Here is a 72,089-nt window from a genome sequence, read left to right on the forward strand (position 1 = left end):
TGAGTGTATAGCCGTGACAAACATCCATTGTACCTGAAGTGTAAGTTTTATTAGACATCTATGAACTTTTATTCTCCAGATTGAGCTAGCTTTTGCTTTGTTACAAGGGATGAACTATTACAAAATTATACTTGCTGTATTTTTTCAGGGGGGTTTTCTGTTAAGAAGAACAAATACATTTCTTCTGGACAACTGTCATCAGATGATTTACCATTGGAAAATATTTAGTAGGAACTTGAGAATATTTCTGCTGAATATCACAATTTTAGTAAAAATGAACAGTTCCGTTTTGAAAGTCAATATCAGAAATTTAGAAGATGAATACAGAGAATATTTTAATCTTTAAATTACAGACAGTTGAATAAAACTACATACTGATAATGGATTAGTGGTGCTGGAAGAGCACAGCAGTTCAGGCAGCATCCGAGGAGCAGTAAAATAAACAAGATTCTGGATTAGTGGTGCTGGAAGAGCACAGCAGGTCAGGCAGCATCCAAGGAGTAGTAAAATAAACCAGATTCTGGATTAGTGGTGCTGGATACATGATAATGTTTATTATCAAAGTATAGATACGGATAGTTATGGTGTAAGATACAGAGAAGGGGAAGATTTTCTGAACAGTCGTTTGGAGAATTTTCTTCATCACTATGTTTCTAGCCCAATGAGGCTGGATATGCTACTAGATCTGGTGTTGGGAAACAAGGTATGTCAAGTGGATTAAGTATTATTTAAAGAAGAGACCAGTAGCTAAATAACAAGGGAGTCAAAATGCCTTCTATGGCATCTTAGTAATATTAATAATTAACATGGTATTAAGATGAGAGCTGCAAGCTCTCCATCATACTGTATTTTGCCTTTCATTTCCTTTCCACTTTCCCAACTGAATTGTCTATATTCAGCCTGGTTTCAATTTGTATTGTGAACCTTTTTTGAGGTACTATACTTACTACCCAAGTAATTGTTCTGTATTTGATTGTTCACTGATCTATGTAATTGTGCCTGATTTCTTAAGTGTAGGTGGAACATGACAGTGAAGTGGCTAACTGCAAAGGGGGAAAACTTAACTCAGTTGGATGGATGGCTGGTTTGTGATATAGAATGACGCCACTAATATGGGTTCAATTCCTGCACTGGCTGAGATTACTATGGAGTACTCTCTTTCCCTCACTTGAGGTGTGGTGACCGTTAGATTAAACCACATCACTACCTAATGAGAGAGCAATCCTGCAGTTTTGTAAGGCTATGGTCACTTTACCTTTATTTAAGAAGATTCTAGAAAGAGTCTATGACTCCCTGCCACATGATGTAACTTTAGTAAGTTCAAAGGCATTTTAAAGCTCTGTAAATAAGCTGTTTGGATTTAGAACTAGTGTTATCTCTGCTATGCTCATAAATAAACCAGATAAATAAGATATGCAGCAATCCAGAAAATACACCATTAAGGAAAAGATTAAGAAACAGCATGGAACAGAAATAGAGAAGGAAATTTAGTTGGTTGGTTGCAGCTGAAGTTGCTGAATCACCAGAAGTAGATGTGATGAATCCAAGGAAAATGAGGGAAGTAAAAGTAGAAAGTGTGAAGATATGGCCATACTCTTGTAATCCTTCTTAAACGCAGGATAGTGCTGGAGGACTTGAGAAATGCACATGGTACACTCTTTCCAAAAAGATCCACTCAGTAACTAGACACCTGTCAGTTTAACCTGGAACCGCTTTTAGAAACAATTATACAGGACAAAGCTGTAAGACACTTAGACAAATGTGGATTAATTGAGGAACACCAGTATAGATTTGTTAAAGTACATCATGCGTTACTAACTTGATTGAGGTTTTAATGAAGTAACAGAGAAGGTTGAACATGGTAATGCATTTGATATGGTGTGCAGGAACTTCTGAAAATCAATTGACAAAATGTTGCGTAACAGGTTTGATAACAAAATTAAAGCCCATGTAACAAACATGAAAAAAACAACATTTTGATGTAAAATTGGTGACTGCTGGGAAACCAAGTGTAGTAATTTTTTTTAGACTGGAGGTGGTACAGAGTGAGGTTCCTTACGGGTTGGTATGAAGATTACTGTTTTTTTTAATCTACAATTTTAAAAATCTAGCCTTGTCTATAAAGGGTACATTTTAAAAACTTGGTAATAACATAAAATTTGAAATATTGTGAATTATGAGAAAGATAGTGCTAAACAATCTTGGTGGAATATCTTGGTAGATTGGTGGAATAGATGAGCAGCTGGCAGATGGAGTGTGTAATGATACATTTTGATAGGATATCACAAGGTATGTATGAACAGAGTGATCTGGGGCTATCCAAGTATATAACCTTTAAGATATCAAAGCATGGTGAGAAATTGGTTGCAAAGGCATTTGGATCCCTTGACCTTAATTTCATATAGTGGAACATGCAAAATTTTACCTTATAATTGGCTGCCTCCATTTCTTTTGTTCAATTAAGCACAGGTTTCTAAAATATTAGGTCTAACAAAAGGCCTGGAAGCATTAAAATCCTATCAACAGAGAACTCATGTTGCAGGATGGGAACTGCATTGGAAATCTTTATCTCCAAGATTTTCAAGGTTGAAAATTAAACTGTTGTCATAACTACCAGTTTATCTACTTTGGAGGGAGAATCTGCTCCACAGCAATGACCTGCTAATGGTCGTGACTGTTGCTTTGGTTTCAGCGGGCTTCTTGTCTGCCGTAGGAAAGACCCCAGTCTATTTGAACATATTATTATTCAAATTAGTCATCTGTAGCTTGGAGGATGGATAGCTGCTATCTTTGACCACCTCTTCCAAAATTTCCTAGAATCAGGAATGTGTTGGATTGTTTAGCCAACTTCCTGAGATCAAACTTTCTTTGAGGTTCAACCTTTCAGCCTGCCCCCATGGATTCGGGAAGTTTCCACTGAAAGAAAATGCAAGGAGGTTTTGTGGAACCTTGATGAAACATTGGGTCATCCTCAAACTGAGCATTCTGCACAATTCTGAGCATGGTATCTTAGAAGGATGTGAAGGATTTAGAGAAGGCATAGAAAAGGTATCTGAGAATGGATCTATGGACTTGGCAAATAAATGGCATGTTGAATGGATATGTGATAGAGGTTTTCCAAATTATAAGAGGTTTGAACATATCTCATTTTACATTATACTTTTTACTATCAAATTTATTGCCCTCTTTCCTACAACTTTGTTCTAAAGGAACTCCCTCACAATTCCCCCATAACAGTAGATTTATCTGATGTTCATGTGAGCCATGCACAACAGGAAGATCTTGGATGTCATCTGTGATGTCTACTGAATTAGCTGAAGTAAACTGCAGTGACATTATAGGAACTGCAATCAACGTCAGTGAAGGTGGAAGACATGGTTCTCATTGGCTCGCTGGCAGTCTTTAGCTGTCATGACTTATACATGATCAGCAGCCATTTTGTAAGCCAGCTAACATCCCTAGGACTGTAATCAAATAGTCAATTCCTTGAGAAGAGGCATGGAAATGACATGATTGTGAGAAGATTAATAGACAAACAAAACTAGCTTCATTCCAGTTCTTGTAATGATAAAACAGAATAAATGGGAAAGGGTTTAGTCACTCTGCAATATGATGATGCCTCAAATTTTCCTCTACTTATAATTAACAAAGCTGTATACTAAGATTTTGGTGATATGGCACAGGACTCTAAATAGAAAGAACAAAACAATTTAGCACATTCTGATCTGTAGTCAGAAGTGATCCCTTAAAAGAACTATTTCTAATTACAATGATTCACTTCACATACTTTCCATTTGCACTTGGATTAATGCTAGCACATGTGATTGATGAAAACATTGCCTTAGTGTGATGATCTAAATTAGTAAACCAGTGGTCAGATTACAAGTAAATGGTGTGTAGACTTGGCTCAATTTAATTTATTTTATTTTTCTCATAAGTGCACTTGAAACAAGGAGTATATTGTGCATGAATTAATTTTATAACGTTGTTCCCAAATATAAGTTGTTCTCCACACATCTGAGTTCACTTTTAAATTTCAGATGGTCGGAGTTGCAATCTTTTATAAAGTCTATTTCACATTGTTGAAAAGGAATACTGTGTAATACAAGCAAAATACTGGGACTGCTGAAGATCTCAAATATAAGCAAAGTGCTGGAGAAACTCAGCAGGCTTGGATGGTCATTGGACTCTAAGCATTAACTCTGTTTCTCTCTCCACAGATGCTGTTGGGCCTGCTGAGTTTCTCCAGCACTTCCTGCTTTTATCTGAATATACCAACTCATATCATATTACACCTATTGCCACAGAGTAATAATGTAAAGGACATGAATATCGATATAATGGAGTAACTTTGAGGCCAATTTCTTTTATGATTCACAGGATGTAGGCATTTCTGGCCGGGCCAGCATTTATTGTCTGTCCCTAATTTCCCAGAGTGCAGTTAAGAGTCAACTACATTACTGTGAGACTGAAGACCAGGTCAGACCAAGTAAGGAGACAGATTTCCTTCCCTAAAGGACACTCTTGAATCCAGATGGGTTTTTCCAACAATCAACAACAGTTTCATAGTCAACATTAGAGCTTTAATTACAAATTCTTTATTGAATTCAAATGCCATTGGTATGGTAGGATTTGAACCCAGCTCCCCAGAACATTAGCTGAGTTTCTGGATTAATAGTCTAGCGATTACACCACTAGGCTATCACCTCCCCAAATACTTACCTTATTCCAGCAATTGCTGTGCCCATTGCAATATTTACCTGGGCCATCAACTGCCCATCCATAATACAATCTGAGCCAAGACATATATTGGACTCTGATTTTCTGTTAAAATGGATCCACCATGTTCCACTTAAGGACAGACATGGGTGGACCTAGTGGACTGCTGTACCCACTCATGGACTCATTTGTCTCTAATCCATAGGGAGCTGGGTCACCTGTAATTGCAGGCATCAGGGTGCTCTAAATGCTTGCTTCCCATCAGCAGCTTACTGAATGTTTGAATGAATATAAGCCTTCAAACATCTGAGAGAAGATGGGATATTGTGGTAATGCTGCTCGACTGGAATACACCAGGCTAATGCTCTGAGGACATGGGGTCAAAGTCCAACAGGATGGTTGGTATAAATTCAATGAACAAATCTGGAATTGAAAGCTAGTGTCAGTAATAGCAACAACTAAATGTCATCAATTGTCATAAAGACCCACCTGGCACAAATTATCTTTTGGGGAAGGAAATCTGCTATTTTTACCTTGTCTGACTTATATGCGACTCCAGATTCTCAGAAATGTGGTTGATTCTTAACTGCCCTCTGAAGTAACCCAGCAAGTCACCCAGTTTAAAGGCAATTAGAGATGGGGAACAGCATGATAAATACTATGGAACCATTTCTATTGTCATCATTCAGCCTGTATAGGTTTAACTAGTTGATCATTTTGCAGCGTCCTAGCATTTCCTCAGCTTGTGACAGTAATGAGTAAGACCAGGGAGTGAAGTTTACTTCACCTCATTAATGTTTCATCCCTTACATGTAGTAAGCTCATTTAGGAGTTATAAATACATATCTCCCTGTTTTGAACTCAAAAATCTAGTGTAGCATTACACCAAAAAATGTTTAATCAGAATTAATGTTAATTGTTGCTTCTTCACCAGTTTTATCTATGAAACCATAAATGAATAATTCAAATAATTTGATTTGACCACAACAGAGTACTTATGCTGAGAAAATGCATCAATTGGACATCATCGTTGTCAGAAGTGAAATGCTTTTTAAAATGTAGAACCTTCCAAGAAGGCTGGAGTGTGTAAAATGGGACATGGTGTATTTTTGACTTTTGAACATTTGGACAGTGGTTTGTAAAGCTTGACTATGCAAAGTACTGCAGCTTTAAGGACTGACATGACATTATCTGCTTGTCTTATCTTCAAATTTAATGGGTCACACATTCAACCAGTTCGTTGACCTCTTCTGATAGTTTAAATAATTTCAGGTTAGCTGTGAATTCTAATGTTATTGTCTACCACATTACAACACAGTCTAGTGTGACTGAGGATATCAAAGCTTTAAGCTCGAATGTAAACAAAGTGATGTTCTGCAGGTGCTCCAAACTGCTTTTGTCACCTTCACAAAGCATTAAGGTTGATTTTAACTTCCTTCTTAGCTTTTAAATACAGAGCCATGTCAGGGATAAGATTAGTAAAGCCATAAATCCTATGACCTCTTGTGTACATTTAAAGCCTAACTTTGCTAATGTCATTAAGTTGTGATACAATAATGCAAGTATCTTTAAATGTTTACATTAATCTTTCATGAAAGTATCTAAAAGGTAGATCTCAATTAATCAGTTGTGAAAAAGCATTTGTCAGTTGCCTCTGTTTATAAAATATAAGTTGCAATTTGTATCTGGTGAAGCAGCCTTCCAACTGTCCTCTGATTATGAATCAGCACGTAGGTGGGCTTCTGTAATGGTAGGAGTACTGTATCACTTGATGAATGTAGAAAGCACGCAAGGTGCTGAAAGCACCAACACACTTTTCCCTCCAGCTAAGCTCTTGGACACTAATGAATGACTGTTGATTTATACTTGATGCCTAATTTCCTGTCTATTATTGCTGACCATCTAATATGGTCTCCATTTCAGACAATTCGCGTGAGAGATCTTTCGAAGCAGTTGCACATCTGTTGAAAATATGGTTCCTAAATTCATGAATGATCTTGCCTGCCGATCAAAACCAAATGTGCAAAAGATACTGTAAACAAAAACTTCAAGGATTAAATATCGATCAATGCACTTTCCACCTCAACGTGACAGAGACTGAGAAATGCGGTTGAAAAAGAAAAATATCTTTAGGACATTTTCATCAGGAAAGATATGTTGTAGTGCCAAGTCTTAAAGTAGGCAGGGAAATACAACTTAAATCTGAGGCTGACAAGTTCAAAAATTTCTCAAAAAAACCCCTTTGTTAGGTATTTTGATTTGATAAATTTGTTGAAGGAAGGAATGTGCAAGGATAAACAACAAATAGTTCACAAAAAAATAGAGAAAGATATAAAAGAATGCATGGATGGATTGTGTTAACCAGGACAATTTACAAATTACAGTGTCATTTAACTTTCATCTTGTTTTACACAGACCTCATTTACACTGTGTGCACATATGTCTGCGTATATTTATATATATGCATTTGCTTGTACTTTTTCATATGCTGTTATGTGTCAACTTTTGAGGAATTCCAGTCCTACAATCAGACTGAACAAGGACCAAATGTTCAGTGTGGGAAGCTATACAATTCTGCAGCATTATATTCTCAGCCATCTGAATTACAAATGCTGCACAGAAGATGCACACCAGCTCTGTCCAGTATGATTAAAAGTTCACAAATAATTAAGATATTTTAAGTTTGGAATTCTTTAGCTTCTTGAACTAAGTAATGTCAGTATCCAAAGAGTAATTATGAGACGGTATAGATAGAGCAGAATTGTCTAGGGGTACACTTGATGGGGAGTTTGGGGATAATACTTATAACATTGAATGGGAGGCTTTCCCACCATGCTCCTGCTCACCACTCACCTGTCCTCAATTTTGTTGGGTTGGAGGGGGAACATGGGGTGGTGTTGGTGGTAGAGATAGCTGCAGTCTAGTGTGATCTACTCACCCTCATTCATACTGAGCCTTTGAGTCCTCAATTAATGAGTTGTCAGGGATGGGCGAATGCTAATAGTTTATTTGACTCAGGTATTCAGCAGTATGGGAGTTAGTTTCCTCTATTACTATCACTTTTCCCAACAAGAACCTCCACCAAGTAATGCTCACAATGCCCAGGGGATGTGCTCTCCTCTCCTGTCATCTCTGTACTGTCTCTTATTCATCCCTAGAATCTCGCCTCCTGTTCCTGCTGCAAGCATCCCCAGCAGTTACCTGAATCCTGGCTCCTGGTCTGGTTGGTGAGACTTCTTGAACAATTGTCTCAGCAGTGAAACCCACCAGTGCCAACCAATTCTGGTAGCATTTCTGACTATGGAGCTTTCAACAAATCACATTTTCTCCCCTCCAGCTGAGGATTGAATGGCTAATGGTAACTGACAACAGTGGGGGTCTGTGCCCTTTCCAGCCAGGTTTACTTCATTAGATTAATAATGCTTCATAAGCTTGCACAATCAAAGCTTTCAAGACTTGGCAAAATTTAAGCCTGATCATCTGTTGAAAATGCTGGTTTGATCTTTGACAACATTTTGCAGAAGTCATTTGCAATTATATAGAACCATTAAAAGATATATTATTTTGTTCAAAATAACTTCAAAATCAAAGTAGAAATATGTAAATCTGGCTGGAAAAGAAATACCGAAAGATTAATAGAGATCTTGGCAGATTAAATGTAAGATAAATAAATGTAGATCAGATTTTTAAAAATTCTTGCAAAGGAAACAGTGGCTATTTTCATAGATGTCTTCAGAGATTTGAGAAAATTTAGATGGGACAAAAAGTAATGAGCTGTCACAGCAGATAACATAACAGAAAGCCAGAACAAAGGAAAGCTAAAAGAAAGCACTTAGGAAGTTAAGAAGAAAATGAGAGAAAATTAGACTAAAATGTGAAGTACTTTCTGCAGCACATCAATAGTAGGAGGAAACTGTACAAGGCACTGACTCGATCACATCTCGAATACTGTAAGCAGGTTTGGTCCCCTTAATTAAGGAAGTTAAAAATCACCCATCACCAGGTTATAGTCCAACAGGTTTATTTGGAAGCACTAGATTTTGGAGTGCTGCTCCTTCATCAGCTGCTCCTTCACCTGACCTGAAAACTAGTATTCCAAATAACCTGTTGGACTATAACCTGGTGTTGCACGATTTTTAACTTTGTACACCCCAGTCCAACACCACCACCTCCAAAACATTACTTAAGGAAGGATGTTATTTATTGGAGAGAGTTCAGAGAAAGTTCACTAGGATGTCTTATGAGCAAATCCTAAACAGGTAGGGCCTCTATTTGTTTGAGTTTAGATGAATGAGAGGTGATCTCATTGAAACATATAGGATTCTTAAAGGGCTTGAGGGGGTAAATCTGAGAGAAAGTTTCCTCCTCATGGGAGAGTCTAGGACCAGAGGATATAGTCTCAAAACAAAGAAGCATCAATTTAAGATGGAGGTGAAGAGGAATTTCTTCTCTCGGAAGGTTGTAAATCTTTGGGAACTCGTTGCCACAGAAACATGTGGCGGCAGAGTCCTCGTGTATATTTAAAGCAGAGGTGGATAGATTCTTGATCAATCAGGGAATCAAGGGTAATGGGGAAAGAACAGGAAAGTGGATATGAGGAATGTCAGATCAGCCATCATCCTATTGAATGGCACAGCAGGCTTGAGGGGTCAAACATCCCACTCCTGTTGCTAATTCCCATGGTTTTATTGTATTATTCAGACCAACCAAGGTGAAAAAGTGAGTGTGAAGTGAATAGAGAGGGAATGGTAGAAATGAAAATTAAGTAGTAATGTAAGAGATAAATATTGAGAATATAGAATCACCAGGCTGGGTGCAGGGATGTTAAAAGAGAATTATTATTCACCCAAAGCATTTGGAAAGCAAAGAAATGTTGTATCAGAACACTAGACAGTTATAGATAAGTTCATTGTAATTATAGCTGTTAATATTGTGCAACAGCATGCACTTAAAACTGAAACATCGTGTAAACACCAAGACAAAGAAGGAGCTGTAATGAATAGTGACCAGGGTTTGATTTAAAAACCTAAGGTTTTAAATGTGGATGCATAGAGGAGGAGAGCTGGAAGGATTTGTACAGAGTGAATTCCACAAAATGAGATTTTTAGCCCTGGGTGATTGAAGGCACAATTGCTAATAGTGGGCAAATAAAAAGTGGACTTTGACAAGGGATAACATTAAGAGGAACAGACAGTTTGCAGTGTGGTTCTAGGCTGCAGGAAATTGCAAAGATAAGATGGAGGGTGTTAAAAATCACACAACACCAGGTTAGAGTCCAATAGGAGCAGTGCTCCAAAAGCTAGTGCTTCTAATTAAACCTGTTGGACTCTAACCTGGCGTTGTGTGATTTTTAACTTTGTACACCCCAGTCCAATACCGGCATCTCCAAATCAAGATGGAGGGAGACAGTGAAAGGATGAGGTTGATTAGCAAGAATAAGATAGCTGAGATTTGAATGCAGTGGGCTTACTTTGGAGAATGGATGACCACTCAGAAAACCATTGGAATGATCAAACCTGTGTCATGAAAAGTACATGATTTTGTATGCGAAAGAAAACTTTTAGAGTTTGGATTTCAAACTAGTGGCAAAGGGGTGTTAATTACTCATGTGAAGGATTTTTAAAAAAAAACAAGGTCAGATATTCCTTCTGGAACTGGGACCTAATCCAGTATGTGTCAAGGAGCAGGTACTCCAAACCTGTTGGAGTGTTAATGGAATATGGTTTATATCCTGAGGTTTACAACAGTTTGTGTAAATGTTGAAAGACATTAGCTTGTTTCGGTTAAGCATAATTAAGCTTTGATTTTTTTGATCATTTAGAGTAGCTTTGGAGGAGACCTGAATGGATTCAGAAGCAAATATAGTTCCTCTCTTAAAAAGGAGTATAAAAAGAGTGCAGAAAAAATCCATTTACCTGTGTAAATATTTAGTTTGTGCAACTCCCAGAATAGAAGTGTTTGGTTAGAAATCTTAAGAATATAGATCTGCAGAGAAACAAAGTAATGCATCAACTATGTATCAAATGCAGAATGATGTCAAAAGGGCAAAATTAAGGGCACTCTATCCAAAAGCATGAAGCATTTGCAACAAGGTAGATGATCTAAAGACATAAATAAGTGTAAATGGATATGATCCAATTGCCACTACAAAAACATGGCTACATAGTGGCTAAGACTGGGAATTGAATATTCAAGGTCATTTGACGATCACGAGAAGGTGGAATTGCACTAATAATAAAGGAGGAAAAGATACAGTCGTAAGGGAGGATCACAAGTCAGAAAACAATGTATGGAATCCTTCTAAGCAGAGCTAAGGAACAGAAGAGGGCAGTAAACATTGGTTTTAGTAATTTTAGGCCACAGAATGGTAATGATACTGTGGTCATGGTAGTAATTAGGAGATGAGAGAACTACACAGCAAGAGCTAACAGACAGAAAACAGAGAGCAGGAACAAAAGGGTCATTTTCGCATTGGCAGATTGTGACTAGTGAGTACTTGGGCCCAACTGTTCCCTATATATACATAGATTAAATGTAAGATAAATAAATGTAGATCAGATTTAAAAATTCTAGCAAAGGAAACAATGGCTATTACATATATATAGTTGATTTAGAGTTGGGGACCAAAAGTCGTATTTCAAAATTTGGGAATGATATCAAGCTAAGCGGGAGTGTGTTTTGTGCGCAAACTGTAAAGCAACTTTAGGAAGATTTGGACAGGTGTGGTGAATGGGCAAGATCATGGCAGATGCAATATAATATGAAAAATGTGAGATCATCCACTTTGCTGGGAAGAATAGATATGCAGAGTATTTTTTTTAAAAATGGTATAGATGTACACAAAGGACCTAGGTGCCCTTGTTGATTGTACATAAAAGGCTAAGGTGCAGGTTGAAGGAGCTATTATAAGCTAATGAAATGTTAGATTTAGCACAAGAAGATTTGAGTTTGGGAGTAGTGAAGTCTTGCTTCAATTGTATATGATCTCAGTTAATCATTACCTGGAGTACTGCGTGTAGTTTTGGGAAAGATGACCTTGCCTTAGAGGGTATGCAACGATGGTTCACCATTCTGGTAGCTCGGATGGCAAGACTGTCCTGTGATAACAGATTCTGAAAACTGGTTCCATATTCTCTCGACTTCTGAAGACTGAGAGGTGATCTTATATAATCTGCAAAATACACGCAGGGATAGACAGGGTAGACTTAAGTAAAATATTTCCCTCAGGTGAGGTAGCTAGAACCAGGGGAGCAATTTAAAAATAAGGGGAATGCAATTCAGGACGGATGAGAATTTTTATTTACTATGAAGATTGTGAATCTTTCAAATGGTCTTCCACAGAGGACTGTGACAATTCAGTCTTTGAGTATGTCTAAAGTAAAAATCAAAAGGTTTCAGATTATCAGAGGCACAAAGGGATCTGGGATAATGTAGATAAAATGCATTGCACTGTTTGATTCACTACAATCATATTTAAAAAGCAGAGCTGACCCAAAGGGCTAAATGGCCTTCTTCTGTTCCTATTATTAAAAGACAAACCTAGATCACCTCTGTAATTGCAGCTGCTCAAAATTGTACAGTTTGGATTATATTGCCTCTCTGTGGTGTTTTTCACAAGTATTTCACTCTTCACTTCATAGTTCACTTCAAAACATTACACCTGTTTGTTTCTCTTCCCCTGACATCTGCTTCTATCATGGGAACATCGGGTCTGGGAGCAAAAGTATGCCATATGGTCCTCCAAGCCTTTTCCGCCATTGAGTAAGATCATGCCTAGTCTGATGGTAGCTTCAGCTTCAGTTTTTCTTATTTTCCACCTGTAAACCTTCACTCCCTTGTTCATCAAAAATTTGTCAAATTCAGTCTTCAACAAATTTGAAGACACAATCTCCACAACCTCGTGAGGAAAAGAATTCCTCACCTAACAACATTTTGAAAGAAAAAAATCACTAATTTCTGTCTTGTAATAAAGATCTTTTATTCTTAAACAAAGCCTCCTGGCTATATTCTGCCCCAACAAAAGCAAACATTCTGCTAGCAGCCATCCTATCAGCCCCCTTAAGATTTTATATGTTTCAATAAGATAATCTCTCATTCATCGAAACTGCAATGACTATAAGCCCAACCTGATCCACCTTTCATCATAAGGTATTCCAGGAATGAATCAAGTGAACCTGCTCTGAACTGCCTAAAGAGCAATCATATCATTTTTCAAATAAGGAGAACAAAACTGTACACTGCACCCCAGATGTGGCCTCATTATGCCTCGTACCACTCAGCTGCAGTAAAACATCCCAGTTTTTGTGTTTCATTCCCTTTGCAAAAAATGACAACATTTTATTTACCTTCCTAAACACTTTCTGTATCTTCATATTAGTTTTTTTATGTGCACATACCCACTGCTCTAACATGCTCACTATTGATCATGTTTTGCACTGTCAGCAAACTTTGAAATTGTGCATCCTACACCCAAGTCCAAATCTGGTTGACTGAATACTGAAAAATCCAGTAATACTCACATCACATGGACAAATAATAAAAGCCGACAAGTCAAGGTGTGAAAGTGGTGAGTAGGTTACTTTATGGGCTCCTGTATTATTTTCAAATATGCCTGGGAGTGCCCGTAGGGGTCTACAATTCACCCAGTGTTAGAACTGTCAACTTATTAAGACTTTATATAGTTTGACTATTTATAGATCAGGCAATAAAAAGCAAAATGAATAATTGGGCTGAACTTTCAGTGCTTGCAAATTTGCACCCCCAGGCCTCTTAATAATTTCTCTCAGCAGTTCTGATCTGCTACAATTTTGGAAATAAAATCTGGAAGCCGGACCTGCCTGAATTGGGTGGATCAATAGTTGGTCATGAAACTAGTTGATCTTGCAACAGCTCATGTAACTGAACCAGTTTTCAACTTGTTAAAGACAAGTTTACAACTTTTGATAAGAAGCATGGGAACCAGGAAAGACATAAATTGCATTCATAAGGACGAAGCAGCAATGCAGAGAGGAGCTAATAATAACCATAGGTGATGATCATAATTCAGCTTTCAGTGAATGTTGGTTGCTATTGCTTTCCAATGCAAACTCTCAGAGGCAGATGGGCAACTTGCACTTGTCAAAGCTCTAAGTAGACACAACTGTGCAGTCTTTCTCCCATTCTGCCGGAGGTTGTGTGGTTTCCCACTATGCAGAGAGTCCATCCATTCAATGGAATCAGCTTTTCTGCAGCAGCTGATGCACCACCAGAGACAGAGGTATCATGCTGTAAAGAGGGGTCTAAAGTAACAAAAGGCTGTAATCATTGCACAAATTGATCTACCTGAGAGGTTTCTCTTCCATCCATACCTACTTAATGGACTCTTCCTATTGATCACTGGCCTGCAGGCCAGCAGGGATATCTCAAAATCCCCAACCTATCTTGGCAGCCTTCATCCCTCCTGATGGGGTGTTGAGGCTGTACAGTTACTGGCCCTCTAAGTGAATGATGAGGCTTTTAAAAGAAAATTGGATAGTTACCTGAAAAGAAGAACTACTGAGCAATTTTGAAAGCCTGAAGGAAAAGAGGATTAGAATCCTAGCTGGCAGAACAAAACATCAGCACAAATTTGACACACCGAATGTCCGGATTATGTGCTGAAACATGCTATGATTTTGTGATTCTGTAGGAATTTGCCTGTTATTGTTCTTGTCTCATTAAAAAAAAATGCTTGCTTTTGAAACCTGAACCAATGAAATTGTATTGTTTGCTTTTTTACCCTTTTCCTGATCCGAAAACCTCAAAATCCAGAATTACCTTTTCGTAGAAAATAAGTAATGAAATGCTCCTTTGTGTTATGTCAATTAGAGTTACTAACATTAACTAAGAGAAACTGTGTCAATTGCAAAAAGTGCTGTTAATAAATTTAGAATATGCAGTCTTTCTTGTCTCTGCCCATTTAGTTTATGAACTTGTTAAAAACTTACCTAAATAAGGCACATATACAAAATGTCATCTTATGGCCATGTTAATGAATAACAAATTAGGAATAAATTTGTTAAGGAAACATGTCAGAATTGGAGTGGAAAAATATTTATATTTTCCTAATAAACTATTTTTATTTTAAAGTTAACCTTCAAATAATCTATTTAGTCATGCCACATCTATCACCTGAAATAGAAACAAGGTACGGTAATTTAATAGTGAGTTTCATTGCTATCTTCTGGGCTTGCTTCTTTGCATTCCATTGTGACAGATCTTGAGTAATAATGACATATCATGGCTTGCCATGTCGCTCCCATTCTCATACTTACCATCCATAAGAATAACATAACACAATTTACCATGAGAAAATATCCCATAATGTTGTGACAACCATCAATGTGAAATGACAATAAGAATTCAATAGTAATAGTTTATAAAGCTTTCTGTTGTCCTTTGTTTCACTGCGAGCTATAGGAATTAAGTCTCACAATGGAGATTTAATCCATTGCACATCACAAAAGGGCAATTGATTCAAAGTTGAAAGATGAAAGATGTGAGTAGTGCTGTCAGCTGTCAGAAATGTATTCCATTTATTTTGAAGAATAAAAATGATCAATGTGGGCTAAAACTTGCTTATACAATTCCCTTACCCTTTGATAATAGATCCACAACACAAAAATAGATTATCTGGTCAAATTACCCTTTCTATGCACAAATTGGCTTCCATGTTTCCTGCGTGAGAAAAAGGACCATTCTTTAAAAATACTTCATTAACTTTTGGGTCATCCTGATGTTGTGAAAAAAATGCAAGTTTTTAAAATATACCTTCTGTTCTAAGAAATGCTCTGTCTTTCAATTTATTTTACAACATATGACAAAAAGGAACTCTTGCCAATGAGATTTCTGTTGTAGTTTACAGAAGCGCTAGAAGTATTACTGAAAAGCATTATAACATTTTTTAAATAAATATTTTTATTAGAACCCTTTTTAAATCTTCTACAAAACGTCTATATACAAAAAAGAGTAATACTAAAAAACAAAAATAGAGGCAGCACAACAATGTCATATCGCGGTACTATTAGTAATGAACTACCTACTATTCTACCAGAACAAACGTATCTACTTAACTTAAATTAAGCTACAACAAATTAAATAAAATTTAGATTAAACTAAATTCAAATTAACTTAAATTAAATTCTATCTCACTACTTCATTCTATTTCACTTCTCACAGCTCCACTGAGGCTCCCATCCCTGGGAGCACCAGTCATTATATCCGTATTCTTTCCCCCAGCCTCCCCCTCCCAGGGCCCCACGGGCGTCCAGACTGATTCCCATGGCTATACCATGGCCCTAATTAATATTGCTGATAACTCTGCATCAATATAATTTAGAAAGAGCTACCACATCTTGTAAAACTGCTCCTTTTTGTGGATATTTGTGAGGTAGTCTTGAGGGAGATGCTCCAGCACCAGCCTGCGCCACCCCATAAAACCTGGTTGTTTTTCCAATGTCAAATTCATTAAAATGTTCTTCCTTGCACAGTGGGTAAGAATGTTACAACATCTCTTCCCATGCTCCTCCAGAGATGGCAAATTTGGCAACCCCAGAACAAATACTGGATCCATGTTAACTTCAATCTCCAGGATGTCTTTTAGCTCCCTTACTATAACACTCCAGTATCTCTGGATCTTACAACATGACCAATAGCAGTGTGTAAGAGTGCCTATACTAACTTTAGTAATTGGTGACGCTCCTCTCTTGAACTTAACTAGCCTCTCTGGAGCCATATGAACCCTGCGTAAGGTCTTCAATTGCATGACCTGCGCCCTGTTACATATTGAAATTTTCCTTACATTTTAAGCCAAATGCTCTCGTCTTGCCTCATTATCCTCCAGGCTTTCACTGTATTTAAAATGATTGGACTTTTACACTGCTTGATCACGGATTTCATCTTATCCATGAATAACAGATTAACTGGGGACATCGCGACTGTGAGGAATCAATGTCAAGCCAAATCGACTCCGAATTCCCCCATACACAGTCACCAACGTATGTTAACAGGGCACTTATTTGATATCTCTTCAAGTCCAGAAGGTCCACACCACCTCCCTGCCCCTCAACCCTGCAGGAGCTGCAGTTTGGTAAATTTAATTAGAGGGCACCTGCGACACCAAATAAAAGAACCGAGCCAACCATTGAGCCTCCGTAACACTCGTCTGGGTAGCAACAACGGGAGCATTCTCATGGGCTACAATAGGCAAGGGAGAACATTCATTTTAATCAGGGCTATTTGGCCTAACCATCATAACAGTAATCCCTCCCACCGCTGCAAATCCTGTTTTATCCTCTCTAATTGTTGTACATAGTTAGCTTTATATAGCTAGCGAAAGGCAGGGGTAATAAAAATTCCCAAATACAAAAACCTTTTGATGACCATCTAAATGGGAACTGCATTCCATCCTTCAGATCAGGCGCCTCCACTAATCCCCCCCCCCCCACCGACGTAGCTTCCAATTTTGTGAAGTTGATCCTGTAGACCAAAAAACTGCTAATAAATTAATTGTTTGAATCAATCGAGGAACAGACTCCTCCGGATTTGCCAAGGACAAAAGGATGCCATCAGTGTTTCGAGTGATCTTATGCTCCCCCATTCCCACCCCAGCGCCATTATTTCAGGATCCCTCCTGATAGTCTCAGCTAACGGCTCAATTGCCAAGGTAAATAACAGCAGTGAAAGAGGACACCCCTGTCAACTACCTCTCCCAATATTAAAGTTATCCGACTTAGTGCCGTTTGTGATGACTGCTGCCTTACGATCATTATACAATACCGCCACCCATCTGGCAAAGGATCCCCCCAGACCAAAGCGCTCTAGGACCCCAAACACATATAGCCATTCTATCTGGTCAAACGCCTTTTCCACATCTAGTGAGACCACCAAACCCAAAATCAATCTTTGCTGGTATACCTGTATTATGTTCAGTAACCCCCTGATATTGTTGGAGGAGCTATGGCCCTTGATAAAACCCGTCCGATCTTCTTTTATAATATAGGGCAATAACTTTTCCAACCTCAGGGCCAGCATCTTTGACAGAATTTCAAAAGCGAAATTGGTCTGTATGAAGCACATTCTTCGGGGTCTTTCCCCTTCTTTAAAATGAGGGAGATATTAGCCTCCCTAAGAGAAGGTGGCAGATAATCCTGTGCATATAAATAGCTATACATCCCCAGAGGTGGCTCCACTAACACATTTCTGAATTCCTTATAAAACTCACTCGGGGATCCATCTGGCCCTGGTGCTTTGCCATCCTGGAGATGCTTTATTGCTTCCTACAATTCCTGTACCATCATAGGCGCATTCACCAGGGAGACCTGCTCCACATTTACACTGGGGAGGTCCAGGTTCTCAAAAAAGGAATGCATTATTGCTACACCGTCTTCACCACCCTCCAACCAATATAACTCTGCAAAGTATTCCCTAAATCTAACATTGATCTTCAACTCACGGGTAACATGCCAGCCTTCTAACAGAAAACGATATGGGAAGCATTTTTTTTTCTAGCCAGATATGTCAGATATCTACCTGACTTATCTCCAAATTCAAACAAACAATCTTTGTTTAGTGAAGGAGACCTCTTTTTTGCCACCTGTGTGTGCAATGTGTCGAGAGCTGCCCGGAGCGGCGTGACCTGTTGCAGCTTGACCAGAGAGGGCCAATTATCATATACTTCCTCAACTATCTGCAGCCAGGTCTCCAGCATCCATTGCTGCTCCACCCTCTCCCTCCTGCTAATCGTTGAATACAAAATGATCAGGCCTCATAAATATGCCTTAGTTGCCTCCCACAGTATTGCTGGATTACTTGCTGAACCTGAGCTGATATCCTTGAAGGCCCTGAGCTCTCTTCTGATGTACTCAACAAATTTGCTATCCCTTAACAGGAATGGGTCCATGCACCAGTGCCGTGCATCCATTCCATCACTCTGCATTTTAACATCTAAATACAGGAGCGCATGTTCCAAGACAGCTATATTCCCAATTTTTCATGCCAATGTTCTGTCTAAACAATCCAATGGCATTAAAAAACATGCCAATTCGCGTATAGCACTTGTGTGGGTTGGAATAAAAAGTAAAGTCTCTTTTATTAAGGTAGAGATGCCTGCACACATCCACTAATCCCAACTCCTCACCCATGTACACTATGATTGCACGGGCGTATCTGTCAATCCCCTTGGCACCCTGTCAACCTTGGGATCTATTGGGTGATTAAAATCCCCTCCTATGATCGTGCTGCATGCCCATTAATTTAGTGACTGCATCAATTAGAAATTTAAGAGGGTGCGTCGGGGACAATGCACATTCAAGATGCCATACTCTTCTCCATGTTTTAGAACTTTAAGAATGATGAATCGTCCATGTTCGTCCTTAATTTGCTCAGTTACCTGGAATGGGATGTTCCTTTTACCAGTATAGCCACTCCTCTAGTCTTGGAGCTAAAGGAGGAGAAGAATACCCTATCATAATCCCCCTGCTGCAGCTTCAGATGTTCCTTATCAGTTAAATGTGTCTCTTGCAGCAGGGCGATGTCCACCCTTTTCTTCCTAAGGCTTGACAACACCTTCTTTTGTTTAATGGGGGAATGGCTTCCTTTTACATTCCAGGTCGTCCAGGGCAGCCCGTGGTTTCCCAAGAGGAGGAAGCTTATCTGAGGTGCAGCGAGCGACAAAGACATTAACTCTATAAAGTCTAAAAACTACTACAACTAAAAAACTAATCACTGCATTTAACTTAAGCAATCACCCAAATAACCCACAATTCACTAGAGATCTCCTCCCTTGCCCACAGGGGCCACTCCCCCCAATCCTTGCTACCATCCCAACTCCCTCTCACTGAGGCTGTGCTCTCGCCCAGGTAATTCACAAATGAAGAAAACCTGTTATTTACATTCTGAAAGTAACCATGGATGCCCATCCACACCCCCAACACACACACCTTAACCACAGATATAGCCACCCTCAATCCAAAAATAAAAGGACAGCAGTAAACAAAGCCTCAGATAATACCCAACCAACCGATATACAAAATAGTTCCGGTTTTACATCAAGGCAGTACATATAAAGTTGATAACCACAAAAAAAGGGGAGAGAGGAAAAAAAAGGACAATAAAAAAATTTTTTAAAACCCCATACCATTGTTCATAATGATGCCCCTTCCCCCCCACACTGACTCGAGTCATTTAATTCAGAGAATTCCCAAAGTTCTTCACCTTTTCTGCAGAATCAAAATTATATACTGTCCCTCCATGAGTGAAATGCAACACGGCCAGGTACCTCAAGGAACATTGAATGTTCAGCTCCCTTAATTTTCTTTTAACTTCATCAAATGCCCTTCTCGTCTTAATTAGAGCTCCTGTTAAGTCCTGAAAAAAAATTATTCTTGAGCCTTCGTACATTAAAGCCTGTGAATGTCTTCCCAGTCTTTTTGCTGTTTCAATAACTAACTGTTTTTCTTTATAATGCATGAGTTGCACTAGGACCAGGTGGGGGGCGTGGATCTGGCCCAGACCCTACGCATTGCGATCTGGTGGGCCCGCTCTACACTCAACAGGACCGACTCCAACTCCAGCCCCAGGAACTTTGGGAGCCACTTCTCCAGGAAGCCGATGAGGTCCTCACCCTCCTCGCATTCCAGAAGACCCACGAGCCGTAAGTTTTTTTCTTCTATTTTTATTTTCTAGGTCATCCACTTGCTCCTGAAGGACTCGAACTTGGTCTTCCAGCATTCGGATCCTTCCTCCTGAGACCATCACCACGGTCTCTGATGCCATGGTCCTCTCCTCCACTGTCCAACAGTTGAATTTCCTGCTCCTGCCTTTTCAGCATGGCAGACAGTGGTTCCACTGCTGCTTCAATCTTTTCTCGGAGTTTGGCAAACTCTGAGAGTAACTGCTGCTGCCCCATTAAATCCAAAGGGGCCGCCTCGGGAGTTTGAGCACTGGCTGCAGGCACCCCCGATGCAGTAGGGGAGTGCCCTGCCTGCTGTAATCCTTTAGGCCCCATTACTTTATTTGCTTTCATTCTGGCCTTAAAGTTGTCACACCACAATTTTAGCAGCTCCAGATGTTCAGCAAGTTTATATTAGCAATTTTTTCTCCTAGAGGTGGTTGATCAGGAGAGTAAATGTAGGGGAGTGGGTCTGGGTGGGTTGCGCTTTGGCGGGTCGGTGTGGACTTGTTGGGCCGAAGGGCCTGTTTCCACACTGTAAGTAATCTAATCTAATCTAATCTAATCTAATCTAATCTAATCTAATCTAATCTAATCCACCTTGCCATGGGTATAGCACAGAGCTCAGCACAACAGACCACTCAGTCCGCCGCTATCTTGGATCTCCGCAATATAAAATATTAATAATCAGCTTTTATTTTCCTTAGAAAGCAGGTGATGAAGAGATGGAGCACACAGAAAAATGGATTTATATGGTGGAGGTATGTTCCAAAATCAACTTACTCCATGTGTGTTCAACTGAGAATGCCCATTTTACACTGGGCATACAACTTGACCTGGAAGAGTACTCAAATCTAAAGTGATCCTGATCTTTTTCCACTGGATAGATTTGGTTGAGGTAAAATGATTAGCGCTGGGGCTAAACAGTCAACTTCAAAAAAAATTACCTCCTTGATCAAATAAGATACATCACAATGATTGTACTGCTAATGTCAATTAGGAACCTAAACTTGTACAAACAATACTTTTCCCAAACCTTATTAAAGTAAAGTTATATACAGTGGCCTTTGTTAGATAGTTACATAAATGTATTAAAGTTAATAATCTGCCCAAACATACTTAAATAAAATCAAAATATAGAAATTTAAGCTACAAGCAATCAGGAGATCTATTTCATAAAAAAACTATCATGGTGGTATGAAGAAAGGAAAGCATATTACCAGCCAAAATTAGCTTAAACACAACAGCTGGCAATAAACCAAGGAAGTGTGCCAAGTAATCTGAAAGGTAGGTAATTCAATGTAAAAAATATTTTAAACTGGATAGTAATCATAATTCAGAGTGTCATGTATTGTAATCTCATAATGGTGGTGGATATTTCCTATAAGGATGTATCAGAACAAATGTCATCTTCATGCTCATTTATCATCATATGGTTTTTAAAAAATACTTCAGAAATCAAACTATCAGTTTTAACATTTAATCAATACTTTAACTAATCTTCATTTTAGATATGAATGTAGTTCATGCTCTTATATACAACTTGCTTCTAAGCAGTAGGAATTGTAACCTGGAATTGGTCATTAAAAGATATGAAAGAAAGTACTTGCATCTTTGTAAGGAAAGCATATGCATGGATGTTAGGTTCTGCATGAAAGTATGATGAAGGCGGATTTAATCAAAGCATTTGATAGAGAATTGAATAATTATCAGAAAGTGAAGACTGTTTTGGACATTGAAGGGAATGTAGCACGAGGTGAATTGCTTCTTCAAAGAGATCATAAAGGCACAACAGGCAAGGAATGGACATCATACTTGTGCAAAATGTGCAATATTAATAATCTATTTGCACTAATCACAGAGACATAGTAGTACTGGATCTGGATTAGTGGTGCTGGAAGAGCACAGCATTTCAGGCAGCATCCAAGGAGCAGCGAAATCGACGTTTCGGGCAAAAGCCCTTCATCAGGAATAAAGGCAGTGAGCCTGAAGCGTGGAGAGATAAGCTAGAGGAGGGTGGGGGTGGGGAGAAAGTAGCATAGAATACAATGGTTGAGTGGGGGAGGGGATGAAGGTGATAGGTCAGGGAGGAGAGGGTGGAGTGGATAAGTGGCAGGTAGAACAAGTCCGGACAAGTCATGGGGACAGTGCTGAGCTGAAAGTTTGGAACTAGGGTGAGGTGGGGGAAGGGGAAATGAGGAAACTGTTGAAGTCCACATTGATGCCCTGGGGTTGAAGTATTCCGAGGTGGAAGATGAGGCGTTCTTCCTCCAGGCGTCTGGTGGTGAGGAAGCGGCAGTGAAGGAGGCCCAGGACCTCCATGTCCTCGGCAGAGTGGGAGGGGGAGTTGAAATGTTGGGCCATGGGGCGGTGTGGTTGATTGATGCGGGTGTCCCGGAGATGTTCCCTAAAGCGCTCTGCTAGGAGGCGCCCAGTCTCCCCAATGTAGAGGAGACCGCATCGGGAGCAACGGATACAATAAATGATATTAGTGGATGTGCAAGTAAAACTTTGATGGATGTGGGAGGCTCCTTTAGGGCCTTGGATAGAGGTGAGGGAGGAGGTGTGCGCGCAGGTTTTACAGCTCCTGCGGTGGCAGGGGAAAGTGCCAGGATGGGAGGGTGGGTTGTAGGGGGGCGTGGACCTGATCAGGTAGTCACGGAGGGAACGGTCTTTGCGGAAGGTGGAAAGGGGTGGGGAGGGAAATATATCCCTGGTGGTGGGGTCTTTTTGGAGTTGGCGGAAATGTCGGCGGGTGATTCGGTTTATGCGAAGGTTGGTAGGGTGGAAGGTGAGCACCAGGGGCGTTCTGTCCTTGTCACGGTTGGAGGGGTGGGGTCTGAGGGCAGAGTTGCGGGATGTGGATGAGATGCGTTGGAGGGCATCTTTAACCACGTGGGAAGGGAAATTGCAGTCTCTAAAGAAGGAGACCATCTGATGTGTTCTGTGGTGGAACTGGTCCTCCTGGGAGCAGATACAGCGGAGGTGGAGGAATTGGGAATACGGGATGGCATTTTTGCAAGAGGTAGGGTGGGAAGAGGTGTAATCCAGGTAGCTGTGGGGGTGGGTGGGTTTGTAAAAAATGTCGGTGTCAAGTCAGTCGTCATTAATGGAGATGGAGAGGTCCAGGAAGGGGAGGGAGGTGTCAGAGATGGTCCAGGTAAATTCAAGGTCAGGGTGGAATGTGTTGGTGAAGTTGATGAATTGCTCAACCTCCTCGCGGGAGCGCGAGGTGGCGCCAATGCAGTCATCAATCTAGCGGAGGAAGAGGTGGAGAGTGGTGCCGGTGTAATTACGGAAGATCAACTGCTCTACGTAGCCAACAAAGAGACAGGCATAGCTGGGGCTCATACGTGTGCCCATGGCTACCCCTTTGGTCTGGAGAAAGTGGAAGGATTCAAAGGAGAAATTGTTAAGGGTGAGGACCAATTCAGCCAAACGAATGAGAGTGTCGGTGGAAGGGTACTGTTGGGGACGTCTGGAGAGGAAAAAACGGAGGGCTTGAAGGCCCTGGTCATGGCGGATGGAGGTGTAGAGGGATTGGATATCCATGGTGAAGATGAGGCATTGGGGGCCGGAGAAACGGAAGTCTTGGAGGAGGTGGAAGACATGGGTGGTGTCTCGAACATATATGGGGAGTTTCTGGACTAGGGGGGTTAGGACAGTGTCGAGGTAGCTAGAGATGAGTTCAGTGGGGCTGGAGCATGCTGAGACAATGGGTCGGCCAGGGTCCACGCCCCCCCTACAACCCACCCTCCCATCCGGGCACTTGCCCCTGCCACCGCAGGAACTGTAAAAACTGCACCCACACCTCCTCCCTCACCTCTATCCAAGGCTCGAAAGGAGCCTTCCACATCCATCAAAGTTTTACTTGCACATCCACTAATATCATTTATTGTATCTGTTGCTCCCGATGTGGTCTCCTCTACATTGGCAAGACTGGGCGCCTCCTAGCAGAACGCTTTAGGGAACATCTCCGGGACACCCGAACCAATCAATCACACTGCCCCGTGGCCCAACATTTCAACTCCCCCTCCCACTCTGCTGAGGACATGGAGGTCCTGGGCCTCCTTCACCGCTGCTCCCTCACCACCAGACGCTTGGAGGAAGAACGCCTCATCTTCCGCCTCGGAACACTTCAACCCCAGAGCATCAATGTGGACTTCAACAGTTTCCTCATTTCCCCTTCCCCCACCTCACCCTAGTTCCAAACTTCCAGCTCAGCACTGTCCCCATGACTTGTCCGGACTTGTCATATCTGCCTATCTCCTTTTCCACTTATCCACTCCACTCTCTCCTCCCTGACCTATCACCTTCATCCCCTCCCCCACTCACCCATTGTACTCTATGCTACTTTCTCCCCACCTCCACCCTTCTCTAGCTTGTCTCTCCACGCTTCAGGCTCACTGCCTTTATTCCTGATGAAGGGCTTTTGCCCGAAACGTCGATTTCGCTGCTCCTTGGATGCTGCCTGAACTGCTGTGCTCTTCCAGCACCACTAATCCAGAATCTGGTTTCCAGCATCTGCAGTCATTGTTTTTACCATAGTAGTACAGGACATCACTGAAACCTTCTTCCATTCCCAGTCCCAGTCCCATGCGATCTGACATCACTGTTGATGTAATCCAGCTTTTAGCATATAGCTATTAATCCCAAATAAGACATCGACTTTACTATGCAACCCAGCAGCCACTTGGCTTTTGGATGCTAATGCACAATACATGATGAAAATAATTGCACTTATATAATGGTTTTCAAAACCACAAGGTATCTCAGTGTGCTTCAAAAGCCAGTGAATAACTTTTGAAGTGTTATTACTGTTGTATTGTATAGAACATGAAAGCCAACAATGTGCACAGCAAGCTCCCACAAACAATGTGATGTTGATTGATGGATAAATATTGTCCAGGACACCAGAATAAGAACCTGCCCTTCTTCAAACTAGTGTCATGGGATTTTCTACATCCAAAGCAGAAAGCAATCAGGGCTTCTTTTAATAGCTTATCCAAAAGGAAGCAAACCAAACTGCACAGCATACACTCCGTTCTGCACATGAGTGCCAGCTTTGATGTTTGTCCTCAAGTTCTGGAGTAGAACTTGAATCTAGAACCTTGCAAAGCATTGGTCAGAGTGCTACCATCTGAGTCATGGCTTTCAAGTTGCCTTTCACCAACAACCAGTCAATGGCCTCTGTTGGCCATGAACACTGCTCTGGTCTTATAACTCACCATCATGAACAATTAATTGAAATAATTTTGTGGACATTATGTATAACCTTAAACACTTCCACCAGGTTACTTAGGAGTACTTAATCCTACAAAACAACAGCCACCGCACAATGTAATTTGATTTCATATGAATTGCATTAGGAGTTTCTGAGGTAGGGCATTATGTAATCTTCCTTTCATAAACAAAATATAATCTTTCCTCAAGTTAAGTTTGTGATGGTATGCCTCAACCCTGAGGGAAAAAAATTTCCTTCTGATGAATAGGTTTCAGATTGACCTCAGCTACCTCAGCTAAGTTTCAAATAACATCTCATTGTACAACCCCTTTTGATTTATACTCTAATCTCTCTGTAAAGATGTCCCATTATTGTATTCCTGTTTTTACTGCAACTAAACACTGTGTTGAAATTTTCCTAATTTATTGACTATAGCTCAGTTTCTTTAATATGAAAGTATATTACATGCTTAATTCACTTTACACATTTAACCTTCATTTAACAAAGGGTCCCTTGTTTGGTTGCTTATTCCTGAACTAATTATTTTACATTTACCATATTAAATAGATTTACATATTGTTAACTATACTTTAAAATTAACAGGAGGCAGGCTGTAAAGTCCTCAGTAATGGCACATTTCAAGCCAGTTTGTAGCCTTAGACCATGTTTCACATGCCATTCCACATCTCCCCAACAAAACCATTAATCTGCATTATGAAACTTTGTCAAAATCTCAGGAAATCCAAGGATATAATATGTGCTATTTCTTCATTCAGCAGGTCAGTAAAACCTCCAAAATACTCCCAAAAGCTAGTCAAATGTTATCTCCTGTAATCCAACCTGACTGTCATTTAACAACTACAAGTATACTTTCCAAGTACTCAATCAATCCAGTATTAACAACATCTTTCAGTAAAGTAGATAAAAAAATTGTTAAGCACTTTACTTAATGCTAACAAAAATCACTTCATAAATAACTATCTTCAGTTTTCAATTAGTATTTTCTCTTTTTTTGAGATTGTATAGATGTCACATATTAGTAAAACTAAACACTTCAAGTTGCCACATGGCTTTGTCAAAAGAAACTCTGAACAAGCCTAGCCTTGCAATTGTGGCTCTCAACCACAACCTAGTAAGCACCCTTCACCACATATTTAGCTAATCATTCTTCATTCACATGTGCAAAGGTTCATTTCCCAGCATCCAAATATTCATTACATTTTGATTGTCAGCAAAGAGCTACTTAGTTTGAATTTTATCAATATTCTAAAGGCTAAATGCAAAGTTTTTAAGTTTCAGAAATCTAACTTGCACTAGTTCAATTAAAATAGTGTAAAACACTTCTGTAAAGTGATCTTATACCTCTTGCCAGATTTTAATCTTTGTGATTTCATACTCAAAAGTTAAGAGATCCATTTTGCAATGGCTCACAAAGATTAATGGCCAGAATATTTTTTTTTTGCCAAGGTGATATTCATGATGTCTCGTTCACTAGAGCTCAGAGGGAATTTATTCACACAGTCTTCGACTTTATATCTCAGTAATGATGCAGCAAGTCATTTTAGTTCCTTTTCAGGGAATCTTGCAGCCAGAGAGTCAGAAGTGCTTGCCATTGCCACACAGTCAGTACCATATTTAGAGCCTAGACACAAACCACTTCAGATGTTGCAAGCCAGGAGTTGTCCCTCACACTGTGGTGCTTGTGTCCCTCCATTTAGGACAGGGCCCAGAGGAAAGGAAAGCTCACTTCCCATTTCTCAGACAGGAGATTTTGTGGATAAATAATGCCTTTTCCCTACATAATGCCAGCAGAGCAAATCAGCCTGGACCCAACCTGCATTCCAGTTCGGTTCTTTGTCACAGGTAAAGCTGGACACCCAGCAGTGTTGGGAGAAGGTCAATGATGTAATGCAGTCTGCCAAGATAAACATCACCTTCTCTCTGCTCCCTCATACTTGTGAAGTCCAATCTTATGGATAATAAGACATTTATTTAGCAACACAAAAGGTTATGACTGCCAAAATAATGAGATGCATACATCCTTTGCATTAAGCAGTGGCTTCTTACCAGATTTTAACAGCATGTTAGAGTGTAAATTAAGTCCAAAACCAACTCTTTCATCCTGGAAGTAAGTTTCTAAGAGGTTCTCTCTCGCTTCTCAGGCTTGATGATGCAGTGCTTTGTCATGCTGTCTTCGATGGCCTGCCTGGTCAATATCCTATCCTCATCTTCATCATCAGAGAATTATTCTCAATCACGCACTTGTCTGCATCCAGCATTTTCCTTCTTCTTCAGCTTCAGCTGTGAAGGGCACAGCAAGACTATAATGATATGAAACACCGTCCTCTTTCTGGACTGCCAGGTTGGCCCAGGTATGAACATCATCTTATGAAGGCATATGGTTGCTGCAATATGGCTCTAACTGAAGCATGGACAGCATTGTATCTTTGTTCTGCATTAGTCTAGGGGTTTTCTACAAATGTCATGAGCGATCAAGGGAGTACCACATGTCTCCAGGCAGCCATGCCTGAATAGCCCAGGGACACTGAAAAGATGCAGCAACCTAAGACATCACTCATATGTAAGAGTCATGATAGATGCCAGGATGCCTGGTGCTAAATTCCAAGACTTGGCATCAATTAGTTGTTTAGATCTTAGGCATTTGTGCTCCTGTTGACTGATATAGGCAGTCAACCGTTTGTAAGGAGCTCTCAGATAATTTATTAAGAAATAGTAGCGTAAATATTATATAAAAAAAAGTATACAATCCATGACAATTGAGAATGGTTGAATGATACCATAAGATGTATAGTTGGCACTGTGTGTCAATCTCCTTAAATTATTCAGGCAGCATCCTGCACTCCATCTGAAGGCTTCATGAACTTTTCCCTGGGACTACCCTCAATCTCTTCTGGTCCATCTTCGATTTTCCCTGACAAGTGCTACCACCGAGAAGGATCAGTGAGTGGAATGCACTTTAAGCCAATGCACAACTGATGTACCCAGCTTCTAGGGTTGGCAGTTTACGCTGTGTCAATCATACATTTGAAACTTACTAACCAGTGAAGATAGAACAGCTACTCTTGACATCAGAATAATTAATCTCCACTACTCACTTCATCTGAAGTTTAGTTTTCATTCTTTGGGAGCAAATGTTTTATTTTCCTAATCATTAGCTTGTTAATGGGGTACATAGACACCAATTTATTGAACATCATGGCATTGATGACATTTCTTTTGTTTTGTTTATTAGAAATTATTATTGGGGAACACAAGTAGCTGCTGTAACAGCAATTTAATGAGATCTGGAAATACTGGAAGTGAACAGTTTGAGAAGAATCCCAATTTACAATAGGCCACGTATAATTTGAACACTGGAGTGGAAAACATTTTCTGTTGATGATAAACTGTGTGTCTTGGTGAAAAGGTGCTCTCAAAGTTACATTTCAGTCAATGGGGATCCTGCACCTGGGAGAAGCCAGTAATGGCAGAGAAGTCCACTGCTTGAGTTGTTTGTCTCTCCTTGTCATGGGGTAAGGATATGAAGAGCTATGCTGTAGTGAAAATACTATCGGTACATCTCGGATGCATTCTAGGATTAAGGAATGCTTCATAATTTTTATTTATTTACTCACTTATTCATTCTCAGGATGTGGGTATCGTTGGCTGGGCCAGAATTTGTTGCCCATCCCTAACTGCCCTTGAGAAGCTGCTGGTGAGCTGCCTTCTTGCAATCAAATTTGTGAAAGTACCCCACAATCCCATTATGGAGGGAGGATTTCCATGCAGCAACAAAGAAAGGATGGCGATGTATTTCAAAGTCAGAATGGTGAGTACTTAGGAGGGGAATGGCAGATGGTAGTGATCCTATGTATCTGCTGCTCTTGACTTTCTAGATGGAGTGCTCGTAGGATTAGAGGGTGCTGTCTAAAGCACGTGAATTTCTGCAGTGCATCTTGTACATTGTACATTATGCTGATGCTGAGCATCAGTGGTAGAGGATGTGAACAATACTACATCGACAAACAATTGTCTTGGATGATGTCATGTGTCTTGAGTATTATTGGAGCTGCATTCATCCAGACAAGTGGGAAGTATTCTATTACACTCCTGACTTGTGTGTTGTAGAATTTGGACAGGTTTTGGGGAGTCAGGAGGTGGGTTACTCATTGCAGTCTTCTGGGCCTCAGACTTAACCTTGTAGCTACAGAATCTATGGGGTGATCCAGTTCAGTTTCTGATCAATGGTAGCCCCCAGGATCTTCAGTGTTCACTTACAGTTGCCAGTCAGGTGCAGGTCTGATTCCTACCCTACATTTCCAATTGTCACCATCACTGTTACTGTTACCTAAGCAACCCTGTGCAATGACGTCCATCACAGGATTTGAGTTGCTTGCTTGCCCGGGACTCTATTGATTGCTTTCTGATGAGACCCCTGACTATTAGTGATTTAACCCCAGATCTGACAGGGACCCATGTCCCTCAGGTCCTAACCCCCAGACTGATGCTTCCACAGTAGCCAGAATGAGGTATAATTTCCGCACTGCTTACACTGGACCTGCGGGACTGACCATGGCTCAAACCCAGGCTGCAATGACATGGATCATGGACTCCAGTAGAACCAAGCACCTGACTGCCTATGGCCAGTCCTCTGGACTAGAATCAGACATGCACCTGACTGACTTTAATCCTTCTTCACTTCCCTAAGGACTGTTTCCCTTTGATTTTCAGAAATGGCCATTTGATTGAGGCACATGCAGTGTGTTTACTATATAAACTGTAGGGGTGACATTGATTGTGCAGAGTGCTACATGTGATATATCCACCTCTTTTACTGTTCAGTGCTCCCCAATGTCACAAGCTGTCTGCCTCTCCCTCTGTGATGAAAAGCAGTGCAGGCCACACTGGCTGGCAGCTGTAAGTGAGCACTGGAGATCCTCAGGTCTAAGAAACCAATAGGAGCCACACAGAGTTTGGCAGTCTGCAAGTTAGTGCTGGTCGGCGAGTGGATGCTCAGCAATGTAAAGTAGAGGGGTTTGGCAGCCTTCAAGTAAATACAAAGTGCTAAGAAAACAGGCTAAGAGCCATAGGTTGCATCCCATACAGGTGCTTGAGATGTGTGTATGTCCCTGTGTGTGAACAATCTGGAAGAAGTTTTCATGTCATTGGTATCCTTGAGCTTCATAGTAAAGTGTTAAAGGATGGTAGCGATTTGAGAGTTAGTCTGACGGTGGGCATGATGATATGTGAGGATAGTAGCTTGCCAATGCCTACTGACATAGACAAAGGGTCAAGGAGGATGGTGTCCATCAACATGCAGGGACATTATTGTGAAGATGGAGTTAAATGGTGCATCCTCCATGGCTCGTGTCTCTCTCCTCAGAGGTGTGGTTCAAGGGGCTCTTAGAGATGGACCTGCACCGGTGGTCTATTGGTTTTTGTCCTAGTTTGGGATACGGAGGCTGCATAGGAAGACATAATGGTGCTTTATTGTTGCAAACTGCAACCCTCACATAAGATTTTATTAAAGATGTCAGTGCTTGGTTTGCAACTCGGAGTAGCAGGTTGGTGTGTCTCTCACTAGAAGGCTACAGATATTTGATCTCCCCTCAGCACAGGCACATTTGCCTGGCTTTTCTCCCAGGTCAGCAGCTTGCTACATGTAGGAGGTGAGGAGACCTTGATTCAGGCATTACCAACAGCCCCTTCCCTTGTCTAGACATACTCATACTTATTGTGCATGTTCTTCTCTTGCAGAAGGATAGAGCATTGAGTAATATTAACATGGATGCATGGGCACTATACCTGCATTAATAGATACAGATAGAGATGTCAATATTGGGAACTGTGATTATCTGTATGCCCTACTAATAAGAAGACTGTGGTATGGGGCAAGTTAAATTTTAAAGTGTTCTGAATGAAAGGTGGTCCAGTGTTATCAAAGAGCTGCAGTCAATGAGAAACATTAAAGCATTATATGGTGTGTGCCTGAGATACCTGTGAAGTGTTCATCCTAAAGTTTTGTAGTGGTTTCCTTTTCCATGCAAGTCTTTAGTGAAATGCTATCAGATGCACATATTCTCCTAGATGTGAAGAAAGTTCAATGAGCTGGTCGTGCGTGAGCTGCTACGTTTTGTAGCTCCTTCTTATGTTGTAACTTTGAAATCTGGCAGATGAGTGAGAGATAATGGTATATATTCTTTGATTCATATAAAGATGTGGACTTTGCTGACTAGGCCAACATTTAATTGGTCTAATTTCATTGGTATATGTGGTGGTGAGATGCCTTCTTGAATGGCTGCAGTCTATTTGTGGGTACACACACTGTTCTGTTTGGGCCAAAGCTCCAGGATTTTAACCCAGTGACAATTTTTATCTGTAAAGAGATGACAGACGTTGATTGCAGATGAGGCGCTTGATGAAGATGTGCATCACCCAATCTTGTGTATGGAAGTCCTCTGCAGTCGCAACTTTACTTTGCTGGTCCACCCCCAGAGGCTTGAGGCATTGAATGGACTGTGGTATGTACCTTGGCAGAACACAGCAGGTCATTCATTCTCTTGAGCCACCTGTGGGCACTGACTTCTGCTGGCACATCTGACAAGGATGTCTTTGTCATTCAAGTTGGCTTCCTGTTGTCACCTCTAAGAAAAGAACTTCTTTTTAAGAAAACACTTTATGAGAGACTTTAAGGAGGTATAATTTAAATGTGGCATTGCTTTTTGCCTGGTCTCTGACAACTCCAGGGTTTGGTGAGGCTAATGAAACGTTGACACAAAGAAGATAGGAGCAGGAGTAGGCCATTCGTCCCCTCGAACCTGCACTACCATTCATTACGATCAAAGCTGATTCATTTAGCTCAGTAATGTTATCGCACCCTCCGCCAAATCGTTTGCTCCCTTTAGCCACAAGAGATATATCTATCACCCTCCTGAAAACACAATGTCGTGACTTCTACCACTCTCTGTGTAATGAACTCCACACTCTCTGGGTGGAGAAATTTCTCCTCATCTCAGTCCTAAAAGGGTTTACCCATCATCATTAAACTACGACCCCCATTTCTGGACTCCCCCACCACCACCGCCAGGAACATCCTTCCTGCATCTAACCTGTCTCACCCTGTTAGGGTTTTGTAGGTTTGCAATGAGGTCCCCCTTATTCTTCCAAACACTACTGAATACAATCCTGACTCAATTTCTCATCATATGTCATTTCTGCCATCTAAGGAATTGAAATGGTAAAACTTTGCTGCATTCTTTCAATAGCAAGGATATTGTTCCTCAAATAAGGACACTAAAACTGTACACAATATTCCAGGTGAGGCCTCACCAATGCATATATAATTACAGCAAGACTCCATGTATTTCTTCTCGAATTTTCTCATCATAATGGCCAACAGACAGAGGTAGAATGATGCTCCTGGTTTGCAGAGAGTGAGGTTTGTGAAGGTTTGTAGCTCAGGTTGAGGTTTAGGGTGTAGGTTTGCTCGCTGAGCTGTAGGTTTGATATCCAGACATTTCATTACCTGGCTAGGTAACATCATCAGTGGCAACCTCCAAGTGAAGCGAAGCTGTTGTCTCCTGCTTTCTATTTATATGTTTGTCCTGGATGGGGTTCCTGGGGTTTGTGGTGATGTCATTTCCTGATCATTTTTTGAGGGGTTGATAGACAGTATCTAGATCTATGTGTTTGTTTATGGCGTTGTGGTTGGAGTGCCAGGCCTCTAGGAATTCTCTGGCATGTCTTTGCTTAGCCTGTCCCAGGATAGGTGTGTTGTCCCAGTCGAAATGGTGTTTTTTTTCCTCCGTGTGTAGGGCTATGAGGGAGAGAGATTCGTGTCTTTTTGTGGCTAACTGGTGTTCGTGTATCCTGATGGCTAACTTTCTTCCTGTTTGTCCTACATAGTGTTTGTGGCAGTCCTTGCATGGAATTTTGTAGATGACGTTGGTTTTGTCCATGGGTTGTACTGGGTCTTTTAAGTTTGTTAGTTTTTGTTTGAGAGTGTTGGTGGGTTTGTGTGCTACTAGGATTCCAAGGGGTCTTAGCAGTCTGGCTGTCATTTCTGAAACTTCTTTAATGTATGGTAAGGTGGTTAGGGTTTCTGGCTGTGTCTGGTCTGCTTGTCGTGGTTTGTTCTTGAGGAATCTGCGGAATGTATTTTTTGAGTATCCGTTCTTCTTGAATGCCTTGTATAGGTATAGAGTGAGGTGCTATCTATGACCTTTTGGATATGGCACCTGGAAATTACAGTCCAGAAGGTCCTGGTGGGGTGAGAGGGTAGAAAGTCTTGGGCATACATTTGTAATGTGTTGAGAAGAACATTATCACACGAGAAAATTCAATGTGCCTTAGGCACTTCTCACCTTTAGCCCAGTCTCCAGACTTGACAATGAAAGATTCCACCCTGAAGATTGTAACCAACTAGCTTGTGAACTATGACAAGAGTATAATTCAACTATTAATGAAGCAGTAGGAGAACATTTGGAAAATCATAATCTAGTCAAGTAGTGTTAGTATGGCTTCATGAAAGAAAAATCACGTCTTACTTATTTCTTAGAGCTTTTCGTTCAAAGTGGACATGGGGGAAACAGTAAATATGTTGTGCTTGGTCTTCCAGAGGTGTTTGACAAGGTACCTCACAAAAGGTTAAGTCATAAGATAGGAGCACATGGTGTTGAGGTTGTATTTTGGCATGGATAGATAATTGGCTCATGGGCAGGAAACAGCAAGTGGGAGTAAGGGCTTCTTTCTCATGTGGGTGACTCGTGACCAGTGGGGTTCCACAGGGATCAGTTCTGGGAACACAACTGTTTACAATATATTAATGACTTGCGGGAAGTAAGTGAATGTATGTAGCCAAATTTGCAAAAATAGGTGGAAAGGCAGGTTGCGAATTAGATGGATAGAGTTTAAAGAGATATTGATAGGTTAAGTAAGTGGACAAAAGATCGTCTAATGTAGGATAATGTAGGAAAATGTGAAGGTGTTCATTTTGGAAGAGAAAATAAAGGACAGAGTATTATTTAGAGTCATACAGATGTACAGCATGGAAATAGACCCTTCGGTCCAACCCGTCCATGCCGACCAGATATCCCAACCCAATCTAGTCCCACCTGCCAGCATCCGGCCCATATCTCTCCAAACCCTTCCTATTCATATACCCATCCAAATGACTCTTAAATGTTGCAATTGCACCAGCCTCCATCACTTCCTCTGGCAGCTCATTCCATACACGTACCACCCTCTGCGTGAAAAAGTTGCCCCTGAGGTCTCTTTTATATCTTTCCCCTCTCACCCTAAACCTATGCCCTCTAGTTCTGGACTCTCCAACCCCAGGGAAAAGACTTTGTCTATTTATCCTATCTATGCCCCTCATAATTTTGTAAACTTCTATAAAGTCACCCCTCAGCCTCTGACGCTCCAGGAAAAACAGCCCCAGCCTGTTCAGCTTCTCCCTGTAGCTCAGATCCTCCAACCCTGGCAACATCCTTGTAAATCTTTTCTGAACCCTTTCAAGTTTCACAACATCTTTCCGATAGGAAGGAGACCAGAATTGCACACAATATTCCAACAGTGGCCTAACCAATGTCTTGTACAGCCGCAACATGACCTCCCAGCTCCTGTACTCAATACTCTGACCAATAAAGGAAAGCATACCAAACGCCTTCTTCACTATCCTATCTACCTGCGACTCCACTTTCAAGGAGCTATGAACCTGCACTCCAAGGTCTCTTTGATCAGCAACACTCCCTAGGACCTTACCATTAAGTGTATAAGTCCTGCTAAGATTTACTTTCCCAAAATGCAGCACCTCGTATTTATCTGAATTAAACCCCATCTGCCACTTCTCAGCCCATTGGCCCATCTGGTCAAGATCCTGTTGTAATCTGAGGTAACCCTCTTCGCTGTCCACTACACCTCCAATTTTGGTGTCATCTGCAAACTTACTAACTGTACCTCCTTATGCTCGCATCCAAATCATTTATGCAAATGACAAAAAGTAGAGGGCCCAGCACCAATCCTTGTGGCACTCCACTGGTCACAAGCCTCCAGTCTGAAAAACAACCCTCCACCATCACCCTCTGTCTTCTACCTTTGAGCCAGTTCTGTATCCAAATGGCTAGTTCTCCCTGTATTCCATGAGATCTAAGCTTGCTAATCAGTCTCCCATGGGGAACCTAGTCGAATGCCTTACTGAAGTCCATATAGAGAAAACTGTAGAAAGCTGCAACACAAAGGGGATACGCGTGTATAAAACACAGAAAGCTATAACATAGCTACAGCAGATAATCAGGAAGGTTAATGGAATGTTAAATTATAAGAATGGGGAATTACTGCAACTGTGCAAAATGATGGTGAGACCACATCTGGAGTAGTGTAAACAGTTTTGGTCACCTTATTTAAGGAAAGACTTCACTTCATTGGAGGCAATTCAAGGCAAGGCTGACTAGAATGATTCATGTACACCGGGATTGTGTTGTGAGCAGAGGCTAAACAGGCTGGGACTTTAGTCAGTGAAAATAAGAAGAATGAGAGGTGATCTTATTTAAGCATATTGGATTCTTCAGGACTTTGACTGGATAAATGCGAAGAGGATGTTTCCATTCATAACAGAATCTAGGACCAGATGGCATAGTCTCAGAATAAAGGGGTACCAATTTAAGACTGACATGAGGAGGAATTTCTTCATCAGAGAGTTCACAGTCTTTGAAACATTTTGTCACAGAGTCCTTGTGTATATTTAAGGCTGAATTAGATTGATTCTTTATTAGCAGGGGAATCAAGGGTTATGTGAAAATGTAGGAGAGTGGACATGAGGATTGTCAGATCTGCCATGAGTCTATTCAAAGGCGGAGTGCACTCAAGGGGCCAAATGGCCTACTCCTGTTCCTATTTCTTATGGTCTTATAATCCAAGAGAAAGGAAACATACTGAAAGCAACTCTGCACTGAATGTCCCAACTCTAAAACCTAGCCATTGTCCCTGGTTTGTCAGAGGTCATGGGCATGTGTTTCCTAACTGGTTGCCTCTGAAGGTGACCTACCCAATAGCTACACCAGTGTCAGTGCAGCCTTCACTTTCTCAGGCATTGGCCAGTGCCCCTGAGCTCAGATGAAAAGAATGAAGCAGGGCTACCTTGAGCCAATGTCACAGTGATGCAGATAAAGTAGTGCGTTAAAAATTGCAACTCCATCTCGAATCACATGGGTGCCAGTATGTCACATGTAATGAGCCCTGTCACCCCACATAGCCCATCCCTACACACATAAAATCTTAATTTTAGCCCAAATTGTTGGAGGAACAAAATGAAAAAAAATTGTTTGACTTTCCAAACATGTGTAATGATGGGAAAAAAAGAATGGAAATAATTGCTTCATCATTTAAAAGTTATTTACAAAGATTTAGCCTAGTTCTGAAAGTGGAAGTTATTTTTATTATATGAAAGTAATCTGAGGCTGTAAGATGTAGATAGATGACATATGTGTAAGTGGGAGTAACAAAGAACTGGAGAAAATGGGAAAAGAGATGTCTGGAAAAGGAGAGACAAAACAAACTTAAGCGGGTTTCTGCACAACCCGCAGGAGAGAGTAGAAAGATCAGCCAGATTCTTCTTGAAGTTTGTTCAATTTTGCAATTCAGGGAGATTTGTTTCCAAGCCACGAGTGACTTGAGTGGAGTCAGAACTTGAAAATGGTCCTGACTCGCAATTGTTTTCTCAGTACAGGAGAGAAAAAAACAAATCTGAAAGACAAACCACTTCTCACCCACATTTTCATATGAATTTCTGCCAAGGCCAGTTTAGAATGTTTGCCACCAGATGTGAATTTGAGATCAATTTTAATTAAACCTAACTTAGTTCAGCTGCAGCTGATGCAGTTTCTTTGGTCAACCACCATTGCCAGTATAATATGGCATTAGTGCTGGCCAATCAATATGTTAGCTCACATAACATACAATAACAACTGGGTTCTTGTTGAGATAGATATCTTGAAATTTATATATTAACAGTACTACTCATTTATAGCATTATGATATCATAGAATTACATAACGGTTAGGTTTCTTTTATTCATTAGATGCGGGCAACATTGGCTTGACCAACATTTATTGTCTATCTCAAGTTGTTCTTGAGAAGGTGGCAGTGGCCTTGAACCACTGCTGTCCGTTTGTGTGGGTACACCCATAATACAGTCACAGTTGATGTTTATTGATGTTACTATATTGTACTGAACACATTACACTGGTTCCATTGCCTCGATAGAAAGACTGTAGGCAAGATGGATACCTTTACACTGGAATGTTAGATGTCATGGTGTCATATAATTGTTTCAAACTTACAGGCCTGGAATCAATCTTATAACACAACATCTCCCTTTCCATCCTGCAACATTAATGTCTCTTTGCATTGCATTTCCTTGGCACTGTCACTGCTGGGGAATTCTGGGAGATGTACCTTTCTGTGCACAGATCTAGTCGACCAGTAGGCAATGTTTGAAGGCATGGTGGGGTTTAAGGTGTCAGAATGGGCCAAGGCCATGCACACACATTGCTACCTCTGCTCCCACATGATGGATATGGTAGTTATCATATATCCCCTGACCATTGCTTCTTATTGATACTGCACACAGCAATAAACTATCTAGAGCCGGAACAGAGATGGGTCAATCGCACAATGGTGAAAAGTGAGGGATTATGAAATAAAGAAACTATTTACATAGATTGTGTGGAAAACAAACTATTTACATTGTTAGTCATTGCCCACATGTCCTATTATTACACTTTCTTCTTTCTCTCCCTTCCTCAGTGACATACCCTGGTTCAGAGATGGATTGGAAGAAACCATCTCCATGGTGGCATCCATTGGCCCTGGAGGCTTGATTAGGTGATACCGGATGGGCCAGACATGCAGATGATGGTTTTACCAGAAGGTCGTGGATCCTCATCAGTTGGAACTTCAAATGGTTGGAGGGAGGCAGGTCTTGGCGGAAGTGGAGAGCCCAGCCCCCTCTGATTGGAGACTGTTGAGGGGCTTGAGTGTGGCAGCTCCTGCAGCTGGGTGCCTCCTGTGAGCTGTCACCTTGAGAGAAAGGGGCATCCCATCCCTCTCTTTACCTATGGTAATGAGGACAAATGCATGGGGTGATGGAGTACAGATGTTGACAATTCTCCAAAAGCCCTGATGGTGTTGGGCCTTTCTCTCCATAGCAGCTGTTAACCTTTCCACAGAGACATAAAGATAAATGATTGCAGGACAGGTGGTACTGTTGCATTGTCTGAGGGATGACAGGCAGTGTGATGGGTTAGCTGCATCACTCCAACTTCTCTGCTCTGACTGTTAGTGCCTCCTGTACACTGGCCTGCCATCGCTGCTCCTCACTGTGCATCTCAATCCTTTGCTGAATTTGTTGACAGCATCAGTGTTGAAAAGCCAAGAACTGGAAGATAGCAATTGGCAGCTCCAACTGCTTCAAACTTGAATCTTTGTTTTGCATTAATAGTATCTTGCTTAGGTTTATGGAGAGGTGACTTTTATGAAGGATTGAATGGATATAGAAATGACAGCCAGTTACATTACCCTTTCAACAAATTGCCCTCAGTGAAACTACATACTATCATCACCTGGCTATGAGTTTGTTGATTTTTTCATCTGGTTTTTATCAATATAACATGAACTCACTCCTGATGTTGACTCAAACTTTAAATTGGCCTTCTAAAATCTTAAAAATTTTGACAGCATCTTTGTGGAAATATTAGTAAAACCAAATTATTTGACTCTTCTTCATTTTACAAGGAGAGTAGGTGTTTGTTTATTCGACCTTATCAGCTATTTATTGATTCAGGAAGTAAAAATGAATTCTTTCTTTACATATCTGACTTTCTGACAAAATGTCAGTGGAGTATCAATCCATATTGAGGTATTTGCTTTCCATCCTCACTCAGATTTTTTAAAAGCCAGAATATTAAAAAAAAAGGTTTGCGGTGTGATACTTTTCTTTTTGGTGCTTTAAAAGTGGTAGGATTATGACTGTAGGTGGCAGTCACACCAAAAAAGAGAGTAGTGATGTCATGCACATCACCTTTTTATGCACCATTTTTGGAATGCAAGATGGTGTTGCCATTGATGTCAGGACACGGATCTTATAACATTGAAACGGTTTTTCTTAAGTGTTTGTTTTGTGTATTGTCCTAGGATTGTTTTGTGTCATGATTCTGATGGATGTGTGCACGAGAAATCAAGTCCCACTATTCCATATGCCATCAATAATTTGAAATCTGGCCAAGCTAATTTTCAGGATGGTTAATGACTGATTCTTTTCACTATTGATAACAAACTTGCATCAGGTTTCATTAATAAACAAGAAAACAAAAACATATTTTAAAAATCAAATTTATCCTCAACCATATGGTAAAAATGGATTATTAATTACTAATAGGCAGATTTAAACTATATCCTCTATAGCTCATTCATTCACAAACTCACAAACAGGACAATCAAGACGGATGAGGCAATTACTTTTTCATGAATACTGAGAATATAAAATATAGTTAAAAAGGAACAACATTTGTGGATCAAGAATTCAAACTACAAGGGGAAATATGCTGACTCTCCCTTAGTTTTTTTTATATTTGGGAATAATATTACATTTTGGTCAACCACAGTGATCTTCAAGTTGTTGACTGGTCAGTTGGACCTAGGTCTTGGCATGACTTATGGGATTTCTCTTGCACAGTTTTGAATATTCTTTCTTTTCTATCACAGAGAGAGAAAAAGAGAGATCGGGTGTCAGCTTTTTGGAGATCTAAGTCCCAAGAACTCTTTCTGGTCTTACTTTTGGGATAAACACTACTTAGAACCAATCTCAAAGATTTGCCGGGCAGTTTCTTAATTTTCAACCAAAAGATACTTTATGTGAGCTACTAGCTGCATGATGAATGACCGAAGACCACACAATTCCATTAAAGAAAACTAATAATCCAAACTTCAATTTTGCTGTTTATATTTCCAAACAAAATATATGTAGTCTTTGCATTTGTTGGATTGGAGCTGTCCTTCAGCACTTCTTAAAAGGCTATTTCTTTAAGATAAAATTAGTTGTGGCTTCTTTTGCATTTTTGTTAAAAGCAAGGTAGAGAACACACAAATGTTTCTTTTCAGTTAAGGTTACAGTGCTTCAGTACCAGTCTGTAGTTTTATAATTGTGGTTATGAACCTCAGCTCTGAACTCAGGTAGATGAGGAGGAATGACCATTATGAAAAAAAACACTCCTCACAAATACCCTTGCTGCTGCCATCTTATTGGACAAACTAATTAGTTGTCAAGATGAGCTTTTATGACATTTGCTGCCTTTATATTTTCTTGAGTCAAACTCCACTGGTGGTATAATATGGTCTGTCCAATAACTTTGCTCACATAATGTATGTCACAAAGACACTGTTGAGACAGATGCCTTGAAGTTTTGTAACAACACTAACCACTTTCACTCTTACAATACCACAGAATTACATATAGTCTAGAATGGATGCTTGCTGAAGTTACTTGCTTGCGTATAGCTGACTGACTGATCACAATACTCTGACTCCATTACACTGAGCACCTCACTGAAAGTGAGGTAGGTGTGGAACATTTGGAATGCACATTTTGTAGTGCTAAGTAACTATATTAAAGGTACATTGTCTACCTGGTCTGGAATCTAATCAATAAGACAAAATCGGTCCCCTTCCACTTACCTGGTGAGTGACCAGGACTTAAACCATAAAAGCCATAAAGGTATAGGAGCAGATTTGGGCTACTCAGTCCTGTGAGTCTGCTCCACTATTCAATCATAGCTGATATGATTCTCAACCACATTCTCCTGCCTTCTCCTTCTAAACTTTGATCCCCTTACTAATCTAAAATTTGTATCTTAAATATACTTAATGACTTGGCCTCCACAGCCCCCTGTAGCAATGCATTCCACAGAGTGACTATCTTCTGGCTGAAGAAATTCATCCTCATTTCACTTCTAAATGGTCATCCCTTCATCCTGAAGCTGTGCCCTCAGGTCCTAGTCACTCCTACTAATAGAAACATCTTATATTTGTCCACTCTATTCTAGTGAATTGTTTAATTGTCCACCATGTCGATAGTGAGGTACCAACAAAAACATACTTAATCTCATCCTTACCAATCTGCCATTATATCAGTAAAAGTCCTACCTTCACAATGAGAATTGTCTCCATGTTATGCAGCACGATCTCCGTGCTAATTGGGACAGACTTTGGACAGATCTAGCAACTCAACGTTGGGTAGCAATGAGGTGCTGTGAGCCAGAATTGCACTGCAATACAATCTGTAACCTCTTGGCCTGGCATTGTCCCCCCCACTCAACCATTACCATCAAGTCAGGGGATCAACCTTGGTTCACAAGGCACAGGGCATACCAGGAGCTGCACCAGACATGCCTGAAAATGAGGTGTCAACCTGCTGAAACTATAAAACAGGATTATTATCTGGTGAAGCTACAAATCAAGGCTATATCATGCCAAGCAGCATAAGCAGCAAGTGATAGATAAGCGTATGAGATCCCACAACAATGGATCAGATCTAAACTCTGCAGTTCTGCCATATCCAGTCATGAATGGTGGTGGACAATTAAACAACTGACTGGAGGAGTAGGCTCCACAAATATTTCCATCCTCAATGATGCCAAAGCCCATCACATTAGAAAGAAAACATTGAAGCATTCACAGCAATCTTCAGCCTTACGTTCTGAGTAGATGATCCATCTAAGCCTCCCACAGTGGTCTGCAGCATCACAGATACCAGTCTTCAGCTAAGTCAATGCACTCCACATGATATCAAGAAACAGTTGGAGCCACTGGATACTGCAAAGGCTATGGACCCTGACACATTCCAGCAATAATACAGAAGACTTGTGCTCCAGAACTTGCCTCTCCCCTAGCCAAGCTGTTCCACTACAGTGACGCTACTGGTATCAACCTGACAATGTGAAAACTTGCCGAGGTATCCTGTACACAAAACGCAGAACAGATCCACCCCAGCCAATTACTGCCCCATCAGTCTACTCTCGATTATCAGTAAAGTGATGAAAGGTGCCATCAACAGTGCTATCAAGCAGCATCTGCTCAGCAACAACCTGCTCAGTGATGCCCAGTTTGGGTTCTACCAGGGCCACTCAGCTCCTGATCTTATTACAACCTTGGCTCAAACATGGACAAAACCATTGAATTCTAGTGGTGAGATGAGAGTGACAGCCCTCAACATCAAGGATGCATGATTGAGGCTCGACTGGGTGTGGCACCAAAGGAGTCCCAGCAAAACTGGAATGAATGGATATCAGAGGGCCTACTCTCCGCTGGTTGGAATCATACCTGGCACATAGGTACATGCCTGCGGCTGCTGGACGTCAGTTACCTCAGCTCCAGGATATCTCTGAAGGGGTTCCTTAGTGTTGTATCCTAGGCACAACTATCTTCAACTGCTTCAATTATCTTCCCTCCATCATGTCAGGAGTGGATGTTCACTAATGATTGCACAACGTGCAGCAATATTCACAACTCCTCAGATACTGAAGCAGTCCATGTTCAAATGCAACAAGATCTGGACAATATCCAGGATTGGGTCAAGTGGCAAGTAACATTGACACCACACAAATACCAGGCAATGACGATCTCCAATAGGAGACAATCTAATCACTGCCCCTTGGCATTCAATGGTGTTACCATCATTGAATCCTCCACTATCAACATTCTTGGGGTTACCAATGACCAGAAACACAACTGGATTGACCACATAAACACAGTGGCTACAAAAGCAGGTTAGAGGCTCAGAATACTGCAGTGATTACTTCACTTTCTGTGTCCCCAAAGTCTGCCTACATTCAACAAGACACAAGCCAAGATTGTGTTGAAATCTTCCCCACTTGCCTGGATTGGTGCAACATTCAAGAAGTTTGACACCATCCAGGATAAAGCTGCCCATTTGATTGGCATCACATCCACAACCATCCACTCCCTCCACCACCACAGTAGCAACAGCAATGTGTACTATCTTCAAGAAATTCACCAAAGATCCTTAGACAGCACCTTCCAAACCCATAACCATCCATTTATAAGGGCAAAGGCAGCAGATAGATGGGAACACCACCTTCACTGTCGCTGGATCAAAATCCTAGAATTTCCTCCTCTAAGGACATTGGAGGTCAACCTACAGGATGTTGACTGTAGCAGTTTAAGAAGACAGCTCTGAAGGGCAACTAGGGATGGACAATAAATGCTGGTCAGCCAGTGACACCCGCATTCCATGATTAAATTTTTAATAAAGCAGTAACACCACCTCCTTCAAATTCCCTCCAAGTGCCAAGCCATCCTGCCTTTGGACGTTGTCCCCATTCCTCACTGTCCCTTAATCAAAACCCAGCAACTCCCTCCCTAACAGCACTGTGGTCATCCCAATACCAAATGGACTTCATTAGTTCAAGAAAACAGCTCATCGTCACTTTCACAAGGGCAGTTAGAGATGAATAATTAATACTGGGCTAGCCAGCAATGCCCACATCCTATGAATGAATAATGAGTTATTAGCTCAAGTTATATCCACATGTTAGGTGGCAGGTGATTTAAATATCACTGAGAATATGTTCTTTTTGCAGCTGAATAATATATCCATCATGCCAGCACCAGTGGATGCCTGTCTGAGAACATTACCAAGTAGATGGGGGGTGCTGCAACCCCAATAAGTTTCCAGCTTCTGTAGTGACATTTTGTAGCAGTGCCACAGATGCACAGTGTGCACCATAAATTGTTTAAACATTTTTGGCTGATGGACTGCCTTTCATTTTAAACAAAAGTCCTTATGGGGGAGCCCAAGCATCTGCCAAGCTCTGCTGGTGATTCTGGTTGTAGTCAATACTTGAAAATACACTCTGACTAACATTGCACAATTTTGAGAGACATATTTGTGTAAAAACATCATTCAGTTTGAGAAGACATTTCCTTTTTAAACCATTGATTGTTCTTCACTCACACTCCAGCAATAAAGATTGTATAGTTGTAGCAGATAAACTGGGTTTCCTAACTTTCTCCAAACATTTCTCCTGCTGTCCAGTTTTATTGCTTGGTACATGCATGTACATAGCCAGTATGCTAAATTTTACACTAAAAATGCATTTCAGTTTGTCCTCCCCTTTTCCTCCAAATCATCTCTTCATTATTTCTACATTTAATTATTCCACTGAATAATGCAAGATGTTTACGCAAAAATGATATCACATGATATAAGGTGTGTAATCTAAGCTGGTATTCCATCAAGTTACTGAAGCTAAAAGCATTTGAATGCTTGCTCTGTTAACTTCACTTTTACTGCAAGCCGATTGTATTCAACAACTAGGCATAAGCGCTGTTATGTTCAGACCCTGGGCTAGGTTCCCCAATTTAGATTCCAGGCAGAATCCCCAAACTGTTAAGCTCTGTGGTAAGGTGGGGAGTAAGCTAGCTTCTCTTCTTTGATCACCTGTCCTCCTCAGTTGATTGTAAAAGGCTTTTCCCAGGTGGATACCTTTCTCCCAGGTCCAAATCAACTTACGCTTTAAAAAGAACTAGCTGAATCAAGCTTTGCTGAATTAACTAAAAGTGTAAGTTTATTCATTATGAAATCTAAAAGCATTAGTAATGGAACACGCATACACACAGATTAGAAATAGGAGGTGAGCCCAAGAAGTTAAAATTTCTTTAAAAAACAGATTTATGCATCAGTCTCTGAATCACACGTGAAGAGCAGATAGTTGAACATTGTGGCAGAGCAGTGGAAGTCACTGCATTGATAGTTCTTGGTTTGGTGAGCTGTCAATGTTCCTTTATTCTGGTTCCTTTTTAAACCAGTTTACAACACTTGGATTTAGAGAGGGTCCTTATCTGAAACTATGAGGCAGTTCTTCAACTGTAACCATCATGGTATGTCAATTTAGGCTGGTATACATGAACAGAACCTTACTGGTCCATTTCAGCAGTGTTGAAACTAACTATTTTAATTCCTGTCCTTGTGAATTGCTAGAGGGTAAAACAAACATATTTGCAAAAGGTGGCTTTCTGTTGACAGGAAAGAGATAGTCAGCTTCTTCATTGTCTTTCTTCCCAGTTTGAAGTTGCCCTGATAGTTTACATGAGAAGCATTCCACTGGCTTCACACAGGACTTTGCCAGACAGTCACTGAATGTAAATCAACAGTTTTTTTTCTCCTCTAGCAATTCTTGTTTTAAAAACAACACATTTTGGAATTAAAATTGAAAAATATCCACAGTTGGCTTTCTGGCCTATCACTATAACAATGTCCAAGGTGAGCAGAGAAAAAGCTAATAAAGTGTTCACATTACTGCAGTTACAACCTAATTAGAGTTTTGTTTGCAAGTGTCTTTGAGACCTGCTATAAGAATTACTTTCAATAAGGATTTAGGATTCTGACTCAGATTTTAATTAATGTATTAATAGAACTTCTATTTGATACTACAATAAAATAATAGATTCCTATTTCATTCAGAAAAGGGAATTTGTTGTACTACATTAGATACAGACAAAAGTTGTCATTTTTGTTTTATAGATATATATATATATATATATACATATAATCTACCTTGTGCTTTAATAACTTATAACATTCAACCATTCTAAACTGCTGGATTAGTGGTGCTGGAAGAGCACAGCATTCTAAACTGCTGTCAATTGTTAACATTTTTAATCTAACGTATTAAAAATGAATTTGTTTATATAATTTTAAAAACTTTCCCAATGTCCATCAAAAGATATTTTCAACTTGTCATTTTCATGTCAACTATACATATTTTTAGGTTAGATTCCCTATAGTGTGGAAACAGGCCCTTTGGTCCAACAAGTCCACACTGACCCTCCGAAGAGTAACCCATCCAGACCCATTCACCTACCCTATATTTACCCCTGACTAATACACCTAACACTAGGGGCAATTTAGCATGGCCAATTCACCTGACCTGCACACCTTTGGACTGTGGGAGGAAATCGGAGCACCCGGAGGAAACCCACGCAGACGCGGGGAGAATGTGCAAACTCCACACAGACAGTGGCCCGAGGCAGGAATCAAACCCGGGTCCCTGGTGCTGTGAGGCTGCAGTACTAACCACTGAGCCACCGTGCTGCCCCTTTGTCCAAGCATTTTTGATCTTGGGATCTTTATGAAGATATAAACAAAACACTGAAACATATACCTTGAGCAGCACCTTCCAAACTTGTGACCTCTATCACCTGGGTTAGTAGATGCATGGGAACACTACCACCTAAATGGGGATTGGTTAGCTCAGTTAGCTGGGTGGCTGGTTTGCAATGTAGAGTAATGCCAACAATATGGGCCCATTGCTTGCACCATCTGAGGTGGCCATGAAGGTCACACCTTCTGAAGATTGAGCAGATTGAGGAGTGGGGCAGGGGTATGGTGGAGGGGAAGGAGAGATTGGGGGAAATAGAGAGGAGCAGAGAGGAATAGGGAAGGGGATTTGCAGGATATGAGCAGAGGGTGGGGAAAGAATGGATAAAGGATGGTGGAGGAGGGAACAGAGAGGTGGAGGCTGATAAAGGAGTGGGGTATGCTTCCCCATATGTTCCCTCTTTATAACCCACTCTTCCCCAATATGTTCCCTCTCTATAACCCACTCTTTCCCGGTATGTTCCCTCTCTATAACCCACCCTTCCCCAAGCATCCAGATATGCAAAAAATGAGTGCGCACTAAGAAAGTGCATAAGCGATCATGAGACGCAGCCTGGTCCTTTCTTTGAGAGTGGAAATTATCCATATTGCAGCTTTCCAATGAGAGGCATTACTGCACTCCAAATTGCAGCATGGCAGTGCAGAACTGTATTGTAAGGGGATCAGAGATGATGCATTGAGGCTGGGTTGTGTTTGATGCCAAGGTCTGTAGACAAGGAATGTGCGTGGCTGCTACCCATAGAGCATACCCCGAGATGTTGATGCCAGCTGTCCAAGATGGAGCTCCAGAGGAGCAAGTAGCAAGCTGGAGTTATCAAGTACCTGTTGCGATTTTCATGTCAGGAATTCAAGAGATCTAGTTTCCATCTAGCAGGTGGAGGGATGGGGAATTGAATATTAATGAGGAGATGTGGATGTTAATGAGATATAACAGGCTTGTTGAGGCTCACTAATAAGAATTTTGTCTCGACATCCGGAACCTAGGAAGATGTAACTTTTTGATATCAACATCAAGAAAGGCCTCACTCAATTTATTACCCAATGTTCCCAAGTTTCTTGCAATATCCATGGTGTTCACCCATAAGGACTGCTTTGTCAGAGTCATACATCACCAGGCGTGGGAAGAGAGAGGAAGAATATTGTAGGCTTGATAAACATAAAGTCCAGGCCACAAAGATTATCTGTAATATCTGGATATGCATAAAATATTACCTAATCTAAATGTGTTAGTCAAGGTCTTTGTTATCTCAGGGATTTATACAGATTTAATGAGTTGGATTGGAAAACAATGAGCACTTTCATATCAGCTTAGTTTGTAGTCCACTTTTTCATTTACCGAACTTTAATTTAAATGATTTTACTCTTCACTTACTTAGCTGTCATGATTTTGGTTCATGTTCATTTTGCTGCCAAGTAAAATTCCTGCCAAGAACCACTAGAGGCCCCAGCGGAATGTTTCAGAAGCACTTGCATTGAAAAATGAAAAAATAACAAAATGGCAATTAAAAAACATTTTTTCTTCTCCATTGGGATCATTAATCACACATAAATAGACCATTCAGTGACACCTGGAAGGTTAATGTACAACTTCTGATACAATTACAGATCCCCTTGTTGGCTAGCTCTGGGGTTCTCAACCTTTCTGTCCCTGAGGCACTACCCTCCAACCACTTCCAATTTAGAACATAGAACATAGAAAAATACAGCGCAGTACAGGCCCTTTGGCCCTCGATGTTGCGCCGATCCAAGCCTACCTAACCTACATTAGCCCACTATCCTCCATATGCCTATCCAATGCCCGTTTAAATGCCCATAAAGAGGGAGAGTCCACCACTGCTACTGGCAGGGCATTCCATGAACTCATGAATCGCTGAGTAAAGAATCTACCCCTAACATCCGTCCTATACCTACCACCCCTTAATTTAAAGCTATGCCCCCTCGTAATAGCTGACTCCATACGTGGAAAAAGGTTCTCATGGTCAACCCTATCTAAACCCCTAATCATCTTGTACACTTCTATCAAGTCACCCCTAAACCTTCTTTTCTCCAATGAAAACAGCCCCAAGTGCCTCAGCCTTTCCTCATACGATCTTCCTATCATACCAGGCAACATCCTGGTAAACCTCCGCTGCACATGTTCCAGTGCCTCCACATCCTTCCTATAGTATGGCGACCAAAATTTCACACAATACTCCAGATGCGGCCGCACCAGAGTCTTATGCAACTGCAACATGACCTCAGGGCTCCGGAAATCAATTCCTCTACCAATAAAAGCCAGTACGCCATATGCCTTCTTCACCGCACTATTTACCTGGATGGCAACTTTCAGCGATCCGTGTACATGGACACCAAGATCCCTCTGCTCATCCACACTACCAAGTATCCGACCATTAGCCCAGTACCCTGTCTTTTTGTTACTCTTACCAAAGTGAATCACCTCACACTTACCTACATTGAACTCCATTTGCCACCTTTCTGCCCAGTTCTGCAGCTTATCTATATCCCGCTGTAACCTGACACATTCTTCCTCACTGTCAACAACTCCACCGACTTTCGTATCATCCGCAAACTTGCTCACCCAACCTTCTAGCCCCTCCTCCAGGTCATTTATAAAAATGACAAACAGCAATGGTCCCAAAACAGATCCTTGCGGAACACCGCTAGTGGCGGCACTCCAAGATGAACCTTTACCATCAACTACTACCCTCTGTCTTCTTCCAGCCAGCCAATTCCTAATCCAAACCTCCAACTCACCCTCAATGCCATACCTCTGTATTTTTTGCAGTAGCCTACCATGGGGAACCTTATCAAACACCTTACTAAAATCCATATACACCACATCTACCGCTTTATCCTCGTCTACCTCCTTAGTCACCTTCTCAAAGAATTCAATAAGGTTTGTGAGGCACAACCTGCCCTTAACAAAACCATGCTGACTATCCTTGATCACATTATTCCTATCCAGATGTTCATAAATCCTATCCCTTACAATTTTCTCTAAGACTTTGCCCACAACAGAAGTGAGACTCACCGGCCTATAGTTACTAGGGTTATCCCTACTCCCCTTCTTGAACAAGGGAACCACATTTGCTATCCTCCAGTCTACTGGCACTATTCCTGTAGACAACGAGGACATAAAAATCAAGGCCAATGGCTCTGCAATCTCCTCCCTTGCTTCCCAGAGAATCATAGGATAAATGCCATCAGGCCCAGGGGACTTATCTATTTTCACCCTTTCCAGAACTTGTGGGCGGCACGGTGGCCCAGTGGTTAGCACTGCTGCCTCACAGCGCCTGTAGACCCGGGTTCAATTCCCGACTCAGGCGACTGACTGTGTGGAGTTTGCACATTCTCCCCGTGTCTGCGTGGGTTTCCTCCGGGTGCTCCGGTTTCCTCCCACAGTCCAAAGATGTGCGGGTCAGGTGAATTGGCCATGCTAAATTGCCCGTAGTGTTAGGTTAAACGGGTAAAGGTAGGGGTATGGGTGGGTTGCGCTTCGGCGGGTCGGTGTGGACTTGTTGGGCCGAAGGGCCTGTTTCCACACTGTAAGTAATCTAATCTAATCTAATCTAAACTTCCAACACCTCTTCCCTACATACCTCAAAGCCATCCATTCTAATTAATTGTGACTCAATATTCACATCGGCAACAATGTCCTGTTCCTGAGTGAATACTGACGAAAAGTATTCATTCAGTGTCTCCCCAATCTCTTCAGCCTCCACACGCAACTTTCCACTACTATCCTTGACTGGACCTATTCCTACCCTAGTCATTCTTTTATTCCTGACTTATCTATAGAAAGCCTTAGGGTTTTCCCTAATCCTACCAACTAAGGACTTTTCATGTCCCCTCCTTGCTGCTCTTAGCTCTCTCTTCAGATCCTTCCTGGCTATCTTTATAACTCTCAATCACCCCAATTGAACCTTCACGCCTCATCTTTACATAGACCGCCCTCTTCCATTTAACAAGGGATTCCAATTCCTTATTAAACCACGGCTCCCTCACATGACCCTTTCCTCCCTGCCTGACAGGTACATACTTATCAAGGACACTCAATAGTTGCTCCTTGAACAAGCTCCACATATCAATTGTGCCCATGCCTTGAAGCCTACTTTTCCAAGCCACGCATCCTAGGTCGTGCCTCACCGCATTATAATTTCCCTGCCCCCAGCTATAACTCTTGCCCTGCAGTGCACACTTATCCCTCTCCATCACTAGAGTAAAAGTCACCGAATTGTGGTCACTGTCCCCAAAGTGCTCACCTACCTCCAATTCTAACACCTGGCCTGCTTCGTTACCCAGAACCAAATCCAGTATGGCCTCACCTCTTGTTGGCCTGTCTACATAAAATTTAAATGCCTACAGACCCCATTTTTTTCTGTAAGTAAATGAGTTATACAATTAAACACACACATACATTATATCAATTATTATTTTTGTTTCAGTTAGTTAGAGTGAAACATACTGGTGATGCTGTGCAACAGATTATGACTGACTCTGGTATGTGGTGATTTGTTGCTCCTGCCAGCCTTCTTAAGCATGTGTGAGTGCCAAAGCTCAATTACCGACAATTAGCTGAAGTGAATGGTCGTGGTGCTCAAGCACAGGTCTAAAAATTCAGTGAAAAAGTCAAGTCCCACATTTTACACCTTCTCTGGTTACTTTTGGAAGAACCGTTCATTGCAACCTGCAGAGGAACTTCCAGGGGTTCAAGATCTCTCGGTTGAGAATTCTTGGGTGAGTCACCGACATGAAAGGCTATGAATGGAAAAGAAATGAAACTATCAGAAAAAGTCACAACGGAATGTTAGAGATTTGATGCATCAAAGGATGGAAAGGGAAACAGAACCAGATTGTAGCTTCCTTGCAGGAAGAAAGCTTTGGAAAACAAGTGACAGGGCTCAATCATCCATGTAGAAGTAAGAAGTTTTTATGCACAGGAACAGAGAACAACCTTTACAATAATTAGCATACAGACCACCTGCAATTAGTGATTTGTTTACTTTAGTTTCAGATTTAAGATTAATTCATCACTTTCAAATAACTTCTAATGTCCCCCAGAACGTAATTTTCCTTTTCAGAAATTTGACAATGATTCAAGTATCAAATGGTGCACCATTTAGAATCAGGTATGCTAAGCATAATTCCTGAATTCTACGGAAAGTAAAAACCACTTATCCTTGTTGGGGATTCTGAACACAAAGTCAAAATGTCACTTTATAGATCTTGATAGAAATGCAGGAACACCTGAAAACTCAGAGACATCAACACTTTGTATGCCGCAGTGTTATAAATAAAGACAAGATGTCTTCCTTGAGAGTAAAATAGAGTACAAACCATTCGTAGTCAATGTTGGTGCTTTTGAAATGGCTGATGGACGTATTCAGATGATAAGATTAGCAATTAGTTGCATCATTGAATTTCTGTGAGTTAAGTACATTCTGTTATTGATTAACAGTCTACGCTCTAAGTTTCTTGGCATGAGTTATCATACTGAGTATCCGGCAGTTTTCTTCAAACAGAGTACATGATGAAAAATGGAAAACAGCATTTAAAAGATTCAATAGGAGTTCATGTGGTTTTCATACCACTGGGTTCAGTGTCCAAGGATCCTGTGGTAAATGTAAAAGCCTAAAGCACTCATAATAACATCTTAAACTGTTTAACTGCTAATGTAGCTTGCATGCGATCTGAAATATCTAAAATATTGGAACCTGTAGGGAATGGAAAAAGGCAGATTTTGAAATAATTATTAGTCTTTAAAGAAACAGCATTCTTCAAATATTTTACTGCCACAGGGAAGGCTGTAAAAATGAGCATTAAAAGACTGTAAGTTTCAAAAATAAAAACATAACCAGTAGGCATTTTAATCTGCTTTTGAGATCCGAAGTATAACATGCAGCTGTGCAGCCATTATTAACCTTTTCATTGGCTATGCAATTTATGATTATAAACTTCATTTTTGAGCAAAATTACAGTGTCAGAGACAAAACAAATTAATATTTACCTGGTAATTTTTCAAGTTCAAATTCTTCTCACCTTAACCTTGCACTCTTAAGGTTATCACCTTGTGCTGATAATTCATGCTCCAAAATATTGCATTCGTAAGCGGTTCTTTTGTGTGGACCACATGTGAAACAGATCCCATCCAAGCATATGCTTAAATATGATTTTAAAATGCAAAAGAAAACTATGCAGCAGCTGGAGCTAAAACTACTGCAGCATGAGTAATAATATGGAGATCAGTAAAAGGATTAACTAAAACAGATGCTGCATTGCACTAAATATTTAGATTGGCACAGTTCAGCAAAACAGAAAACTGGTGAAAGAAAGTGAAAATTCACCTAAATAAAGAAACCACTTCCATCAAATTCTGCGCTTGGAATCTCAGACTATATTAAATGTATAAAAAGTAATTGCTCCACAATGGTTTGAATATCAGTGGGACTAATTATATACAATTAAAGAAAGCACTGAACTGGGTTCTGTTACAGCGTTCAAATGAATTTATTCCTCATTTTTAACAATGGGGTCCTTTATATTTAGTAATTAAAATGCTGTACACAGCAGATCTTCATTTTAGTTAAACTTTGGAAAAGGAAGTAAGTAATTGGCAGAAAAAAAGCTCAACCACAAAATTAAATTAAGAATAATTTTTTTAAAATAGTTCTTTTCACTTTACTAAGTTTAAATGCATTTACAAATTACAGCTCATGAAATGTGTAAACAACTTCAGTCAGATGAAGGTCTGCTGTATTGATGAAAAAGTGCCAAACACACATATTTGAAATGATTTAAGTGCTGATTGCCTTTGGAATAAAATCAAGCAGGGTGTTTACCTTGTGCTTAGGTTTTGTATTGCTGCACCACTAATGACTTTTTGAGAAACTATTTCCGACTAGCATTTCTGTTTCTCAACACAGCTGCCGAGCAACTGCAGAGAGTTGCCTGCATTTTCATTAAAGTGGATCATTGTCAGCTTTGTAGCAGGGAATTAAATGTTCTTCATCTCGCTACTTTGGAGAGTTGAAGCATTTCAGGCATATTGGAATGGCAGCTTCATTCATTCCCTTTCATCACGTATTTACTGCTTCAATGACAAAAATGCATCCCTTGTGGAGGGTTCATCTCACCTCTCATTTTGACAGTTGCTAGTCATCAGATAAGATGTCCCTGCTTGTGACTGATCAACCTTAAGGGACATTGAGAGAGGAGGTAACTTTATGGATGCACATTTTCTGGCATTAGGAAAGTCATCCACATTTTAGAGATCTACCTGTCTGAATGGCCAAAGTGACACAGAATGCCATTTTAGCTTGGTGAGTTCAGAGTTGTCCAGGGCATCTGTCTGAATACAGGACATTTGTAAGTTTGGGGCATGCAAAAGATTGAGGACCCCTCTGAGATAGTGCTCAATTTCTTCATTCTAAACTACCCCTCACCCTGACAACAAAAGTCAAAAAAGGCAGCATCAACATTATTTAAAGGCATCCTCTACTGCATTCACCTCACTCATTCCTTTGGCTTATTGGTTCTTCTGGCTGAATACAAGAATTTTATGTAGCCAAAGTGATGTTTTCATTGCCACTAGACAAGAGAGACAGCCATAGTTCAAAGTATAGAGAACCACAGCTACTGAGAGAAACTGGTGAATGAATTAGAATCCCTACAGTGTGGAAACAGGCCATTCAGACCAACAAGTCCACACCAACCATCTGAGGAGTAACCCACCCAGACCTATACCCCTATCACTTTGCATTTCCCCTGACTAACGCACCTAACCTATGCACCTATGCATCCCTGAACACCAAGGGCAATTAAGCATGGCCAATTCACCTGACCTGCACATCTTTGGACTGTGGGAGGAAATCAGAGCACCCGGAGGAAACCCATGCAGACACGGGGAGAATGTGCAAACTCCACACAGAACAGTGACCTGAAGTTGGAATCGAACCCGGGTCCCTGGTGCTGAGAAGCAACAGTGCTAACCACTGAGCCACCATGCCACCCTGCCATGAAGCAGGGTTGGCACAAGAATCTTTAGAGCATGCTGTGTACAAGAAGAGAACATCTTCCAGCCAATTGACTGAGGAATGGTGTTTGATGGTTCAGTTATCAACCAGGGCTATTCGCCATGTCCCCTGGCTCATGCACAACCTTTTTTGCCAGTGATTCGGAAGCTGATTTTGGCCCTGTATTTTTATAGTTCTGTATCATGGTTAGCTAAAGCATACAACATAACAACATCAACTGGTTTATAAATCACTGCTGGCTATGTGTGCTCTTCACAACGCAAAGCAAATTCAACACATTTGCCTGGGTTTAGATTAGAGTGGTGCTGGAAAAGCACAGCAGGTCAAGCAGCATCCCAGGAGCAGGAAAATCGATGTTTCGGTCAAAAGCCCTTATTCTCTGTTCCTGATGAAGGGCTTTTGCCCAAAACGTCGATTTTCCTGCTCCTCGGATGCTGCCTGACCTGCTGTGCTTTTCCAGCATCACTCTAATCTAAACTCTGGTTTCCAGCATCTGCAGTCCTCACTTTTGCCATATTTGCCTGGGTATCAGGCTTCACCCAGATGTTGACATTTCAAAAACCCACCATATACATAAGAGGGCTAGTAGGATTCTACTTGCTCATCATTCATCAGCTGTATGGTAGCACATCAGATTAGTGTCTTCATTGTTTGCTGGCTGCTGTTATGTTGTCCTTATCTACTCCAGTCCTTAATCATCAGTCCCTTTCTACCACCAAAACCAATTTGACTACCTGGGAACAAGGGCTATCTCCAGAAAATGTGTCTCAATGCATTCAGTTTGGAAGGTCAAATTTGAATGCCGAATACAGGGTTAAAGGCAGGATTCTTGGCAGTGTGGAGGAACAACGGGATCTTGGGGTTCATGTCCATAGATCCCTCAAAGTTGCCACCCAAGTTGATAGGGTTCTTAAGAAGGCGTATTATTGGCTTTCATTAGCAGGGGATTGAGTTTAAGAGTCACAACATTATGCTGCAGTTCTATAAAGCCCTGGGTTAGACCACTCTTGGAATATTGTGTTCAGTTCTGGTCACCTCATTATAGAAAAGATGTGGAAGCTTTGGAGAGGGTTCAGAGGAGATTTACCAGGATGCTGACTGGAATGGAGGGAATGTCTTATGAAGAAAGTTTGAGGGTGCTAGGGCTTTTCTCACTGCAGAAAACAAGTATGAGAGGTGGCTTGATCGTGGTGATGAAAGGCATAGATAGAGTGGAGAGCCAGAGACTTTTTCCCAGGGCGGAAAAGCTATCGTGAGCGGGCATCATTTTAAGGTGATTGGCGGAAGGTTTAGGGGAGATGTCAGAGATAGGTTCTTTACACAGATGGTGCATGGAATGCACTGCCAGTAGTGGTAGTAGAGTCAGATACATTAGGGACATTTAAGCGACTCTTGGATGGACACATGGATGATAATAAAATGTAGGATATGTAGGTTAGTGTGATTTTAGAGTAGGATAAAAAGTCAGCACAACATTGAGGGCCAATGTACTATTCAATGTTCTATTCATTTGTAAAGAACCCGACTGTATACTTAGAGGAGCAGCAAAATTGGAGCAATGCCTCAACCACAGCTTTAATTGATTAAAAAAGTGGCCTTTTGAAACTGAGGTGGAGCTTTGTGGAGTATTTTCAGATTGGAGGTCAACCTTGACAGCCATATGTAGATAAAGAAATCAAAATCTATGTGCATAAACAGTGGGAGCTGACATGGCAGTTGCTGGAAGATTACAGCAGCAAATCTTCAAGAAACCCCTTGATTGAATATTCCCTCCCTGTAATCCAGTGCCAAAAATTCTTCCCACAATCCAATCAATTGTCCAAATGAATACTTTCAACGTAAATACCATCATGAGCATTTTTCTCACCTTATTGACTGAGCATAGTCACATAGACAACACGACAGAGCAAGCTAATAACCAAATAAAGGAACACTCAATTAAATCAAAGAGATTTCTTTTCCCCAAGGGGAGTGACTGTCTACAGTTCTGTGCCTCAGACAGTGGTGGAAGCTAGATCACTGAAAAAAATTTGAAGAAGAGAAAAATAGATTCTTGAATTATGGGGGAGTTCAGTGCTATGAGGATCTGGCATGGAAGATGGCACAGTGGCTCAGACGGTAACACTGCTGCCTCACAGCATCAGGGACCCGGGTTCAATTCCAGCTTCGGGCGACTGTCTGCGTGGAGTTTGCACATTCTCCCGTATCTGTATGGGTTTTCTACACATGCTCTGGTTTCCTCGCACAATCCAAAAGATGTGCAGGTCAGGTGAATTGGCCATATTAAATTGCCTATAGTATTAGGTGCATTAGTCAGGGGTAAATACAGGGGAGGGGAATGAGTCTGGGTGGGTCACCCTTCAGACGGTCGGTGTGGACTTGTTGGGCCGAAGGGCCTGTTTCCATACTGTGGGGAATCTAATCCAGTCTAAGAGGAGTTGAGGCCATGATCTTATTAAATAGTGGGACGAGCTTGAGAAGCTGAATTACTTCCTCCTGCTCCTATTTCCTATGTTCTTCTGTAAGCCAAAGAAACAGATCAAGAAACTGGTTCCACACAATTTGTTGTACGATTGGAAACACAGTAGTTCTAAAACTAAATTTTACTGTACACAAGTACCACTCACCTGTCTTAAACTATATTTTGCTTAATCTCACACTAAGGTTTTACACCAATGGCTGAAGGTTAAGAGGACTGGTTAGGGATTTGGAAGCAGACATGTTGAGAGAATCAGCAAGCAAAGAGTTCATTGCAAATCCTAATCAGTCATTGTATAAACTGTTGCTCATGTTGCTATTGTCTCCTCTTTCCAATCACCTTCAATCAGTATCTCTGATTCTCCTTTCTTCAGCCAACCAAAACATTTTCACCCTTGTTACTTCATTCAGGCCTCTCATGATTTTGATCACCTCTATCAAAACTCCATTTAATCTTGTCTTCTTCAAGGGCAACACATCCATTCTCTCCAATCTTTCTATGTTATCAAAGAGTGGAGTTTTCCTAGTCATTGAGTGGTGCAGGCAATACAGGAAAACATTGGAAACACAGCAAGAAAAGAAAGATTTGATTCTCAATGTCAAATTTCTAATTTTCACCTTAAGATTTAAATGGCAAGTTGTGAATCTCACTATTGACTAGAAGCTGCCTTATTTCCATGCATTTGATCTTCATTATTAGCTAACCCAGCCTCATTTCTATGCAGTTAGCAATTCTGTCATTCTTTCCTAAGAAACTGGACAGTATCAATTTCCTACTCAGAACGGTTGCGTCTCTGGACCTCCATTTTAAAATCCCTCCACCAAGTCTGTCCTTGAATCATCGGTCACCCTATTCAATGCTCCATCTTCAGCACATTCCTCCATACTTTGTGCAGCAAAGCTGGCATTGACCGGCCTCATTACATTAATGATCACAGAGCAAGCCAAAGTATCTTTGAGACTTCACTTTGGAGGTCAAGGATACCTTTGACTTGCATGCTTTGGCCAGTCCACTCTACGCATAGGAACTCACAGCCATCTCATGCATTTACACAGGATGTATCTTATGGCTTTTCGCTTTTTTTTTAGAACTCACTCTCTTTTCATATCTTGGAGGCTGCCAGCCTCAGTAGATTGCATAGGATTTTAGTCAAAGGGCAGGGAAAGTTATTAGTTGTGGAAGAGGAGATGAGTGAGTATCCTAAGGTGAAGATACTGCATGTAAAAGAGTAGTTGACAGTCCATACATTTGTATGCAGTGGCAGAGTTACTATTATTATGAAGTAGCAGAGAGATGACGATGGCAGAACATCGCTGACCTTGCTGTGTATTTCATCTGACCCTGAAGACAGTACTGGCCATTGTGTTTGCTGCCTTGGCCTTCTCTGGTGGTCTGCTGGACGGAGGATGACTCTCTAATTGATCACCCAATCAGCAAGACCTCCAGATCCCTGTCTGAAAAGTGCTTGTTTTCCTCTAAGACAGTTCAGTTTTTTTAAAATTGTGGTAGTTCCTGACTTGCAGCATCTGGTGTGGTGTCTGCTCTTTAAATATGACAACACCAAACTGTTTGCCAGAAGAACCCAGCAGCGTCGGTGGGGGGGAGGTGGGGGAGGTGGTGGTTGGAGGAGGCAGCAGAATTCTGCCTTTCCTGCCATATGATTGTGAGATGGATGCTGAAACAGATACATTGCAAAATTAATGAAGTGAGGAGTGGTAGGTAGCCTAGGAAAGTCAGTGTGTGCAAAAAATGCCCAAAGTTTCTCATCTCTGGAACTGTTCTTGTGAATCTTTTCTGTGCCCTATTTAATGTTTTCAGTTCTTTACATTTTATAGACAATCCAATCTGGAAGTGACATAGCAATATTAAAAACATCTGAGATTTTCTGATAGGCACAAATGAAATTTCTACTTTGACAATTAATTGGATGCTCTGCAGATTCTTGCATAAATAGCTGGAGATATTACAATACACAATTTCAATACACAACAGGTTATGATGTGCAATACTTTTGCATTACATATCAATGTCAGAAGTTTAGTTAAACATTTTCGTTGACACAGACACTTTGTTTTTCAATGCTTGGTTAAAGAAGAAATCACACTTGCATGTATTTTCCCAAAATTGGAAATTCTAGCAACATGTCCATTGCAGAACACATCTGCAGTAACCTTGTACTTTCAGTAAAGTTCTTGCAATTTTCAACAGAATAACAGAAGAGCTAGTCAATTAAATCTTTGTACCATTAAGTCTAAAGTATTTGCAAGAGAATATCTTAGAAAAAGAGCATGAGTTTGAACTGAATTGCAATGAACATCTTTATGCATGCAACAAAGTGTGGAGCAAACCAAGAAAAACACATGTTAATGCAGCTAACAATCATCATTAAAACTATTTTCAAAAACATATTTCCGTGTAGGTTGATCACCCCCATGTGATGAATTAGAAAGTCTTCCATCCAACCAGAGCTTTTGTCAGCTGTAATTCTATAATTAAAATGGTTGCAGACCACTTCAAGACGCTCCTAATTATTAACAGTATTTTGCCCTCATTGGCATCTGCACGCAAGGAGAAAAATCAACAGGGAAAGAATTATAGCTTGCTTACTTCCAATCATCCTACCATTTGCTATTTCCAATCCAATTCTCTATGACCACTTGGCTGTCAGTCGCAATCAGAATCACTCCTCTCATCTAATATGCTGCCAGCTTTCAATTCAAAGTGCTATTATTCCCATGACATAATACTATACAAGGGAAGTATTTTTGATTCTGCCAACCACTAGTGCTTTACTTTATGCTTTGTTGTGGTTGAACTCATGTAGTTAAATATTTCAGTTCTGGGAGACACAGTTAAATACAACACGTGCACCATGGCACTTCAGTTTCAGAAGAAAGAGGAGGACTGACATGTCTGGTGATTAAAGCCTGATTAACATGACAATTTTTACATATTCCTTAATTACTAACACTCTAAGTTTCACAAGGGCAATAAAGACTGCAACAAATTGAAGTTACGGACATTGCTACAGACGCAGTGCATGTCCAAATGCAGTAAGAACTAGACAACATTAGTTCTGGGCTGATAAGTAGCAAGTATCACTTGCACCATGTAATTGTCTGCAAATGAACATCTGCAACAAATAATCATTACCCATTGATGTTCAATGGCATTAGTATCACTATCAACATCCTGGGGGTTACTACTGATCGCATATTGAACTGGACGAGCCCCATAACTACACTAGTTACAAAAGTAGATCAGAATAGTGCAGTGAGTTAACTCTCCTACTGATGCCCCAAAGTCTGTCTCTTTACAGGGGACACCTTAGGATTGTGATAGAATACTCCCCATTTACTTGGATTAGTGCAGATCCATTGCAGAACTTGATATCACCCAAGACGAAGCAGGACCTGCCACCAATCTATCACCTTCAGTAGCACTTCCTCTACCACAGACACATACTGGTAGCAGCATGTACATCAGCTATATTCAAGCCTGCCGCCTCTAATATGAACGGCACGGTGGCACAGTGGTTAGCACTGCTGCCTCACAGTGCCTGAGACCCGGGTTCAATTCCCGCCTCAGGCGACTGACTGTGTGGAGTTTGCACGTTCTCCCCGTGTCTGCGTGGGTTTCCTCCGGGTGCTCCGGTTTCCTCCCACAGTCCAAAGATGTGCAGGGTCAGGTGAATTGGCCATGCTAAATTGCCCGTAGTGTTAGGTAAGGGGTAAATGTAGGGGTATGGGTGGGTTTCGCTTCGGCGGGTCGGTGTGGACTTGTTGGGCCGAAGGGCCTGTTTCCACACTGTAATGTAATCTAATGTAATCTAAAAAAAATCTAATTAAGTAAAAGCAGAAAGGCTGCAGATGCATGGGAACATTTGCAATATTCCCTTAGAATTATACACCATCCTGACTAGTACTGATATTGCTGTTCCTTGATTGACACTGGGTCAAAATCCTGGAATGCCAATCCTAACAGTATTGTGGGGATATGTGCACCTTAGGGACTGCAGTGGTTCTTAAGGTCAGCTCACCATGATCTTCTCTGATCACTGGTGCCCACATCCCATGAAAGACTAATGAAAAATAAATAAAATAGGACAAATGAATCCATGATGGTAATCTGAGTTTATATAATCAAGTAACTGCAGCCATTTTACACCTCACTTGATTTTTTTTTATGTGACTATAGCTTGGGAATATTTAACGTTCTTTCCAACATGGTTGGCAGCCACTGTTATAATTGTTTTTAACTCCCATTCACATACAGCACATAATTATTAATAATGATCTTATAGTCCAGAAATGAACTGAGGTTTCTGTCATGTATATTTCCTACTGTGAAAGCTGCTGCCAGGATCAGATACATTTATTATACTACATTACCGTGGCTAACATTCACTTGCTGAAGTTCTTTGGTTAGAAGTCACAGTGGTTGTACAGAGTTCTATGGAATGAGAATGACTCAAAAGTTAAATTATTGAAACCGTCTTTAATGTGAAATTTATTTTATTCAGAAAGCAGTTTAGAGTTAGTCAGTGAGAGTTAGGCATTGTATTAATATTTAATTTGAATATTGAGATGAGCATATGAGATAAAATGCTTTGACAAAATGTGTCTTTCTCCAGGAATGATCAAGTTTTGGTACTACTAAGCATTTACTCTTCTAATTTAACCACTTTAGATCTTGTATTAAATTTACTTGTCACTATTTGCCAATCTAAAAGGTCATTTTGCACATATACCTATCTGGCAAAGTATTGTAAGAATTGTATAACAGTTATAAATCACACAACACCAGGTTATAGTCCAACAGGTTTATTTGGAAGCACTAGCTTTCAGAGTGCTGCTCCTTCATCAGGTGGTTGTGAAGCACAAGTTCATAAGACACAGAATTTGTGGCAAAAGTTTACAGTGTGATGTAACTGAAATTATACATTGAAAAAGACCTGGATTGTTTGTGAAGTCTCTCATCTTTTAGAATGAACGTGTTGGTCTTAATTCTTTCATACGTAAATCACAGAACATTTAAAAGTTACATTGTCAAGTGAACTTTAACAATTGGTGTCATGTCGGCCCAGATAATGCACTGAAGGTGTGAGCTGCCCTGTGTGAGACTGTCTGTGCCACAATGGTCAGACTGATTTTTATGAAAACGGATTTACAGAATCGGATTCATGCAGTTTTGACCAAAGTAAAATGTAATTCTACAAGTACAAATTCACCCCACCAACTTATATGTGCATGTAGATGTGTATGTGGGGGTTTACGGAGTGTCTGTGAGAGAGTGTGTGGATGTGTGTGAGTGTGAGTGTGAAGGGGTATATGTCTGTGACAGAGTGCATGTGGTGAGTGTGGGAGTGTATGTGTGAGCATATGAGAGATGATCTGCATGAGTATATGGGTCTGTAGGAGTATATGTGTGTCTGTATGTGTGTAGGAGAGTCTGTGTGTGTGCGTCTGTCTGTCTGTGTGCATCTGTTTGTGTGTGTGTGTATAGTGCAATAGGGTCACCTATAGTGTAACATGAACCCAAGGTCCCAGTTGAACCAAACTTGTCTGTCAGCCTCTGCTCGGCCACTTTTCGTTTTTGCCTGTCCCAAAATCCGCATTGGAGGAAGGTTGTTGTGCCGTGTCCATTCATTGTCGTAGCCTCTGCTTGGCCTCACCAGTGTACCCTGCCTCAGGGCATCCTTGCCTGCAGCATATGAGATAGACAACGTTGGCTGAGTCGCATGAGTACCTGCCACGTACATGGTGGGAGGTGTCCCCATGTATAATGGTGGTATCCATGTCCACACTCTGACATGTCTTGCAGCATCTACCGTGACAAGGTTGTATGGTGTTATCCTGAAAGCTGGGCAGTTTGCTATGAACAATGATCTATTTGAGATGTAGTGGTTGTTTAAATGTGAGCAGTGAAGGTGTGGGTAAGATCTTGGCGAGGTGCTCATCCTCATTGATAATGTGTTGCAGACTGCGAAGAACATGACGTAGTATTTTGGCTCCTGGGAAGTACTGGACAATGAAGGGTACCCTGTCCGTTGCATCTCGCGTCTGTCTCCTGAGGAGGTCATTACCATTTCTCACTGTGGCACTTCGGAACTGGCGGTCAATGAGTTGAGCATTGTACCTAGTTCTTATGAGGGCATCCTTGAGTACTTCCAGGCGCATCTGAACAGATCCTGTGTATGTGTAGGTCTTGTCCATGGGGGATGGCTGATTTAATATGTTTTGGGTAGAAGTTGGAGAAGTGTAGCATCGTGAGGTTATCCGTGGGTTTGCGGTAGACTGAGGTGCTGAGGTACCCATCCTTGATGGAGATGCATGTGTTGCATGGGTTTGCAGTATAGCGAGGTGCTGAGGTACATTTCACTTTGCTCAAAAACTGCATGAATCCATGTAAGATTCTGTAACTCCATCTTTTAGATTAGAATCAGTCTGACTATTGTGGCACAGACAGTCTCACACAGGGCACCTCACACCTTAAATGCATTATCTGGGCCGACTTGACACCAATTGCTAAAGTCCACTTGAGAACGTAAGTTTAAATATTCTGCGATTTACATATGAAAGAACTGAAACCAACATGTTCATTCTAAAAGATAAGAGACTTCACAAACAATTTTCAATATATCATTTCGGTTACATCACACTGTCAATTTTTGTTATAAATTCTGCGTCTTTTAATCTTATACTCCACAATTACCTGATGAAGGAGCAGCGCTCCGAAAGCTAGTGCTTCCAAACAAACCTGTTGGATTATAAGCTGGTGTTAGGTAAGTTTTAACTTTGTATACCCCAGTCCAACACCGGCATCGTCAAATGATGACAGTTATGTATATCTTTCCAGAATGTAATTTAAAAATAAAATTCTTGATTCAGTGGCATACAGACTAATTCACTCCACACGCAATGTGCATATTTTTCAATTTGCAGGATACAAAACCCTCTTTATGGAAACAATCTTGTTGTGAAGAACAGAGAATGGGGACAAAACAAGGCCATTAACAATTACAGAATATGAGCTGCACTTCTAGCTGTGGGTGGGGTGTCCTAAAAGTAGATAATGATTGCATAATAAATTGTTAATAAAAGCAGTATCAAGATTTTGTCAGAAAAGTGATTACACAACATCAAATTTAATGACTCTGTGGTTCCATTCCTGTCATGTTAGAATGGAGAACAAATACTGACTGCAATAAATCTGAAGGAAACAATGTTTTACAATGATTTAACAGCACAGCAACAGGATCTAGAGAAATGAAAATAGTCATGAAATAAATGATTTTTAAATCACTCAGACAATTAAAGCATAAGCAAAAATGTGACTGCTTCCTGAGACATGTTGCCATATTAGCCAACAAAGTTAGGGATGTTTGCACAGGCTGGAAATATGAATTAATGCACATGCCTCAATAGAATTAGAAAACATTGTTGTGATAATAGGGAGGCAAATTAGAGATTTCAGTCGGCTCTTGTAGCTTGCTACAAGTTATTATCCTATTTCCAGTACAAGGTACATATCTTTCTCAGCTCGCCCTTTATTTTCCAGGTGATGTTTTCTCAAAGGTTCCATTCCACAAACTTCTGAAGATGTTAATCTTCAATTATAGCACCATTGTTTAAACATACTATGTTACTATATTTCTGCTACAAAGTTTGGATGCATACTATCTATTTGTGCTGCTTTTGGACTTTTTCAAATGTATTCACAGTGTGTGCATTCACTTTAGGCATGACCCGTGCCAGACACAATGGTCGTGAGGCTGTTAGAGCATGCGTATTGTGTAGCCTCAAAATTATACAGTTTAGGTAGATCACAGTGTTTTTCAGCATGAGAAACTGAATTGATGCCACAGCTTCCATTTTGGATCTCACAGTTCCAACTGATACCCTGTCTTCAAGAGATATAGTTAAACACACGTATTAAACAGCAGGGATGACATCCCTCCTATTTCCCCCACCCACTCAATCACTAGAAATATTGAAAATAATCATTGACTGCTTTCAGCTTACAGATGGTTACTATGATTGCAAAAGTCTTTGATGCTTTCTAAAGTGCCTTAATGTTGTTAAAGTGTATAAGGCAATTTGTGACAGGGACTAAAGAATTTACTTCCTTGTTTCAAAACAGTTCAAATTCCAGGATTAGGTATTCCACTGGATGCATGACTGGAAAAATGAGGAGAGGCTCTATCACAGACTATAGCTGTAAGACAAGGGAGGAAAGCTGTTAGCAGACAGTCATATCCACCAAGTGTGTTCAGTAAGAAATCTCCTACCTGAATCTCAATGAGGACTAATGTGTAAGAGTCTAGTCTCCACTAAAGACATCCTCACTGAAATCTGTCATCTGAAGCAGTTATACCTACAAACTCAGAGGAAGGCAAAGGCAGCACTGTTAACACTGTGAAGGTGACCATTTTATTTACTTACTGAATGTAAGTGCCTGAACTCTCTTCATTTACTAAGTTCAAGGTAATTAATCTGTCACTTTGTCTTTAAAGGGGGCATTCCTCAGTAATCTGCAGCATTGCTTTGTATTTCTCCATAAGTGTATAAGGGTCTTGTACAGGTCGTTCTGCTATAATGCAACAATTGTGTTCCCTTGCGACCTTGTGCTAAACAAAATAGCATTATGGGAAGCCGCTATAGAAAATCATGCAGTAGAAGATTGCTAATAGAATATCGCTATACCCACTCAGTAGAAAGTTTGCGTTATCCAAACAATGTCCACAATTCATCAATTGCTTTATAGTCAATTCACACTAACAAAACGTGTGTTACAGCAGAACTATCTGTACTGAAGTTGGCTGTACAGAGGTACTCAGCCTGTGGTGCACACATTTAGCAAGGACACTGAATAAAAACCATGTCTCCAGCAAAGTATATTTTAAACATGGGCTTTCTTATCAGCTAATTTTCAATGTTTGTTGAGCATGCTTCAAATGCTTCTTGGTCAACTCACATGCTTTAGTTAGTTTCTCTCTGAAACTCAAAACAGAGGCTGGAAATATAATGTCTGAGTTTTGGTTTATGAAATTTTCTTTAATCAACTTAAATGATCACCTCACCTCTAGTCCAAATATCAGTTCAATAGAACGGAATTGTTTGAACTCATGAGGAGCATCCCTAAAAACATACAATAACAAAGTAATTCCTTTATCGCTATCATTATGACACTAAACTTTGATGTCATCTTTCCAATGCACCTTGAGTTTGTGGGTGATTTGTAGAAGATGTAAGTTATTTTATTCCCAAACTAGTCATCATTTCCCTGAATATTTGCGACATAAAATTGAAATTTGATCTTATTAAATATCTTTGGATAATACATACCTTGTAAAAAGTTGAATTAACTTTTCCACTGTCATTTTAATTGTGTTTTTTCCTAAAGACACCGGTTCAGGAAATCTCATTGAAACATCCATGACCATTAAAACGTACTGATTCCCATTCCTGGTTTTATGTAAGGGTCCTGCATATCCTATTGAGACTCTGCTGAATCATTCTGCAGAGCTATCAGAATTAAAGCCGCAGTTTTAATTGTTGTTTGGGGTTTCACCACAACATAACAAGATATGGCATGTCTGTTAAAATCTGACTATATCTCAATGTAATCCTGGCCAATAAAAATGTTTCAGTATTTTAGCCTATGTTCTCTTATTACCCCTTAGTGACCTGCTACTGGAATTTCATGAACCATTTGTAAAATTTCATTCTGATTTTCAGATGGAGCTCCCGCCTAATGAACTAACATCCATTCCTCATCAACTGGTATTTGAGGTGGTCTCCATTTCTCTTTCATTTATGTAATAACAGTCAAGTATACAGACGTTAATTCTGACTCAATTTCTCAGTAGGCTGCTTAGTGTGACTCTTTTAGTTCAGGATTTGTTTGTTATGTTTCTATTATAGAAGATGGGCTGAAAGTATCAGCCTCAGTCTCTCAATCTTTAACTGAACTTGCAAAAAATTGAAATCATAGAATCCCTACAGTGTGGAAACAGACTGTTTCAGCCCAACAAGTCCACACTGACCCTCCAAAGAGTAACCCACCCAGACCCATTCCCCCACATTTAACCCTGAGTAATGCACCCAACCTACATTTCCCTGAATACTATAGACAATTTAGCATGGCCAATTCACCTACCTGCACATCTTTGGACTGTGGGAGGAAACCAGAGCACCTGGAGGAAACCCACGCAGACACGGGGAGAATGTGCAAACTCCACGCAGGCGGCAGTCGCCAGAGGTTGGGATCAAAACTAGGTCCCTGGCGCTGTGAGGCAGCAGCAAGTCATCTCCCTGTTTAACGGACTCTGCTTCAATCTGTCTAACTCTTTGGGGCTGAGAGCTAGCACAACACAGTCAAAAAACAAATCACAATGTTCTTCTGTAACATCTCAGTTTTTATTGCCTCCACTGGTTGTTCCACATTCTTAGTGAAGTTAGATTTTTCTGAACCAGCCAGGTCATTTTCCAAGATTAAATCAAATTTTTTGATGGGAATTAGTTTCACTACTCCAACTAAAATTTCTCCATTTACAAAGTCACTCTTTAAAGTATAATGAAGCTGGTTGTCACATCCATTTATTTCTCAATTTAAATATGAGCAAATATCTGTAACTGACTTGGATCAGAGAATCCCTACAGTATGGAAACAGGCCATTTGGCTCAACAAAGTCCACACCGACCCTCCAAGAGCCATTCCGCTAACCTATCGCTCTACATTTCCCATGACCAATGCACCTAACTTACACATCTCTGATCATTATGGGCAATTTAGCACTGTCAATTCACCTAACCTACACAGCTTTAGACTATGAGGGAAAGCTGAGCACCCGCAGACATAGGGAGAATGTGCAAACTCCACACAGACAGTAACTAGAGGCTGGAATTGAAACTGGGTCCCTGGCGCTGTGAGGCAGCATGCTAACTACTGAGCTACCATGATGCCCTTTGTCAGGTGTCTCCCAGTATCTGGGTCTCTTTGATTTTAAACATGAGGAAATATTTCTTCTTTGAGAACTTCTGAATAAGTTATCTCTAATGGTCCAATTAACTGTCTCAATATTAAGAGTAACTTTCATGATGTTCTGAATCATCTCCCGCTCCTTAGTACATTCTAAGGAATCGTGTTCTGTTTGTACTACTATAGATTTTATTTTATCTATTTCCTTCTCTAATGCCTCCTGTCCTGAAAGTTTTTTAAAGATATTCCTATTACTGCAATCAGTTTTTATTTAACTTCCAGGATTAATTTTAGTATGTTCAGTCTTATTGCAATGAAAACAATTTCCTTTATCACTTACTGATTTTAGTCTTTCTTTTTATTACTTTGACATCCCTCTGTTTGTTTCCTAAAAGCAGTAATTCTTTCATCCACAAATTTTAACTCTTCCAATTTCCTTGACTATCTCCCCAATTGTAACGGTCTGTGTGATATAGCCTAGATACCTGCAGCTTCATAGTCTATAGTTGCTCTTCTGGGAAACTGGTACACACATTCATAGCAGCACCTGTCAAAATATGTTGTAACATTAAGGTCCAAATTTATTTTGATCACTTCATCTACCAACTACCCTCTCAAATAAGGAGAAATATCTTTCAACTCCATCCTCAATAAATCTAGGATCTAAGCATTCACTCTTCGTTGAGTCAAATTCCTCATTGAAATCAGAATAATCCTCTTAGTTATGACATCTTCCTTCCTTCATTACTCTGAGCATTTCTCAAGCCATCTTGTGTAATTTCTCTGTCTCTTTGAGCCTTTTAAATTCCGTCTCTTTTTCAATTAGTCTCTTCTTCCTCTTCCTTCATTTTCCATTTATCTCTTTTTCTTTAACCTCCTCTCCAATTTATGTTTTCTTAATAGCATAACCTATTCAATTGCTTTTTCCATCTCTTCTCTCTCTAACTCAAGACTTTTCATTTCCAGCTATATCCTGGCTAATTATAGCTGTGACATCACAATCTCAGATTCCTTTTCTTTGAATCTTAAATGTTGGTCTCTGAGCATCTCCTCCTTACGGTATCCTGCTTTTATTTCTAACTCCAATTTATCAGCTAACTCTCTCAGTTTTACTAAGACTCCAAGGACTCCACTATTTTATTCCATCCAGAAAACTTTTAGCAACATTCAAAGTCATTTTCAAAATTGATGGAATACACTTCACCACAACACAACTGTTTTATGTCTGACATCTCTGTGTACCCATTGCCTTAAAAAAGACACAGGTCCCTCTTAAAATCAATTCACTCAGATCCCAGCAAGAGCCTGCACCTGTCATGATCCCAGCTGATGTTACTACTGGACAAATCAGATCTCAGGATGAAACTGGTTTACAAAAAAATATTTTGAGTTTTCTTTAATTTCATGTGGCAGGTTTTCATTGAAACATGAATGCACTTGGATGTTGATTTTGAGTTAACAGTAAAACAAGATTTTATTTTTATTTCTTTTCTGTAATAAAGATAAGCCAAATGAACTAAATGTAATACAGTTTGAAAGATTCCAAAATAGATGTCAAAAGAAAATCCCATCTACACCACAACACTTCCAATTTAAAATGAAGTCACCATTGTCCCAGAAGATGGTAGGGTTGCTCTCTCATTAGAGCAATGACTGGTGGTGGTTTAACTTGAGGGATACCATGCCTCAGGCAACACGTTGAGAAAGAGGGACCTTTATGGAACCTCAGCTGATTTTTGCAATCCTCCATAACAAAAGGAGCTGGACGTGAATATCATGGTATTGAAGAATCCAACATATCTTTACTACTGTTATTATTTACAAATGCTACATTCCTCAGTCACATAAGTATTTGGGCTAATATTGATATAATATTCATGAAATATTTTTAGGTTACAACTAAACTGTATGGTTCCATTATGGTGGCATGCTTCAAATACTCTACTGTAAGGTGGAATAAGAGATCTTTATGTCCATAGGTCACATGCTATAATAAAGTGATCAATCATAAGCATATGAGATATAACACAAAAGAACACACGTCAGAAGATGATTTTAATGTTCCACTAAGGAACTACTGTCCCTTTTGTTGAACATATTCAAAAAGCAGAACTTCTCCACAAGTGCTCCTCAACTGAAAGTAATAATATTCAATTAATCATGAATCTTATCAATCTTCCAATATTGTGATACAGAGGTACCATAACCAGTTATTTGAAATGAATAAAACTGCAGACTTATCAGTAAGACCAGTTATAGCTTAGAGATTTGGAGAACTTAACATATTTTGGTTTAAAAGATAATTTTTCTAAAACATCTAGTTATATACACAAATGTGTATTATATGAAAAAGTATCAACAGTAAAAATAAATCAAAAGTTAACTTTAATCTCCCTGAATTAATAAATACATTGCAATTTAATTAATCAATTTCAAAGTTAAAAGCATAAAGTGGATATTTTATTCTATTTCTTTGAAAATTATAATCCAAACGAAATTATTTACAGTTATTTTCTTTTGAAATATGATAAATTTATTTTGGAAAATACTCAAAGTGAAGAAATACAAGGATCCCACTGAAATATAAGATATGTACATATAGGCGCTTTTATTTCAAGTTTACTTTGCAAATCCTTCAATTTCATTCATGATAGTTGGTATTCCACTCATGCAAATTCCATTCTAGCTTTTGCTTGCAGAAGCGTTGCAATCAATTAGTCTGAGATCACTGCATAATACTTCGTCTGATGTATTTCAAAAGATGTGGTATTTACAAGATTATGGTTTCAATATTTCCCCAGTAAGCTCCTGGAAAATACAAGTAATTGGCTTTAATGTAGTAAAGAGAAAGTGATGATTTAAAATTTTCTTGTGCTTCCAAGTAGAGAGGTTAAGTCCACAACTTTGCGGAAAGATAAGTCACAGCTTCAGCGATAAAATTAGTTTGCCTTGTTCTGCCCATTAATCATCAGTGCCACTATATACCATTAGTTCTTTTTGAAACCTTAGCCCAACTTCCAGCTCAGAAACATCCAATGAATTCTTTAAAAGGTACGACAAAAAGATTTTCTATGCTAAATTAACAAATGTTTTCTGCCTCACTGAATGTCAATCTTCCATATCAGTAAAATGTGATCCTCTCCAATACAATGGGACAAGTAATTACTGAATACCATTTCTAAGGGACAATAATAGATGCGTGAAGGCCTGGCAATTTCCTATTACTTTTTCCTCCGTCTCATTAGCCACATTGTTGACTTCCTAATACTTGCACTTCACCAGAACTGACCTTTTCTACTCATTCTATCTGGCTTAGCTGTTTTAAAGACTTTTTTCTAAGACAAAGTGAATATTTACTGCTACTTCACAGGCAAATCTAACAGTGATCAGAGTTAAGTGTCTACGTTTTCAAACTGGCCAAGAAGCTCCTTTGCACATTCACTTTGTAAAGCAACATAGAAGAGTTATTCCACCTTGCATTTATTTTTCTAATTTTTAAATTTTGCTTTGTTTCCATCTAAATTGGTGATGCTGATTTCACCGTTATACTTATAAGAAGGTAGAATTCTAAGATTGACACTGAAGAATGAGAATAAATTACAAATGCTAAAATTGAAACTAGTTATTTGTGAATTTTGAATTCTCCAATTATGAGAAACACAGTTACAAGTTTCCTTATATATTTGATCCTGGTAGTTGATGAGAGCACAGACAAGAGTATATGAGTCTGA

At 40.3% G+C, this 72,089-nt stretch overlaps 1 long non-coding RNA gene across 2 annotated transcripts; it reads left to right on the forward strand.

Moving 5' to 3' along the window:
* Positions 1 to 19,395: 19,395 nt before the first annotated feature.
* On the forward strand, positions 19,396 to 40,602 carry LOC148147948 (uncharacterized). 2 transcript variants are annotated; one of them, XR_015759267.1, is made up of 6 exons: positions 19,396 to 20,389; positions 21,115 to 21,168; positions 27,794 to 28,003; positions 28,885 to 29,164; positions 29,281 to 29,460; positions 38,436 to 40,602. It is a non-coding gene; the product is annotated as an uncharacterized LOC148147948 (long non-coding RNA). The 2 variants fall into 2 exon arrangements; XR_015759268.1 differs by lacking the exon at positions 28,885 to 29,164.
* The last annotated feature ends 31,487 nt before the right edge of the window (positions 40,603 to 72,089 follow it).

Source organism: Chiloscyllium plagiosum, unplaced genomic scaffold (genome assembly GCF_037043375.1).
Source record: "Chiloscyllium plagiosum isolate Xiang-an unplaced genomic scaffold, Cpla_swu_hap1 HiC_scaffold_14, whole genome shotgun sequence".
In the NCBI taxonomy this organism is placed as follows: domain Eukaryota; kingdom Metazoa; phylum Chordata; class Chondrichthyes; order Orectolobiformes; family Hemiscylliidae; genus Chiloscyllium; species Chiloscyllium plagiosum.